We start from the raw sequence: 51,447 nt of genomic DNA on the forward strand, positions 1-51,447 counted from the left end.
TTCAGGCTAGATCTAGAGGAAGCCGACTCCCAACCCAATGTGGATCTCTGGGTTGTCAAGCAGTTGCTGGAAAGGAGCAAACCACTGTTATGCCAAAGGGCCAAGGCTGTCATTCCAGAGCACAGAATGTGACCCATCTCTGGAATGATAGAGACGCTCACCTGATTCAGAGTGGACATCACAATGGATCATACATCACCCAGTTCTTGCGTGATTGTTTCTGAGGATTTGAAGAGTGTGAGAGCTGGAGAAGACTGGCAGGTGGACACCCAACATCCTGAGGACTCTCATTTTCACGTTGTCCTTGCTGAACATGCCTTCAGCTCAGGCAGACAATATTGGCAGGTGGGTGTGACACAATTAACGCAGTGGATATTAGGGATTCACACACCCTACTTGAAGGGAGAAAGTGGTGACAGCATGACTCATTGTACCTCTGTTCTTTCTGTGATGTGTCAAAAAGGAAGAGAACTACTGTTTGCAATCCTATCCTGGATCATTGAGCCAAAGACTGAAAAGCCCTATCCCAGGGTAAGGCTCTACCTAGAATATCATACTAGCATTCTTGCCTTTTACAATGTTCTCTGGAGTTCTCTATCAATTACCCAAAATTTGATTCAGAGCACCTGTTACACTTATCTTTTCTCCTGGCCTCCCAGTTCCAGGAACAAAACTTGGTTTCATGGCTCTGTCTAGATAATTCTCATCTTTGTGCTTGCTGCTATTCCTATCTCTGAACATTTCTCCAGGGAGGAGCTCTCAACCCATCACTAGGGTTCTTGACTGGAGTTCTTCCATCTTCAAACTTTCCCTGCAAGAGAATGAGTGTCATCAACTTCTAGATGACTAGCTTTTCACCCTGCAAGCTGAAGGCGACCTTTCCCAAGTGTTTTGTGCCTTCTTGTTCTTAGTGGATCCCATGTATTTAGGAAGTTTTACAACATATCAATTTTATTCCAGAAATTTAAAAATTAAAAATTAACATCAGCTCCTAAGATGACCATCATTTTCATAGTTTTCCTAGAATTTATCAAAGTTCTATGAGGTCCATAGATTTCAAAATTTTATGAGGTTCAAAGAATAGAGGTTCATAGAGGTACATCTTTCTAGTCCTATGCCCCTTAAGCTACAGTAAAAATCTAATTTTTCTAAAATTTTATTCCCCTCCTTAAAGAATCTAAAGAATTTTGAAGACTATAACTATAACCTCCCCCTCAGAGATTACTGATTGCCAGTTTTACCTAATCCCAGGGCTTCGGAAGTCTCCTGCCACTACCTCCTCCAGCAGTGGTTCTTTGTGTAACAAAGCACCCAGACTCAGGAGCTTGTGAGCATTGTATGTGATGACATCCTGCACTCTTTTAGAAATAGCAGCTTTGAGGGCATCCATTTGAAAGGCACTGGAGTCAACATTCTTGCATCTTTTTATCATCTCTTGAAGGCTGGCGTCCCCATCTAAGGAGAGCATGGCTTTCTGGCAATGGGCGTTAGCATTCTAAGTAATATCCAGATAAGAAGACCAGCTGCTTCTCCTTTACCTACTAACCCCTCAACAGCCACCTGTAGGGAACCACAAAATCGGGGAAAGGTTCATCTAGGCCCTGTCTGCAAAGTTTTTTTGCTAAGTCCGCAGAGTCATCCATTTCAGAGATTCCCTAAGTGTAAAGCCAAAGTCTTATTCTACATCCCTGCCTATGGACTCAAAACTTATTTATATTTACTCTCCTTTGGGATTACCCCATGCCTAGCTCACTCAGCACTGAGTAGGTGGATCTTCAGAAGGGAGACACCTGGAGTTAGTGTTTCCTCCTAAGAGGAGATCTAGCAAGAGGACACACCCCTCTCATCTCAAGGAACCATTAACACCTGTAAGACACAAACTTCTGCCTCAGAGGCCAAGTCCCTTTTACCTCCTGGGCCTGCCCTACCAGCTGACATACATGGCAATTCTCAGAGAAGGAGAATTGTCCCTAACATATAACCAACAGCTTTCTGGCTTCTCTTTGTTTTTCTTTTTCTGCCTGTTCAAGTAATTGTATTTTAATCATTTTCGTATATTATAAAAATTTGAGGCATATTACTTTTACCACCCAAAAGAACAATGGAATTGACTGGCCTCCAAAAGGCTGATGTAAGAAGGAAATCAGAGTTAATATACATTACTTCAGTAATCCCAGAATGGTAAATTCCTTTTTTACTGCCAAAAATCCCAGTAAATCCTACCCACAATGTCAAATTGTTGAAGAATTTCTCAGTCCAGAAGTCTTAATATCCTTCTGGATAATAATTCTCCCTACCTTGGTAAATTTGACTGGAAATCTTATTGATCAGGAGGCAAGATTAGAACCTGAAATTTGAATCTGCCTTAAATGACAGACAGTTGGTAAGTAGGTAGCATTGACCAGAAAAAAAGAGAAAGATAAAAAACAGCAAAAAAACAACAAAAGGAATAACCTATACAAATATATTTGTATTTTTATTCTTTTTCATTTAGGGCAAAAAACTGGGAAATGGGGGTATATATATCAGTTGGGAATGGTTGTGAACATTATGGTATCAAGGTGCAAGAGAATGCATTTAAAATGGAAGAAAGATGAAAAGAACAATTTCAGAAAATCATGGGAAAAATTTCACATTTGGGCATCTGTATAAGATAGAAAATATGTGTAGACTAAACTAATCTATTTATTTAGTGCTATACCAATCAGACACCCAAAAACTATTTTAATGACCTAGAAAAAATAACAACAAAGTTTATATGTAAAAACAAAAGGTCAAGAATTCCAAGGGAATTAATGAAAAACAATTCAAATGAAGGTGGCCTAGCTGTACCACATCTAAAATTATATTATAAAGCAGCAGTTACCAAAACCATTTGGTATTGGCTAAGAAATAGACTAGTTGATCAATGGAATAGGTTAGGTTCAAAGGACAAAACAGTCAATGACTTTAATAATCTAGTGTTTGACAAACCCAAAGACCCCAGCTTTTGGGATAAGAGCTCACTGTTTGACAAAAATTGCTGGGAAAATTGGAAATTAGTATGGCAGAAACTAGGCATTGACTCACAGTTTACACTGTACACCAAGACAGGATCAAAATGGGTTCATGACCTAGGCATAAAGAATGAGATTATAAATAAATTAGAGGAACATAGGATAGTTTACCTCTCAGACCTGTGGAAGAGGAAGGAATTTATGACCAAAGAAGAACTAGAGATAATTATTGATCACAAAATAGAAAATTTTGATTATATCAAATTGAAAAGTTTTTCTACAACAAAAGTAATGTAGACAAGATTAGAAGGGAATCAATAAAATGGGAAAACATTTTTACAGTTAAAGATTCTGATAAAGGCCTCCTATCCAAAATATAGAGAGAATTGACTCTAATTCTCCATTCTCCAATTGATAAATGGTCAAAGGATATTAACAGACAATTCTCAAAGAAATTGAAACTATTTCTAGCCATAGGAAAAGATGCTCCAAGTCATGATTAATCAGAGAAATGCAAATTAAGACAATTCTGAAGTACCACTATACACCTGTCAGATTGCCTAGAATGACAGGGAAAAATAATGTGGAATGTTGGAAGGGATGTGCGAAAACCGGGACACTGATACATTGTTGGTGGAATTGTGAATACATCCAGCCATTCTTGAAAGCAATTTGGAACTATGCTCAAAAAGTTATCAAATTGTGCATACTCTTTGATCCAGCAGTGTTACTACAGGGCTTATATCCCAAAGAGATTTTCAACAAGGGAAAGAGAACTGTATGTGCAAGAATGTTTGTGGCAGCCCTCTTTGTAGTAGCCAGAAACTGGAAAGTGAGTGGATGCCCATCAATGGGACAATGACTGAATAAATTGTGGTATATGAATATTATGGAATATTATTGTTCTGTAAGAAATGACCAGCAGGATGATTTCAGAAAGGCCTGGAGAGACTCGCATGAACTGATGCTGAGTGAAATGAGCAGGACCAGGAGATCATTATGTACTTCAACAACAATATTATATGATGATCAATTCTGATGGATGTGGCCATCTTCAACAATGAGATGAACCAAATCAGTTCCAATAGAGCAGTAATTAATTGAACCAGCTACACCCAGCGAAAGAACTCTGGGAGATGACTATGAACTACTACATAGAATTCCCAATCCCTCTATTTTGCCCATTTGCATTTTCTATTTCCTTCACAGGCTAATTGTATACTATTTCAGAGTCTGATTCTTTTTGTACAGCAAAATAATGTTTTGGACATGTATACTTATTTTGTATTAAATTTATACTTTAACATATTTGACATGTATTGGTCATTCTGCCATCTGGAGGAAGGGTGGGGGGAAGAAGGGGAAATGTTGGAACAAAAGGTTTTTGCAATTATCAGTGTTGAAAAATTATCCATGCATATATCTTGTAAATGAAAACCTATAATAAAAAAAAAGAATAAACAAAAGAATATCAAAAAAAGAAGAAAATATATGTAGGGTTTAGTCTTCCCTCCTCCTGTATACATTATAGTAAAATAGTAAAATATTGCCAACACGTATATGAATTTGACAATATCAAATACATTGCTGTTTATTGTTAAATACTTCTCTGAAGCTTATGTTATCTATAATAATAAACTTTTAAATGTCAAATATTTATCACTTTATTTGCTCACATTGTCTGCTCTTAAGAACATCAGGATTTTGACATCTTTTTTAAAAGAATAATTATTGCTATTTTTATGATTATTATTAAAATAAACTTTATTGATCTTTGCTTTTTAATCTTCTGTACTTTCTTTGCTTCTCTTACTTCTAGAGATCAGTCCTATATAAGGCAAACTGAGAAGGGTGAAATGTAGATAGAAATTGGGTGTAAGGGTGTGTTACATTCAACAGTAAGCAATATATTGAAGTCAAATTGTGGTGAATAATATTACAACAGAGGCATATTTTCCCCCAGAACAAGATGTCATTTTAATAACAGCCATGTGTACAGTGTTAATAAGATAGGTGGCACTGGCAGGAGAAATCCAGGGATTTTGTGCATGACCAATTTTTTTCTTAGCCTAGCTGGGATCAAGACAGTGGGATTTTGACTTCTGTGTCTCAATGAACAGAAACATTGACGGCTAACAGAGCCTTCTAAACTTAGGTGCGTTTTCCTTCTCATTGACCTGACAGTACAGTATTAGGGCTTCCTTTGGCAAAGGTAAGAGTTCCAGTGGTTCGTATGAGTGCTGGATGAAGTAATAACTGAAATGGATATGAATGGGACTAGGTGAATTCGAGCTTACATCTTGGAACTGACTTTATTTCTTACAACTTCCTTTTCATATCCCATCTTAAGCATGTTTTTTTTTTCTGTTATACATTATACAAATGCCAGAAAACCACAGAAAGTATAACCAAGGCTGTGACACTTCCTTGTTTTGTTAGTCAAGATGCAGCCTGTTTTTGTTTTTCTTTTAAAGGGCCCTTTTTGCTACTAGAAAAGGTACACTCTAGTCATACTGACCTTCTGATCTTCAATGTAAATAATTCAAGAGAGTTTGGATATGGATCACCAGCTTTGGTTAGGGGACTTGCCAAGTCCCCTAAAGTCCTCCAAGAGGCCTTATCATGCTTGGGTCTTCCAAAGAACTTACATTGACTCCCTACCCAAGACAATCCTGATTTGTAGATTTGTAGACAATTCGAGTATTGATAATCAAGCCACTCTCAGTCAATTGTGGAATATTTATTAATTGACTGGCTTCAACTGCCTCTAAAAATCTTGGCTAAAAAATAAAATCACACCAAACCTGTTTTTTGTCCTTCCTTGGAGATCAAATATCAATTAAATTTTAAAGGGAGAAGGTACAACAATGGAGCTGTCCCCTAGGGAGAGTGCAGTTCCAACTAGTTATTTTTCTTAAAGAGTAAACAAAAGCTAGGGTACCATCTTTAAATTGGCTAATAAATAGATACTCCAGGAGGCTAGGACTAGCAGAGATACTCTTTTGAGTGTGGCTAAGAGATAGGGTTTTTTTTTTTTGCAAAATAGTGGGAAAATATGGGTGACAGTTATTTTAATTATCAAATGATACAACATAGTCTTAATTTTCTTCAAGATGTTATAGGTATTATTCCACATTTCTATTTCTCCCCTATGGAAAAAAAAAAGGTGAAGGCAGAAATATCTTTTTCTATCTATTCCTTGTAACTAATTTTGGTTATTGTAAATTAAATTCATTTTAATACAAGGTATTCTGCTTGGTATTTACAGCTCTTCACAACTGGGCCTCTTTCTGTCCTTTAAATTTTTGTGGGTTTTTTGTTTGCTTTTTATTTTGGTACACTATTCCTCTCCATGAACCGACACTCGGTGCTTCTGTCCTGCTTGCTCTTTCCCATATATGAATAGGAATTTTCCATCTTTGCATAGACCTGATCTCTGGAGTGTGTGTTCCTTATAGAATCACTAACCTGCAACCTTGTAAAATCCCTGGCATCAAGCAAGATGAAGCTTAAGCACTTGAAACACAAGTTGATGGAAAGGTCTTTCTTCTTTTTACCTTTGGTGGAATATTTGTAAAATGAAACAGAACAATCAGGAAATATCTGAGGAATGACATGAATTCAGGTCTCCCTAAAGAAGAATGTATCTCTCTATAAGGGCCATCACTTTTTGTCTCTCCTTATGTCTAATGAAATTTCTAAAAAGAGAACTCTCCCATGAATGCTCATAAGCAGAATACAAAGTTTCTTCATATCTCCCCCCTTCTGAATTTCATCTTCCAATAGAAGTTGATAATGTTCCCTTTTTTAAATTTAGTTCTGGTAGCTGATCCTTTTCATGCTCTTACAAGACCCAAATAAGTAATTTCTGAATATGAAAGGGCAAACACTTTTCAATGTAGCTTAAAACTAGCTTTCTCCAATCAGTCATTTTGGAGCATAGAACAATCTACAATGTAGCAAAGAGTGACTTCTCATTCCCAGAACTTGAGTCATTAGGTTTATCAAATACAAGGTTACTATAATTACTGCAGTAAGTTGTATGTATGCTCTCTTCAACCAATCCCCAAGACTCTTGAGGAGAAAGTGAGACAGATGACCTTTCCCAGGCCACACTTGCATAAATTCAATTCACTTGTGTATCATGTCCCTCCTGCCTTCTCTCCCTCTTCCTTCCTTCCTTCCTCCTTCTTTCCTTCCTTTCCTTCCTTCCCTCCTTTCTTCCTTCTTTCCCTTCTTCCCTCCTTCCCATTCATCCCTCTCATCTCTTAGGATGTCATACCCTTGCCTACAGATGCTCTTAACAGCATTTGTTTTTCATTTCTTTTGCATATCTGAATTCTCCGAAAATGTTTTTAGGGATCGAAAGATATCTGATTCTCATTGATTGGCCACAAATAAGTCCAGAGCCAAGTTCCATTTGGTGATTGTGTGGCTTCTAAGTAAGTCATATTGAATGTAAACATCAATCATTTCTGCTTTGACCAGAAAACCTGAGGATTTTCCTCTCCCAGATTTATTTATTTATTTATTTAGATTGGGGGAGGTAGGGGGAGGTTTAGGTGAAAAAGGAGATTCTCTGCCTCAGTTGCTTCTGTATCAATTAAACTGAGGCCTGTTAAGATATCTCTTAAAAAGACCAAGGTCTCTCATTTCATTAAGGACCATTTCCAATCATCTTGATCTTTATCTTGCCACTGGACCCAGATGCTTCTGGAGGGGACATCCTTCAGCTGACCTAACACAACTCTCTCTCACTTAAATCCAATTTACTTGCATGTCATGGCATCATCTCCCTAATGTCATGGTCCTGCTGCTGAGCTGAAGTTCTAGTAGTGGTGTTTGGCATGTGCTGAGGCCTAGTGGGGTGTTTCTGTTTCTCCAGCATAGGATGGCTGGATCTATGGAGGATGTCTGTTTGGCCAGGGCTACAGTGGAGCAAATGATTACTCCTAAAGCTTGAGTCTGAAGGCTCCCCTGATTTTGCAAAGGCATATGCAAATTCTGGTATTGGGGTTTATGTGCTCCACCACTCTGACCTCAGAATCTCCTGCTGATTTACTGAAGTGGGGCTTGTTGCTGGTCACTGAGGAGCTTCCTGTTTAGGACTCCCTTTCCCTTACCCAGTTAAGAAGGAGACTTCCTATTGGCCCTCCAAGTTTCTGGAATAAAAGATTGTTTCACCTGTGAACAGAACCAACCATTCTGGAGAGCAGTTTCAAACTATGCTGAAAAAGTTATCAAACTGAGCATACCTTGTGATCCAGCAGTGTTACTACGGGGCTAATGTCTGTGCAAAATGTGCAAAATGTCTATGGCAGCTCTTTGTGTAGTGGCAAGAAACTGGAAACTGAGTGGATGCCCATCAGTTGGAGAATGGCTGAATAAGTTATGGTAAACAAATGTTTATGGGATATTATTGTTCTATAAGAAATGATCAGGAGGATGATTTTAGAGAGGCCTGGAGATTGATTCTAAGTGAACTGAGCTAAATAAAATAAGTAACTGAGCTAAGTGCTGAGCTAGCAGCAGAACTAGGTAATCATTGTATATGGCAACATCAGCATTATACCAAAATCAATTCTGATGAACTCTTTCCAATAATGAGATGATTGATGCCCATTCCAGTGATCTTGGGCTAAACAGAGCCATCTACACCCAGAGAGAGGACTGTGGGAACTGAGTGTGGATCACAACATTCTTTTGGATGTTGTTCACTTGCATTTCATTTTCTTGCTCATTTTCTTTCCTTTTTGAAAAAAATACTCTTGCAGCATTAAGAAATGATAAAAGAAATAATTTCAGAGACTCCTGGGAAGCATATCACATTTTTCTTGTGCAATAAGAGAATTGTATAAATATGTTTACACATATTGGATTTAGCATATATTTTAACATGTATATCATATATTGGGTTGCTTGCCATCCAGGAGAGAGGGTTGGGGGAAGGAGGGAAAAATCTGAAACACAAGGCTATACAAGGGTCAGTGTTGAAAAATTATCTGTGCATATCTTTTGAAAAAAAACTTTAATAAAAAAATTAAAGCTTTAAAAAATAAATAAAATAAAAGATTGTTTCATTCTGACTCTTTGATAATTTTTTTTTCTGCTCTGGCACCTATCTTGGGGTATTATTTTATGGTTGTTTGGAAGTGAACATGGAAGGGTTACAGCAATTCACTGCTTACTACACCACCATGGATTCCTGAACAGATAATTTTCAAGAAAGAATACAATTCAATCCAAATCCAAGCCATTTACAACCATGTGAAATAAAGAAATTCTGTGTTACTAATAATTGGAGAAATTCTATATTAAAACAAAATTGAGGTTCCTCCTCATATATATCAGAGTAGAAAATAGGTGAAGCTAGAATGTAAGAAATGTGGGGCAATTTTAGAGGGAAACAAGAAAACCAACACTTTTTTATTAGAGCTATGAAGTATTTAAACATCTTGTAAAACAATTTTGAACTATGCTGCCTTTAAAGGTAACGAAATTGCTCAGAACCTAAGATCTAGCTCTTAATAAACATATATCACAGCCATATGAAAATAAAATTAATAACCTCACCAAAATTTCAATTTTAAAAATTAATTTTCAAAGTCAATAGTATTTCTACCTAGCAATAATAAAATAATAATAATAATAAAACATAAGCATTAATAGAAGGGGAAACCTCCTTCCATACAAATATAATACATAAAAAGTTTTTAGTATAGGTTGAAGAAAAGCCTCATTGTTTGCTCAAAAAAATTTTGTGCACACTCAAGAGACAACTTGCTATGAATAACTTCTCTGCCTTTAGTCTTGGAAGCACTTAAGAACCCTTTTCAATTTGTAATTGGTCCTTTCCTTGTTCCCATAATTGAGGTGATTAAAAAGGTTTGAGAGACACAATTTCTGGGTAATTTAATCATTTGATTAATAAGATAAGTAAATTTATTAGTAGAAAGATAGTCATTTGGATATCTCTCTAAGACCAATGACAATCATGTCTGTCAGCTTACACTTTATATACTTTTTGAAGAGTAGTGTGTTCCCCAAGGTGAGAATTAACTGTGATTGGTTAACCATTAAGGAGAGAACTCTGAATCTTTCCAAGTCATTTGTTATTAATAATCATGTCTTTCAATATACTGCTTCCATGTCCATTTCAACCTCCCCTTTGTGGTTTTCAAGTATAAATCTCTCTTGGGAAATGAGTACCTTTGTACTTTGTACTGAAGGCTTTGGCACTGATGTCTGATTTTCCTCCTAACACAATGTTTCTGCCTTCAATCCTGCTTAGACTTTTCTGAATTTTGAGGGGGTGGGGGGTGGGGCTTCACCTGGTTGACAGTGTTTTTTATGTTTATATGCTCCTACTATAAGTACTTTAAAATATTCTTATACATGGGGAAATATGTTTAGAAGAAATGCACATATTTAACATCTATTGGATTACTTGCTGCCCAGAGGCAGGTGGAAGTGAGGAGGGAGTGAGAAAAATTTGGAACACAAAGTACTGTACTGGTGAATGTTGAAAATTATCTGTATGTATTTTGAAAAATAAAAAGTTATTATTTTTAAAAATATGTTTTCTTATATGATCCTCACAACAACTCTCTAAGGTAAATGCTATGATACCTACTTTATATTTGAGGAAACTGAGACAATCAGAGTTTAAGTGACTTGCCCAAGTTCACAGAGCTAGTAAGCATCTGAAGTTGGATTTGAACTCAAGTTTTCCTGACTCTAGACCCAGCAATCTATACACTGTGATACCTACTTGCCTCTAGATATAAGAAATTCAAAGAAACACAAGTAATCTTAAATGAACTGATGTTGAATGTACAAATAGAACCACAAAAACAGTGCACAAAGATAATCGTGTAATTTTAAAAATCCATAGAAAATAAATTGAAGGCTTTAGAACAGAAATGATTTGCTTAGATTCCAAAGAAGAAATGAGGATATGCTCCTCTCCTTCCTTCTTTGTAGGCATCATAGACAATTAATACAAAATATTGACTATATCTCTGGGAATTTGGCAAGTTTTTTTCTGAATCCTAGTCCTCCTTCTGTTCCTTCCCCTCTTCTTCCTCTTCTCCCTTCCTACTTTTTTCCAATCCTTTCTTCTTTCTGATTTATTTAACTTTCCCCTTTCCTTTTCCTTTTTTCTCCTTCTCTTCTCCTTTTTTTATATTTGCTATTTCGAATAGCTCAATTGCAAGATTGGTCAGTTAGAAGAAAATATGAAATAGACTCACAAATGATGATGATACAAAAAAAAAAGATGTTAATAAACCATATTCTTTCTTAGGCAATTAGGGATAAGTGACTTGCGCATGGTCACACAACTAGGAAGTGTTAATTGTTTGAGTCAGATTTGAACTCAGGTCCTCCTGACTTCAGGGTTGGTGCTCTATCTACTGCACCACATAGCTGCCTCTTAAACCATCTTCTTTCAAAAGAATTTCTTATGCACTTATGCCAGAATGTATACAAAAATTTTCCAATTAATAGACACTACCTTGATGTCTAGTACTATGTCACAAAAAAAGTTATTCCAAACATGTTTTTTATAGATATACCTATTTTATTATTTTTTTGACTTTTTGGAGTAGGTATATGGGCTTGGTGGTAACACTGGGTCAACAGATATGCATATATTAAGAACTTTGAGGGCTTTGACTGAAATTAGGGGAAAGAAAGGAGCAAATATTTATTGAGTACCAATTATGACCTTGATCCTGTGCTAAATTCTGGGTTTTTTTTTAATTATTATGAATAATTTCTTTTTTTATTAAAGCTATTTATTAACAAAACATATGCATGGGTAAATTTTTAACATTGATCCTTGTCAAACCTTGTGTTCCAAATTTTTCCCTTCTCTCCCTACCCTCTCCCCTAAATGACAGGAAGTCCAATACATGTTAAATCATATATATAGATACATTATCTTGCAGCACAAGAAAAATCAAAACAAAAAGGAAAAAGAACTGAGAAAGAAACTGAAATGCAAGCAAGTTTCCCCTCGTTAAGTCATCCCTATCTAGGTACCTCCCCCATTATGTCATCATTCTTGTTACCCTATAAAAGAATCTTGTATCTGACATTCACTGCTGGATTCTTGGAAACGATAGTCACATTCAGCCCTGGGAACAAACCATGGATCCATTTGGTCCCAGTAAATCTCTCCCTTTCAAATAAATTATTAAATTGTTCTCTAATCTCTATCCTGCCTCAGTTTCTCCAGCATTACATTTTGGAGGTTCCACCAAGATAGTAGAAAATGAGGGCAACATTAGAGAATAGAGACATTTGGATCTCTGCCTTGGGTTTCAAGGCAGCTGGAAATCTGACTTCTTGGCCTGGAGAGCCTGGCCCTCTGTATTCTTTCCCAGAGCCTCCAGGAAAGAGTAGTTTCCAGTCACAACTGTGCTGGCTTATGTAGTTCCTGACTATCCCTTGACAGATAGATTTCCAAATATTTTATATTATTGACTGTTATTTTAAATGGAATTTCTCTTTGTATCTCTTACTGTTGGATTTTATTAGTGATGTATAAAAATGCTGATCATTTATGGGGATTTATTTTGTATCCTGCAACCTTGCTAAACTTGTGGATTATTTCTAATAGTTTTTTAGTAGAATCTCTGGGGTTCTCTAAATATACTATCATATCATCTTCAAAGAGTGATAATTTGGTTTCCTCATTACCTACTCTAATTCCTTTCATCTCTTATTGCTGAAGCTAGCATTTCTAACACAATATTAAATAGTAATGGTGATAGAGGGCAACTGTTTCAACCCTGATTTTATTGGGAATGGTTCCAGTTTATCACCGTTATATACGTTGTTTACTGGTGGTGTTAAATAGATGCTATTGACTATTTAAGGAAAAGTCCACTTATTCCTATACTCTCTAGTGTTTTTAACAGGAATGGATGTTGTATTATATCAAATGCTTTTTTTGCATCTATTGAGATGATAAGGTTTTTGTTAATTTGGTTATTGATATAATCAATTATGTTAATAGTTTTCCTAATATTGAACCAGCCCTGCATTCCTGGTATAAATCCTACTTGGTCAGAGTGTATTATCTTGGCAATGATCTTCTGTAATCTTTTTTGCCCATATTTTATTTAAGATTTTTGCATGGATGTTCATTAGGGAGATTGGTCAATAATTTTCTTTTTCTGTTTTCATTCTATCTGGTTTAGATATCAGTGCCATATCTGTGTCATAAAAGGAATTTGGTAGGACTCCTTCATTCCCTATTTTTTTTCAAATAATTTATATAGGATTGGAGTTAATTGTTCTTTAAATGTTTAGTAAAATTCACATAAAAATCCATCTGGTCCTGGGGATTTTTTCTTAGGGAGTTCATTAATAGCATCTTCTATTTCTTTTTTCTAAAAATGAGACTAACCAATTTATTTCTTCCTCTGTTGATCTGGGCAAACTACATTTTTGAAGGTGTTCATCCATTTCATTGAACTTATCAAATTTATTGGCATAAAGTTGAGCAAAGTAACTCCTAATTATTGCTCTAATTTTCTCTTCATTAGTGGCAAATTCTCCCTTTTCATGTTTAAGACTAACAATTTCATTTTCCTCTTTCCTTTTTCTAATCAAATTTACCAAGTGTTTATCTATTTTGTCAGTTTTTTCCATAGAACAAACTCTTAGTTTTATTTATTAATTCAATAGTTTTTTTAGTATCAATTTTATTAATCTCTCCTTTTATTTTTAGAATCTCAAGTTTAGTGTTTGATTGGGGGTTTTTAATTTGCTCTTTATCTAGCTTTTTTGTTGCAATTCATTGATTTTCTGTTTTTCTATTTTATGCAAGTAGGTCTCTAGAGATGTAAAATTTCCCCTTGTTACTGCTTTTGGCTTCACCCCACACATTTTGGTATGCCATCTCATTATTGTCATTCTCTTGGGTGAAATTATTAATTGTGTCTATGATTTACTGTTTCACCCATGCATTCTTTATAATGAGACTATTTAGTCTCGTATTGTTTTTGGCCTATTTTCCCCTGGCTTTTTATTGAATGTAATTTTTATTGCATCGTGACCTGAAAAGGCTGCTTTTACTATTTCTGCTTTTCTGCATTTGAATTTGAGGTCTTTATGTCCTATTATATGGTCAATTTTTGTATAGGTTTCATAAACTGCCGAGAAGAATGTGTACTCCTTTCTGTCTCCATCTACATCTATGTATAATTGATTCAATTCTAATTTCAAGTGAGACAATTATATCTTTATATGAGTATTTGATATTGAAAGAGTGTTAGGAAAATTTATGGATCAGAAATTTGTTAATCTGGTGGCCTTAAGCCAAGTTGTCTCAGTTTACCAACTTTTTAGATGTATGAAAATGGTGCCTAACATCATTGTGCTAACTCACTGCATTATACATATTATTAAAAAATGGACTCTTCTTTGATTCTCTTGGGTTATATATTTAATTGCTAAAAGACTGACTATATACATATAAAACTCTTTAGATAAACTATCTTGAGAAGGTGGTAATAATTGTATGTGAAGTTGGTATACAGCAAAAAACCCTTAAAATGTCCTCGTCTTTGATGATCTGAATACTGAAATCTTACTGACTCCACTAAAAGTTTGAATTCAAATAAGGAATCCATGCATTAATTCTACAGATTGCTTCCTGAGTAAAAGTACGCATACCTTCTAAGTGCTTAATCTAAGTCTTTAGAGTTTTTCTGCCTGATCAAAATTTGGCCACCCAGAATCTTAGAATAAGAAATTTGATTATTTAGTATTTTATTTTTCTTCAAAACAAATTTTAACATTCATCTTTTAAAACTTTGAATTTCACTTGAAATACTAAAGTGCCATTTATGGATTTGTGAACTCCAATCATTCTGGAGAGCAATTTGGAATTATGCCAGAGGACTATAAAACTGTGTATATCCTTTGATCCAGAGATTCTACTTCTAGGGCTGTCTCCCAAAGAGAACATAAAAAGGTGAAATAACACATATATATAAAATTGTACATATCAGCTCTCACTGTGATGGCAAAGAATTGAAAATTGAAGGGATTCCCTTCAATAGAGGGATGTCTAAACAAATTGTGGTATATGAACGTAATGGAATATTATTGTTCTCTAAGAAATAAGGAGCGGGCAGTTTTCAAAAAAAAAAAACAAACAAACAAACAAACCTGGAAAGAGGTACATGAACTGATGCTGAGTGAAGTGAGTAGAATCAGGAGAACATTGAACACAATAACTTCAATATTGTACAATGATCAACTATGAATAATTTAGCCCTTCTCAACAGTACACTCATCTAAGATAATTCCAAATGGCTCATGATAGAAAACGCTCTCCTCATGCAGAGAAAGAATTATGGAGTCTGAATGCATATTGAAGAATAGTATTTTCATATTATTTTTAGTTTTTTCCCCCTGTGGTTTTTCCCTTTTGTACTGATTCTTCTTTCACAACTTGACTAATGTAGAAATATGTTTAAAAAAAAAATAAGAATTTGAGACCAAAGAAAGTGTCAACAAAACTGTTATGAGAAGTGAAAGGAACAGGGTACAAGCTAGATCAAAGAATGTGTACAATGTATTACATCCAATTAAATAATTAAATTTAATTTAAAATAAAAAAAACTTTTAATTTCAAATTTTCTCCTGTTCTCTCTTCCCACCACATTCATAGTGAAAACAAGCAATTTGATATAGATTATACATGTGTAGTCATACAAAATATTTCCACAATAGATATGTTGTAAAAGAAAATATAGATTCCCTCAAAAAAAATCCCTGAAGGGGAAAAAAAAAAGTATGCTTCAATTCAGATACTATCACTTCTGTCTCTGAGCATGTATAACACTTCTCACTATAAGTATTTTAGAGTTGTCTTAGAATGTTGTATTACTGAGAATAGCTAAGCCATTTACACCTGATCATCTTAAAACTTTTTACCCATTCACTTTTTATCAGTTCATCAAAATCTTTCCAGGTTTTTCTGAAACCATCTTGCTCATCATTCCTTATACCAAAATAGTATTCCATCATAATTACATAATACATTTTTGTTCAGCTATTTCCCAAATGATGAGCTTTCTCTCAAGTTTTAATTCTTTGCTATCATAGGAGAGCTTCTTTTAATATTTTCATACATATAGGTCCCTTTTTTTAAAAAAAATCTCTTTTGGGATACAAATCAGTAGTGAGTTGTATTGCTAGGTCAAAGGGTATGCCTGGTTTTATAGTGCTTTGGACATAGTTCCATATTATTCTACAGAATGGCTTAATCAATTCACAACTCCAATAATGCATTAATGTCTCATTTTTCCCACATCCCCCCCCAACTATTTGTCATTTTTCTTCTGTTTTCTTAAATAACCTAATAGGTATGAATCTGAGAATAGCTTTATTTTGCATTTCTCTAATCAATAGGGAGAACATTTTTCTATATGTGTAAATATAGCTATAACTACTTCATCTGAAAACATTTTTTTATCATTTATCATTGGGAATGACTCTTATTTATATAAAAGTGACCCAGTTCTCTCAGTGTTTGAAAAATATAGCCACTATCATAGAAACTTGCTTCATTTTTTTTCAGTTGCTAACTATATTCCCTCTATCCTGCATCCCCACCTGTTTATTCTTTTCTATCCTTTCTTTTATATTTTCCCTTCTCAGAAGTATTTTGCTTCTGACTATCCTCTCCTCCATTCTACTTTCCATTCTATCACACGCTCCAATCCCATTCTTTTATCACCTTCCCACCTTATCTTCCTCTGGGGTTAGATACAATTCTATACCCAAGTGAAAATTTATGTTATTACCTCTTTGAGCCAATTCTTATGAGAATAGGTTCATACAGTTCCTCTCACTTCCCTCCACTTCTTCATTGTAAAAGCTTTTTCTCACATCTTTTGTGGCATATAATTTACCCCATTCTACCTTTCTCTTTCCATTTCTCCTATCCTCTCTCGCTCCCTAATTTATTTTTTCAGATACCATCCCTCCATATTCAACTCACACCTCTGCCCTCTGACTAAGCATACTCTTTCTAACTGATTTAATAATTAGAAAGTTCTTAGAAGTTACAAATATGTTTTTCCATCAAGAGACATGAAAGGTTTAACCTTATTTAGCTCCTTATGTTTTCCCTTTCCTGTTTATGTTTTTATTTTTCTCTTGAGTTTTGTATTTGAAAGTTAAATTTGCTATTCAGCTCAGGTTTTTCATCAATAATGCTTGAAAGTGCATTATTTTATTCAATATCCATTTTTTCCTCTAAAGGATTATGCTCAGTTTTGTTGGTAAGTGATCCTAGCTACTTTGCCCTCCAGAATATCATATTCCAAGCCCTCAAATCCTTTAATGTAGAAGCTGCTAAATCGTGTTATCCTCTTCATGATACTGGGACATAGAATCTTTTTGGTTGTTTGTAATATTTTCTGCTTGACCCGGGAGCTCTGAAATTTGACTACAGCATAATGAGCCTATGCCCTCTCCACTGGAATTTAAGGTAACCTAGATCTGAAAGAGAAAATCAACCAGAGTCATCTGAGTGGAGATGAATTACCTCATCTAGATTGCTAGAGATGGCTGAATCTCATTATTAAGCCATATTCTTATGGGAGGAGTTAAAGATCATTAACCCATATCTTCATTGTCTTATTGTGTTCATTAATCGGCTCACTTTCTCATTAATTATTCACTAATGAAAGTTGATTAGCTGGCTGACCATTCCAACATTGGAATTAACATAGTCATCTCAATTATTGACTCTCTTCAATGTTGCTCTCTGTGATAGCTCAAAATAGAACAAAATATGACAGAATGAAAGACATAGACCCATCTAAACCTGATATGACTCATTTGCAGGTTTCCTGTCCTCTGGATATGTCTCCATCTTCCTAACATAACTAAAAACTTTTATGATTTATACTTATCTTTCCCATTTGGTAAGGGTCAGTGTGATGATCGTGTATTTAAAATCAGCTGGAGTCAGGAATGCAGGTTAAGGGAAAAATCTTCAATCTTTATTCTCAGTAAAGGTGAAGAAGAATTGCGATAGCAATATAGGCAGCTGCATCAGGAAGCCAGCTAGCAGAGGGGGATCTGAGGTGAAAAGTGGTCTCAATAGCAATGCGAACAGCTGTGACAAGATGCCAGCCAGCAGTCTCCTTCTGCTTCCCTTTTCCACTCCTCTGCCTCCACCCAACAAAATCGTCATTTCCTATACAACACATCAGGACTTGCACAAAGAATGGGCGGGGGCCATTCTTTCTCCAAGCATATATATTAATAGAGTATGGTCCAATTACTATTTAGTCTCATGTGCTTGGGACCTCAGTGCATCAACTCAAGCCTCAGCCCATTACAGGCCAGGGCATTTTGAATTAGTCAATAACAAGCATCTTGTGGCCTGTATTATCAAATATGGGAGAGCAATCAGACTTGCCTGAAGAAGAATTTGCTCTCTTCCAGTAAAAATTAGGCTCTTTTACTGTCTCCACTGGACTTTCCAGTAGAAAAGGGAAGGTGGTAGGAACTCAGGCATTTTTCAATTTACTAATAGGAATGAGAAGGAATTTGGAACTGCTGGGAAGCCTCTTCCTTCTCTTTTTTGCCTAAACATCGTACTCCTCCATCATATATAGCTTATATACTTCATTGTTTTCTTTTTCTTTCCAAGGCTCCTGCTTTTAGGCATTTCATTTTAGATTTTGAGCCTGTATTTATAGGAGTTGCAAGGTAAAAAATCATTATTTTATGCATTGCTAAGTTCTGATTCATTCTTGACCTGCCTTCCCAAAATTGATGCTAAAGACTGGATCACTGCTTCTTTCCTTCTTATTTTCTGACATCAGCAGGATATCCCTCCCCACTGGTTCAGGAGATAAGGTACTTTAACTGTTTCATAATTCTGCCTTTCTTTAAACATTTTGATGAAGTTGTGTTGAACCTGTGGATTCTATCCTCCATGCACCCACCCACATACACATATACTTCCTCGCACATTCTTCCTGCCTTTAACAACCAAAGTATACAACTCTGTGAAGTGAACCTAAAAGAGGGAGCTCCAAGTTCAATCAAGAATGAAGAGGATTACCCTTCTGTTAGCCTTGTTTTCTATGTGGGATTGTTGGAAAATTACTTTGGATACAGATTTTCTGATATTATTTTCTTGAAGTGGCTTATCCCTTATATAGAACAGTACTTTTTGAATAAGTTTTGAACAAGATTGTAATCTGATTTTATTATACAACATAACAAAAACTACAGAAACAATGGATCACATTTATATAACACTTTAGAACACTTTACATGTATTATTTCATTTCATTCTCAAAACAATTCTCTGATGAAGGTGCTATTATTATCTCTATTGTTCAGGTGAGGAAACTGAAACACTGACAGTAAGTGACTTGATCAGTATCACACCATTAATAAGCATTATGATTTGAACTCAGGTCTTCCTAATTCCAAGTCTAGCATTATATCCATTATATTATCTATAGAGTGGTGGGACTAAAAAGATGTAAGAACTGCAGCAAGAAATCTAACCCAACTGTCCTTTTAGTACAACATTTTGATGATAACACCAAAGGACTATCACTGCATCTCAGTAGTGATCTATAAGGCTCAGTTCCAATTCAGCCAGTAGTTTCACAATTTAACCAAAGAAGTCTATAGGAGTCTTGAGCAGATGCTTCTCGGTCCCAATGACAACAGTGTGGATTTGATACCCAATAAAAAAGCTATTCTTGGATTGCTCCAGAACACTAGCATGAGAAGGGCATTGGAGAAGGATTAATGTTATTAGACATGGAGGATGAATTTAAATTGGGATCGTGATGACCGCGTATTTTGAAATCAGCCGGAGTCAGGAATTCAGGTGAAGGGAAAATATTCAATCTTTATTCTTTTTGAGGTGAAGGGGGATTAGCAATGTGAGCAGCTGCAACAAGACGCCAGCCAGCAGTCTCTTTCCATTTCTCTCTCCGCCCCTCTGCTTAGACTCACCAAAACCATCATTTTCTATACAACCCATCAGGACTTGCACAAAGAGTGGGCGGGGGCCATTCTTTCTCCAAGCACATATATTAATAGAGTATGGTCCAATTACTATTTAGCCTCATGTGCTTGGGATCTCAGTGCATTACTCAAGTTTCAGCCCATTACAGGGATGAATGGATTTGGACCACAGGGGATTAATAAGAAAGAATGTTGGGTTAAAACAACCATATCATTATGATAAGAGCTGTGGATATAAGAAGGAAATTGTCAACCTTTGAGATATGAACTGAAGATAAAATCAACTTCTAGGCCACACAACAAAAATGATAAAGATGATGATGATGATGATGATGACTGATCTTTATATAAGCATTTTAAAGGATGTAAAGTGTTTTATATGTATTATTAAATTTTAGCCTCAAAACAACCCTGTCGGGTAGACACTTCAAGTATCATGTCCAAAGTTGAGGAAACTGAGACTTAGAGAGATTAAGTGATTTGTCACTTGTCACATAGCTAATAAATGACAGGGGTAGGAATGTTTCATAACTTCAAGTCCAGAGTTCTTAAAAATGCACTGAACTACCTCAGTAAAATCATCCTTTGATAAAGTGACTGGGTTGGTTATTAGCTAAAGATTTACATGTCTTACCATGCAGGACAGGAATTCTAGATAGGTTGACTGATGAGATATATGTGCATCCTATCAGGACGAGCCTAGCTAGATAAATAAAGATTACAATTACAATATGGATGAAACATGGCCAAAAAACTCCAAAATAACAGGAGGCTTTAGTGGACTATAAGCTCATAGGGACTTTACAGATCATTTTACAGAATAGAAAAGGAAGCCTAAAAAGAATAAATCAGTTGTCCAAGATCATAGAGTTAGTTTTTGACAGAGCTTAAGACTAAGGCTTAGGTATCCTTGCTCCCAGTTCCTTCCATTCTCTACCATAACAGCATAGTATTTGTATTATGTGTGTTTTGGGTGAAGGAGAGAAGAAAGGAAAGGAGTCTGGACTTGTGATTTTATCACTGTATAGACCTCCTGGTATTTGTGGACAATTCTTTCCACAGATGCAGATGAACAACCTTCTGCAATTTATGATCTGAACCAGGAGATCATTATATACTTCGACAACGATATTGTATGAGAATGTATTCTGATGGAAGTGGATTTCTTTGACAAAGAGACCTAACTAAGTTTCAATTGATAAACGATGGACAGAAACAGCTACACTCAAAGAAAGAACACTGGGAAATGAATGTGAACTATCTGCATTTTTGTTTTTCTTCCCGGGTTATTTTTACCTTCTGAATCCAATTCTCCCTGTGCAACAAGAGAACTGTTCAGTTCTGCAAACATATATTGTATCTAGGATATAATGAAACATATCTAACATATATAGGACTGCTTGCCATCTAAGGGAGGCAGGTGGAGGGAGGGAGGGGAAAAATTGGAACAGAAACGAGTGCAAGGGATAATGTTGTAAAAAAAAAAAAATTACCCTGGCATGGATTCTGTCAATATAAAGTTATTATTAAATTAAATAAAATATTTTTTTAAAAATTATGATCTGAGAAAGTTGCCAAGAACATTAAGTAGTTAAGTATTTCAGAAGGTTTTTCTAATTCCAAGGCTAGCCCTTCAGCCATTATGCCAAGTTTTTTACATGTATCTTTGTATTTTAATTATTATTTATTAATCAGAAAATGTGATTTACCAAAATATTCTGTGGTAGGTTAATCTTCTCTTTCTGGATGTTCCTCAAATTATATATTAAAATTGAGATTAATTTTCAAATGCTCTTAAACAATAATGGAATAAGCATAAATTACATACATCCTTTGAGCCCCTTAAAATGGGAAACTATCAATAAAGAATTCCACTGAGTTCTCACAGAAATGAGTTCACTCTAACCATATTAGGATAAACTATAGCATCTTTTTCCTTAAAAAGGAAGTTAGTTTTATTGGTACATTATATTGATATTTTTGCATGACTTTCATTTCCAGATATAAGCTCCCTTGCCTCTCTTCCACCAAATATTATTGAACCCCCGTCTTTTAAAAAATGTTATTAATATCTTTTGTTTTTTACATAAACATCATTGCTGATATTAGCTCCCCTGCTCATTATTGAACCTTCCTCTTAAAGGAAATAGTTAAGTAAAAAGTCAGTTTACATTTGGTAGAAAATTCAATATTCCGGCCCTATATTTTCCTTTTCTATGCCTACCTGTCAGAAGAAAGCTATGTTTCATTACCTTTTCTTTGGAACCAAGAATACTCATTACAATTACTCAGAATTTGATTTCCATGTAGTATTCTTTTCATTTAGATTATTGCAAGCATTGTGGGTACCATTCTTCAGGTTTTTCTTGCTCCACTCTGCATCATTTCATACAAATCTTCTCATGGTTCCCTGGGTTCTTCCAGTCATCATTTCTCATATAACAATAATATTCATCTACATTCCAAAATCATTTTGTAGAGGTCTCCCCCAAGGATGGGCATCTATTTTGCTATTGGGCATTTTCTAAAAGATGTTCAGTTTTCACAAGTGATCCCTTGCTCTGGCTTTTATGCAACTTCCTTCAGAGAACCTGCTGCAGCTTGCACTGTCAAAGCTGCAACAGAAATCTGCTTCTTGACTTCTGCCCAGGCCTGTGAAGGATTATTTTTTTGTTTGTTTTCAATATCAAAGAAAGCATCATAAATTCCTAGGAATGCCTCCCCTGCATACTTGTTATGACTACTTGGAGCAAAGATGATGTTCCTGTTGGTAAAATACAATTTTATAAATATCTGTTCAATTAAAAAATGTAAGCTCTTGTTTGAAAATGAACATTGATTATATTACTTACTATTCTTTGGTTGTGTGGAAGAGGGAAAGGGAAATCCCAGTCCTTTTAGAAGATGATTGTATCAAATTATCATGCTAGGAGACCATGGGCTTTGAGCTGTACATTTGAGAGGGTTGAACTCTAGGATATTTATAAATTCCTTTCAAACTCCATAGTCTATGAAGTGATATTTAAGTTGTATGTTATAGTGGATCCAGTAGAGGGAAGACATAAGAGCTAGAAAGGACCTCAGAGGCTATTGAGTCCAATTCTCTTGATGAATAGATGAGGAAAGTGAGGCTGGTGGATATTAATTGACTTGCCCAAGTGTCTGAATCAAGATTTGAACTTGTATTGCTGATTCTGCATCTCTCAGAACACAGGTTTGATTTGTAGTTCTACTTCTTGTTCTTTGTGTTACTCTAAGTAACTCATTATATCCAAGTCTGTTCTATCATCAGAAAAATTAAAAAGTTGGATTAATTGAGCCCTAATATTCACTAGATCTCTAAATCCTATGATGCAGTAGTGAAGAGTGATTTGTCTAAACTACATATTCATCATTCCTCAATAAAACCTGCTTGTGACCAATAGCTTGAATAGATGAGAAAGTTATATAAGCTAAGGATTATAGTTTTGTGGCAATTTTTCTCTTCTGTCAATTTATCCTTTTTGTGATTTTATAGATATACAGTCAGTATCTGTCTGTCTCTATCTCCCTTCCTTTTCCCCCCACCACATTTATATTTCTATACCTTGATATCTATATTTCCTGTTTATACATAGCACTTTGCATTTTATCTCCCACATTAGATTCAGAGTTTCTTGAGAATGGTATCTCTTGGTTTGGTTGTGCTTTTTCTTTCTTTATATTATTCACACGCAAGAGCAACATACTTAGTAAATGTTAGTTCACAGACTCATTAAATTTGCAACTTTGGCTTGGATTGGTATAATAGTCTAACCAAGTGAGCTTGGTTGATCTCCAAATTGCTAGAAATCAAATGATACATTAAAGACTCTTTCAATATCAGAACTGAGAAGGGAGCTAAGATGCTACCTACTGCATTTTTCTTCCCCTCAACTCTACAATATCCTTCTCATTGGTTATTCAGCTTCTGCTTAAAGGCCAAGTGATAGGAAACTAATTTTTTTTATTCTTCTTTTGTATATTTCAACTCATTGTGCACAGTTCTGCCTCCCAGTTTAAAAAGAAGCCTCATTTCTTTTTTGCAAATCCTCAATGAAGTCTTCCCTGATTTCTCCTAGTTGGTAATAATCTTCCCCGTCAGACTTTATATAAGACTATGTTTGCCATTTCTTGAATTCCCTCATTGTGCATTAGGTATTATTTTCTGTTTCTGCAATTTCATCTTATCCAACTATTTAAAGTTTATGCTTCCTCTGAAGCCTAGCACAAGGTTTATAATAAACAGTTAATGTGTATTTATGCCATTTTATTTTGTTATTGTCATTTTCTTATCTCTGTAAGCTAAAAATCCCCAGTTCTTTAGCCTATTCTTTAGTGAGCATTAAAATAATGCTCCAAAACAAACAAAAAACCAAATTTCCCATACTCCAAAATCAAAAGTTGTTATTCTTGATGAGTTTCTTAACAATTATGCATGTGGTATTCTATGTGTCCCTCAGAAGGCATAAACATCTGAGTCCTAACAAATGAGAATTGCCTGATCAAATTCTAGAACTTCGACATTGGGAAAGCCATTTCTAACCCTTATTATAACTGTCTCTAGGTTTACATTATTTGGAAAGCATTAAAAATGAAACTGTAAATTCATATTACCTCTAAGGAATATTCTTGCCAAAGAGTAATCACTAGAAAAATGTGTGAGTAATAATTTTCAAAAATTCTTATTTCATTTAATTCTCAGGTATTATCCTCAGACTTTTCCCAAAGGCTGACATTTGAATATATATATATATGTGTGTGTGTGTGTGTGTGTGTGTGTGTGTGTATGCAATTTATAGTAGACTTTTTCTCCCTTCTTACTTATAGAATGAGCTTCCAGGCAATCCAAGAGGATCAATAAAGGATCTTTCTAAAAACATTAGCTGATCATTGATAATTCTCACTGAAATTGGGCTAAAAAAGATAAGGAAACATATTTCAGCATATTTGAAAATAAACATTTTAAGCCAGGTAGCTTCATGTTCACAATAAAAGCAAAGCAAATGTGGCTTCTAAAAGCTAGCTCTTCCTTTCTTGCCTTGTCCTGGTACAAGGTAACTCTCAGTTCTTAAAGGTCAAGATCATCAGAACTTAGGTTCTAGTATATCTTATAAAGCCAAAAGAATTCTGAGGACAAACAGGAAATCAGATATTTTAATCTCACATCTGATGCTGTATTTGTTTGAAAAAGGTTCATTGATTAGGCCAATAGACTTTATATAAAATCCCAAGAAATGGATATATCACAGACTAATGAATTTACAGAGTAGAATAATAGTGTTTAGAACATAAAGGGATTCTGGATATCTCAAGTCAAATCCCTTCATTTTATAGAGGATGAAATTGGGGCCGAGACAAGTTTAATAATTTAGATAAAGTTAGAGCTAGATGTTGAAGGAATCTGTTTCACTCAAAGAGTGGGCCCAAGTTTTCCCAGGGATGAAGCATATTAATGGAGAAGAACATGGCAGAGTGAGCAGGAACAATAGCAGTGAAAGAGCATATTTGAAAATAGACAAATAGCCGGTCAAAGTGCAGGTGTATTAGAACACAGAAAAGAAGTACCCTATTCCTCCAAGGAATGCCTATAGTTTCCAGTTCTTATAATTAAGAAAGTGGTTTTCCAGAAAAGGGCTCTTTTGTAAGGGGCTGCTGGCACTGAGAAGAAATAAGAGAAGCCAGTGGAAGATGGCAAAATTCCAGGACAGCTATCTCTAACAAGTTCAAAGATAGTAGTGCCTCTATGTTACCATGGGGAGGAATTGTATTCTCTTGGATATCAATACTATGGGCAAAGCCCAGTGGACCTGTTCTGGATTTTGTTCTTCCAAAAGTGACTTTCCATAAATAAAAGATAAGGAATTCAAAGAAAGGTTTTCTGACCCTAAATCCTGTGTTCTTCAGCCATACATTTTGAAGTAAAGTTACTCCAAGCACCATGAAATTCTCATGAAATAGAGAATTGTAAATATTTGGCTAATTTAAGTGAAAATTACATCTAAGCCATGTAAATGTACATGCTTAAATTTCACATCAGAAATTAAAACCTTATCTATAAATCTCTCTTGGAGGCTGAAAGTAGGAGATAGAACATCAAGAAGAGTATTATTGTGTGAGTAACATAACTGATAATTAATATGAGCCAAATATAGTCTAAAGTCTGAAAGGGGACCTATCAATGCCCTAACTTTGGTATTTGAAAGGAATTTTCTTTGGACAAATTATTTTCACAATGAGCAAATGAAATATATCTTCAAAAGCAGGGTTTCTTAAGTTTTTTTCTATTCATAATCCCATTTCACCTGGGAAATTTCTCATGACCCCATCTCGAATCTGAGCTGACTTGTTGCTGGAAGTGTTCATGCATGCATAGTGTAATATGTATGTTCAGAACCAAGGCTGCAGTGAAGTACTGTGATACACCATGGCTATCACATGCTTCTGGAAACACTGCAGATTGATTATGCATTTCATTTTGAATCAATTTTTTGTCTTTGCATTCAGAAAACTTTTACCATTGCCAAATTTTTCATGACCCCAACATTCAGTTATATAACCCCCATATGGGATCCATACTTCAATAAGTTTTACTCTATGGTACAGCACAAAGAGTGCTGCATTTGGGGTCAAGGGGCCTAAATTAAAATTCTAGTTCTGTAATCCTTGAGTATATCATACAATTTCCACTGATGTCAGTTTCTGCATCTATAAAATAATGCAAACAGCAGGCAATGAGGGGGAGTAGGTAGTAAGCTTGGTGGTCATGGGCCAAGGAGAGCTTAAAATTAGAACCACAGAGTCAGAATGAAGAGACAGAAGGGACATTAAAGCTCATGTAGGCCAAATATCCTTATTTCGCAAATGATAAAATTGAGGCCCAGAAATGTCATACAAATATGTTCCATGAGGAAAGACTAGGAAGTCAAACGTTTTTGGTGAAGTGAGCTCTTTCAGGGCAGCAGCTACTTTGCTTTGCTTTTTGTATTCTCACTACAGAGACTGGCACAGAATAGATACTTAGTAAGTCTTCTTATTAGTTTGATAAATAGACACTGATACCCAAAGACTATTTTAACATTGATAACACAAGTGAGTTAAATGGCTAATAGGGAAGGATGACAGGGACATAGCCAGCGTATTCATCTGGCATTCTCTTGATATTGGAAGAAAGACAAGAAGTCATTAGCATGCCTGAGGGGATCCCCTGTTGCAAATTTTTGGAAGAACTAGGGCAAGAATCAGAAGGGATGGGACAGGCAAAGGATTCAGGGGTATGTTAGAACAAATTTGGACCAGCTTCTTAAATTTTCAGTGTGAGCATTTATACCTTGGAAACTGGCAAATACTTTTAAAAAATACAGATTGAATTAATATTTTGTTGATGGTCTAGGCTTTAAGAAAATGTTGTGGAAAATACTAACAATTCAGATTAAGTTTTAAATGTGATGTGTGGACTTTTTTTCCTATATATGTTAAACAAATTAACAGCACTGCCCTTACATTATTAAAGGACTATCCTGAATTGATGAGATCATGGAACTATTTGAGTATCTGAGTAATATAAGAGAGTATTCCTATTTATTTCCTTTGTGATTTCCTTGATGTTGAAAATTCCCAGTATTCCAACTCCCCCTAATATTCATTATATAATATAGAATCACAATTTTCTTTAACCTATATTCTTAGTTGTTTAGAACAATGAGAGGCTAAATGATTTATAACCCCTGGTCTCCTTTACTTTACTAAGACAAGTGTGCCAGACTGGCTACTATGTAACTATGCTTAATATATGTTCACATGTCACTTGTAGAATTACCTATGCTTAGAATATGTTCATGTTCTACTCACCTTGTTTGTGTCTAAATCTTGCAATCTCTTGCTGAAGTTAGTAGTTGTTTCTATAAAATTCTTCACTGCTGAGAAAAGTGGTCTGGAATAAAGAGCGTCTAATCATTAAAAGTCTAATTATCCATTACATTCTGGCAAGTATTGTACAGAAAGAATCAAAAAATGTAGTCTCTATCTTCTTGGAGTTTATAGGCTACAGTAAAAAATCCTGAATGAAGAGGATGATACATTTCTATTGATAAGTAAAAGGAATAAAAAGTGACTACTGTATAAGAAATGCTACAATTATATACTATATGATTAGTATTTCCTGTTAAGTTTTTGCACAATGATCATTGTCATTAATAGTCCCCCTCTAGCTTTAGCTCTAAGATCCTAGGATAACAAATTCCAGGAAAAAAAGTGTTTTCATCAAATCACATACCAAAAGATACACTGTATTCTTGCAGTTTTTCTGGATGTTTCTGAGCCAGTTCATAAATGTTGTTAACATATTTTTGTAAAACTTTGGCATAGTCTTGACAATTCAGAGGGAGAACAATGGAGTCAGCCAATTCAAAAAGGATGTCTCTTCGGACCGAGCCACTATGAGGTGATTCGTAAAAGTGGGGTCATAAAAAATTTTCCACTATTTCATAAGTTTCATAGGCACTGTGATAGTTGCTGTATCTGTCTGTTTTCTACAAATGTAAGAAAAAAAAATTCTCAGTCTTAGAAATACAACACCCAATAAAATAATATGGAGCTGAACAACAAAAAGTCTCTAATGAAATTTCTTGGCCAGTTGCTGAAAAAAACTTTTCTCCTGTATCTTTCAATCCTTGTTTTTCTTAAGCTTCATCTCAAGTCCTCCTCAAACATGTTCTCTTTGCTTATCCATTTCTTCCCTCCACCCCCACCTCTCTCCTCAGTGTTTTCTCAACAAGCATCTAAAATTGCTCTGAGCTCTTTGCAAGCTTGAAATGTTTTATTTTTTTCCTTGTATATGCTTTAAAATTCTTGTTGAATTGAAATTGAATTGAACATAATAACATACTGAAAAAATGTGATAATGATTATGATAATTGATTAAGTTGACTAAGGAGACATCTGAAGTTTAGCCTTAGGAGTCTTCAGGGATTTGGATTTTCAATGTGAATTTCAAATACATTCAGTTAGAATGTGGTTCTAGTTTACTAATCTCCTAACTTGGCACACTGCTGCTAAAAATTTTAAATTTTGTTTGTTTTATTCTGAATTTCAGGGGGAAAAGGGAAGGATTTCTGTAACATAATACAATAGAAAAAAAAATGACTTTATGTGAAACTGAAAAGCTTATATACACCTTCCTATTCCTTTTAAATATAAAGTTATCTTGAAACTTAAAAAAAAATTTTTTTCTTCTCTCCCTGCCCCATTCTAGAAATGGCTAACAATAGACACAAACATGTTTATGGTATATGTGTGTGTGTATACATGTATGCACACATATGCCATTCTTATCATACTATTTGTCTTTATCTGGTTGAAGATACATTTTCCTTAATATGTCCTTTGTACTTAATTTTGGAATTTGTAATAGTCAAAATGACTTAGTCACTCAGAATTCTTAAAAAAATCTTTTGTTACTATCTAAAGTGTTCTCATTTCATGCATCCTTATTTTTGTGGAAGTCTTTCTACATTTTGCTAAGATCATCAAGCTTGTCATTTCTTATAACATAGCAGTATTCCATCACAATCACACACTACTACCTGTTCAGCTTTCCCCAAATGATGGACATTTCTGTAACTTTGGTTCTTTGCCAATAACACAAAACAAGTAATTACCAGAAGAAAATAAGAACAAATAAAGAGGATGATGTTATAAGCTATCATCTGAGACAAAGCAAAGGGAACCCTCATTTTCTGCATCCCTAATTCAATCTATATATAGGATTAGAGACACAGAAGCAAGAAAATCATTATATTGGCCATCCAAGAAATATTGGTTCTCTAACCTTATGAACTCCACCTCCTGGGTCGTGGTCAATTGTCAATCTCTAGTCTTTAGAAGGAAGAGAAGTGAGTTGGAGCCTTCCATGAAACCTTGTGTCTTCTTTTTCATGTGTCTTCCACCTGATCTCCAGCCTCACTTAGGAAAAAATTTCTGCCTTCCATACAACAATTAACATACTTACAATTAACATACTTACATCTAATCATACCCTTTCACATAGAAGTTGTTTTGAACACATTGTAATGGTCCAACATCCATTCCCAATTCATCCATAATTCCTTATTTCCCTATCACTCAAACCTTCTATCACAAATTTTCACACAAAAATAAATCAAACCCTTCCATTTTACCCTGTAGGATGTTTGTTTCATAAAAACACAAAATTCCCTTCATCTTAAATTATTTTCTTCAACTTTTTCAATCTTCTATTATTAAAAGTTAATACTCCCACCATCAATTCCAAGACCTCTTTGATCACCCCCTTCTAGTACTGGCCTTACTTTAGCTTATTCCTCTTCTCTTCCAAGCTGGGACCAGAGCTGTTTGTCTAGTTCAGTCAACTGTGTTAGGTGCCCATTGATTAATCGGAATTCTCTAACCTGGGGAACTTGCCTGCATTCAGGGTATGAGAAAAGTGTGGCTCTCTAGCTTGAGAAGACACATACTCTGCACAAGCTGTGCCCCCACCTGATGACGACTGGCTCAGAGAAGTAGCTCCAACAGATGGCACAGGTGATCTGGCTCTGCAATTTCGGCAATATTTCCACAGCAATAGCCATTATCCTCTCTCCATCTGCTTTTCTCCAGCAGTTGAGATGAAGAGACTTCACTTCCATTCAAAGCACATTTCTGAGCAGGAGGATGCTCTTCTCTCATAAGAGGTAGTCCCATCCCCATGATCCAAGAAGAAGCTGTCCATTTTTCTTTTGCATATGCAATGGGATCCTTGTGACCTCTTTTCTATTGCAGTGATCTTCACATCTATCTGTTAACTGTCTCCCTCTTCCCTAATCGATCCTTTCCACAGTTGCCAAATAAATTTCCACAAGTGAGTTGTGGAAATGTCTAAAAAGGGAGTAATAGAAAAACTGGCTTATTTCTTATTTAAAGTAATAGAATATATTTTTGTAAACAGTTCAACATATGAAACATTGATTGAATTTTATTTTTAATAATTACAAATTACCAAAAAAGTCTTAGTGGGTCCCAGCCCACAGCCTTATCTATATGCCCACCCCTAGACCTGCTCACCTGCCTTCAGGCTCCAACCCAGATCACACAAAGACAGACTGGCCAAGAGGTGCAAACTCTGTCTATTCAGTCATTCTGTCAGTGGGGGTACCTGGAAGCAAGAGTTCAGGAGTACCAGAGACTGAGTTTTCCTCAAGACTGTCTGGTTATGCTGCCTTTCTTCCTGGATTGCCTGTGCCCAGCCCTCTCAGAACTGCTTAGGTGGAGACCTAGAAGGGAGGCTTCTGGTACCTCCCCAGAGGAGATCTAGCGAGAGAACAGCCTCTTGCCTTCTCAAGAAACTTATCTCCTTTAACTCTTGCAAGACACAACCTCCTCCCTCAGAGGCCAAGCCCCTTTTTACCTCCTGGGCCCGCCCTACCAGCTGATGTGGCATAGTGGCTCCTTGATACATCTCAAAGGGAAAGCAGTGCCTCATTGCCCCAACAGGTGTGCAAAACTTACCTGGGAATTTTTAGTTTCCTTTCCCTCACTCTATCTTTCACAAATGGAGTTCCTTCTGAGCAAGGTCTGATTTGCCTGTCTTTATCTTCTAATATCTTGCACAGTGCCTGCAAAAGTTGTAGGTGGCCAAGAGAAAGTTAGCTAAATTGGATGGAACTGAATGAGGAGGATTCTAACGAAAGCTACAGGACTAGAAAAGCAAATGCTTCCCCCCCCCCATTCTGCTTGTTTGTCCATTTGTTGCTAACCACTATCTCTATATCTTCTCTGAAGAAGCAGGCTAGATGTTAGAGAGTTCTATAAGGGCTGCTATCAGCATCTGGGAGTATGATGGGACTGAGAGGGGAAATTCTAACTTTCCACATCCATGATCTCTTTGAAAGCCTCAAAAATTGCTGCCAGGAGGGACAAATCTGTTTAGAAGTGGGAAATAAGGCCGCCGGAAACATATGTTCATTGACTGATTAAGGGTACCATCTGAGGCAGAAGGATTCAAGGTTTTGTAAGGGACGTGAGTGGGGGAGCGCTGGAAGATTGTGCAAAAACGCAGGAGTTGTTTGAGGGTCTCTTCAGTCTATTTATACAGTCACACAAATGAGTGAGTCCAAGAGCGCCAGGGTGAGTAAAAAGTTGAGTAGCCCTGGTCTGCTCTGACAGTAATGTTCCACTGATATGTGCAGTGCTTCTGGAGTGTGCCCCACTTCAAATGATAGGGGGTGGAGCCAGGGTGAGGAACTCAATAGAGGAGTACTTACACTGGGGAAGGAAAGAGACAGGATTTTTGATCCCTCTTCCTACATCAAAGCCTTCAAAACTGGTATTGCGCCCCCACCCTTGCTCCTTCTGGGAGCATCAGCCTCTTCTTCTATCCCGCTTAGCCATTGGTGCTAAGCATTGTCCTTTGAGGTTGACTTTGAACTCCGAATCCCTTTTTTGGAACGTGGAGTCCTGGGATACAGCAAGCCTGGTTAGGTTTAAGGCCAGACCAAGATTTGGCGTCTTGTTTTCTGGCGCTGCCTATCTCGAATCGCACCGGGCTGAAGACCTCAGGCTCTTCTCTAACTCAAGAAACCTTGCGCGATCGTCAGTTCTGACTTGGAGAGGAGGCTGGGGGTTGCTGGGCTATAGGTTTTGGCTTTTCTTCTAGTTTTGAAATTCTGTGAGAATTTTGTTTCTTTTCCCAGAAGCTGATGGGTGCTTCCAGAATTGCTGGTGGGATGGTCACCCAGTTCAGAATGCGAGGTGAAGATGAGCGCGTGAGCTGGCCGCAATCAATCTGGCTTCCTCCCTGGAAAGCAAATAACTGAGGGAACTTGGCTTGGGGCAGCGAGAAGCCACGTAAGTCCTCCAATCACCTTTCGTTCCTCCCATCTTAGCAAAAGCATAGCCTTTTCTTCCTTCCCGAAGTACCCTGGCACATCCCCCAGAAAGTCTCCTGGGAACCACGGCTTCTGCCAGTGCTGAGAGTAGTGCATTTGAAGCCGAAGATGGACTTTCAGATCGCCTCTTTATACTATCTGGGTGGAGCTTACCCGCGGGGAAATGATGCCGTGCGTGGTACCGGCTGATTAGGAGTGGGAACTTTCTGGACGTTGAAGAGAAATAATTGGCAATCGCTGTGGCGTTCAGCTTTAGGTGGAGACAATAGAACTCCCCAGACCAATCTCAAGGGACTGTGCTGCCCGATGCAGTCCCCTCTCGGTACTCCCCAGCGCCGTCGTGTGCTGATCTGAACTTGAATGTCCCGGATTTGGTCTGTGTGATGCTCACTGGAGCGTGGTAAGGGGATGCTGAACTGGGACCCCCAGGTCCCGGTGGCCCAGAAATCTAGGGCGTGGGAGTGGGGAACATTATTTTTCTTTGTATGACCTGAGGAGAGGTGTGAACCATAGTTGATAACTTGTCAGGAACTTGATGGGCCTTTGATAGTGGACCCAGTCTGAAGGAGGGAAAGGGTAGAAAAGAGCAGTAGGACATGGTGGAACGCTAAACCGGAGTCTGTGTGCCTCCGTGAGGGAGGGAGGGAGTGGCTTGATCAAGCCAGAACTTTGGGTCCCTTTTCTTAGGGAAACCGTGAAGAAATCAAGGATCTCCATCTCCCTGTCACCATCGACAAGTTAATCTCTTTCTTACAAAAGGCTTTCCTGGTTCTCCTCAATTACACACACCCAGAGAGGGAGAGAGGGGGAGGGGGTAGGGTGGGGAAGGAAAGGAATTAGGAAAGGGGGAGCGAGAGTTGGAGGCCCAGGGAGAAGGAAGGGAAAAGAGAAGGAGGAGAGAGAGGGATGGGGAGGGGCTAACTGCTAACAGAAGTATCAACTGGCACAGGTGTGCCTAATCTTTGTGTGTCCTCCTATCTTTATGTGTGACTAATGCCTGCTTCAAATGGCTTAAACTATGCCCTTAACTAAGTTTCCAATTCCTGAAAGGTAGTAAAGATGCAACAAGTGCTAAGGCTAAGGCATTTCTAAATGCACTTTTCTAGTCATCTTACTTTCCTATATTAACCAACAATTATTTATTAAGTCTTTCTGCCTGGTATTTTATTATGTACTAGGAATCATGATAAATAGAATGCAACAGACCTCAAGTAACAATTGTAATTCCCAATTATGTAGGGATTTAAAGGTTTATGAAGTATTTTTTTTTAACTACAAGAAAATCTTGTAATGGAGGCAGTATTGTTGATTTTGCAGTCAAGGAACTGAACTCAGGAACATTATTTTTCCCATCATCACAGCCTATATCCTCAGTAGGTTTAAATCGAAATCAACTTTGCTTCAAGTCCAGCCTTATGTCTCTTATTCCAGAATTCTCCCCTCGTATGTCCAGGGTTCCAGCTTTTTTCCTCCAAAATCTTTCTCAACCATTGACTTATTTTTTTAATAACTTTCTATTGATAGAACCCATGCCAGGGTAATTTTTTACAGCATTATCCCTTGCTCTCATTTCTGTTCCGATTTTTTCACTTCTGTTCCGATTTTTCCACTCCTTCCCTCCACCCCCTCCCCCAGATGGCAAGCAGTCCTTTACATTCAACCATGGACTTATAATTGCCTAAGACATCCATTAGAAGAAAACCACAGGGCTTTTCTTCAGGGAACCACTCCAAATGATGCTCCCAAACTAAATGTTTTTGAGTGTGGGAAGAGAAGTTACATCTAATGAATTATTTAATTAATTTCATCGCTAGATAAACTGTTTCCTCAACATTGATCTGAGTCAAGATGTTTCCCTGGTTGTTATTAGTAAATTGGCAGTAAATAAGTTATATTGGATTCAGGAGTCACAGGGACCCTGTAGCACTATTTTACTTATCTTAGAAGAACACTTTAAATGGGCCAACACAGCAAAGGACTGAGCCAGGAGACAGATGAGAGACTTAAATGCCTGTTCTGAAGATAGTCCTTTTCTCTGTTGGAAAGTTTGCCTCCATGATATTTCACAAGGCCAACACCTGCTACAACCACCAGAAATTATAGTGCCACTTGCACTCCACTCCAAGCTTGGGGAGAGGGGGAAGATAAAAGCAAAAAAAAAAAAAAAGGGGGGTGGGAATTGTTAAGGGACAGGTCAATTCTCCCAGAGCCTGCACAGCTGTGCATCATAAAGTCTGAAGGAGTTGCAGGGCAGCCTTTGCTGACACAGGTGTTGCCCACTGGGAATGAGATAAATTGGAGGCAGATGGAAGAGGACAGAGGTCAGAAGACATAACAGCCTGTTAGTCAGAGAACAGCAACTGCCTCTCAGTCTCCTTGTATCTTTCTTTCACAAGAGAAAACGCATTCTGCAGGCTTGGGTTGCATCTCCAGCAGCCACTATCAGGTGGCTCCTGTATATTCCAACAGCATCTGTGTATTCCACCAAACACTGAATGGGCAATAATATAATAATAATAAAGCATTCATTTAAAACAAAAGGAAATATAATATTCAATGAGAATACACTAGAAGCTTTTCTGGTAAATATGGGACTGAAGCAAGGATGCTCACTTTCCCTGTTCTTTAAAATCTTTCTGAAAATGCAACTGATAGCAATAAAACTAGAGAAAAGAATTCACGGAATAAAGATAGGTAAAGAGCACATACAATTTTTCCTTTTTATTGATTATATGAAGACTTACTTGATAAGACCTAGGCTATCAACAAATATATTAATTGAGAAAATCAAAATCTTCATCAAAGTTACAGACTACAAAATAATGCTCAAAATTCAACAACATTTCAATATTTTAGTAATGACAAAAGACAAGGTAAGAATAGAAAGGACAATTGCATCCCAAATAATTAGAAAAATGCAAATATGGGAATCAATCTCCTGAAGAAAAGAAAAACTTGAAACGTGTAGTTTTAGTTTTAAAGTGTGCCTTAAAGAAATAAAGAACAACTTCACTTGAGAAAAATGTAGAGATCATGACTAGGTCATGCCAATATAATAAGATGTCAGTACTGCAAAAATTAATTTGAATTTCTAATCTATGCTAGATTTACCAAAGACTTCCTTTGCAAAGACTGAAGAAGAAATTATTTTAAAAAATCATTTGAAGAAACAAAAATCTAAAAATTCAAAGCAAGTGAGGAAAATAAGACTAAAAGAATTGTCTTTTAGGACTCATTTGGGGCAACTCAGTGGATAGAGCACTAGCTCTGAAATCAGGAGGACCTGAGTTCCAATCTGGTCTCAGATACTTAATACTTTCTAGCTGTGTGACCCTGGACAAGTCACTTATTCCCAATTGCCTCAGCAAAAAAAAGTATGCCCACTTCTAAAGAACTCCCAATCTGGTAGAGAAATAGTAGAAGCCATGAGCACAGTACAAGTATTCAGGAAACACAATGTTTTTCTACTTTAGATCTTAAAGATGTTTTATTTTGCATACCAAATTGCAAAGGAAATTTCTTTTTGCATTTAAATGGGTAAATACAGGGGAAGATAACTCCCACCAATTAACATGGGCAGTCCTATTCTCAGGGCTTCTATGAAAGCCCCCATATATTTGGACAGGCACTGACTATTCAGTAGTAGGTGATATCTTGATCTGCAGTCCCACAGACAGGCTTCATTGGCTGCAGCCATAAAAACGCTTAACTTTTTGGTTTTCCTGAACTAGAAAGTTTCTTTGTCTGTCACATTGCCTATCAGTCTGTCAAATATTTAGGCCATGAATTAACTCTTACCTCCTTTTCACTTACAGTAGAGAAAAAGCAAATAATTTTATCACTTCTTGAACTTGTCTCAAAAAAGCAGTTGCTTACTTTCCTGGGCATGGTTGGCTGCTATAGCCTTTCTAATTGAGGAAGCCTCTAAGATCACCTTATTACAGCCATTGGAAACATGAACTCCCTACCATGTTCAGAGAAGTTTTGCCCTCAGCTTTGGAATTGGGAAAAGAAATGATAGTGAACATTTATATGGATTCCAAATATGCTTTTCATGGTTTGCATGTTCATGAGACTATATAGAAAGAAAGGGGACTTTTGACAGAAAAAAAATCCCCCATTAAGTATGCAGGGGAAATTGTACAATTAATGCAAGATGTCCATGGATCTGGAAAGGTTTCTGTTATTTTTTGTAAAGGACAACAGAAGAGGGATTTATTTCAGGCCAAGGGAAACAGGCTTGCAGATTCAGCTGCCTATGCTGCTGCCTGTTTGCTCCTGACCACCCTATCTTTCATTCCCCAACTCCCTGACTCCTGCACTCCCTCATGTACCTCCCAGGAAGAAGTTCTTGCTAAAGAAAGGGGTATACCCTTTCTCCTCAGGTCAACTTCTAATCCCAGAGACCAGGCAATAGAAACTTCTCTTTGACCTACCCCAAAGCTACTCACTTGTGAAAAAACTGTTCTCCAACCCCTTGTGAAACCTATTTTTACCAGTCACAAGCTAGGACAAACAGTAAACAAGTCTATCAGGCCTGCCCGGTTTGTGTCCAGGTAAATCCTAAAGAAGTGTGACTCCTGGAGGTGGGGTACGTACCCAGGGGGGGACTGGCAGATAGAATTTACACATATGCCTCCTCTCAGGAGCTCCAAATAGCTTTGGGTGGGTGGTGACTGCTTTACCCATTGGGTCAGTGCCTTTCCCTGCAAGACTGAGAAGGTTCAGAGTTTTTGCTAAAAGAGATCATACCTTGTTTTGGCCTGCCCAGCTCTTTATAGAGAGACAATGGCCCAGCCTTTGCTTCTCAAATAACTCAAGCTGAGGCACTTAAGATTAATTATCATCTCCACTCTCATTGCCATCCTCTCTATCCAATGCTTAATGCCTTTCAAACATTATGGTGCTTGCACCCTAGGCCACATGAGTACTCCTTTCACTGTGTATAATCTCAAGTTCCAGCCATTACCCTACTCCTTTGAGGAGACAAAAACAGGGATTTGGGAAAAACGTTCTTTGATATTTAGGAAAAACTGTCTATATGTGAGACACACATGAAAGCCTCATCTCTCCTCCCCCAAGACTTCCTCTGGGAGGGGTTCCTGGTTACTGTCCCTGGTATTTCCCATATAAACTCCACTTTTATTTATTCCTTTTTTATTCATTTCTGGCCCTGGCATTTTTAATCTATGTGTGAGAGAGTGCAGACTCCAAATCATGAACTTCCAACTATTTTATAATCAGAATGTCACCTGATACTTGATTCTGACACTCAGCAACTTGGATCCTGCAAGTCAGGTGTGTCCCTTTCTCAGTCTGGACCCCACTTGACAGTTCTACTCCCCTTCTCAGTCTGAAGTAGCTCCAGAAGATTTGGCCGCTGTCCCTTTGTCCTAAATGAGTTTGGTTTCAAACTACTTGAGAAGAGAATGAGAAGGGTGAAGCTTCTAGGAGAATTACAACAGTAATCCTGAGGCCAGAATTTAGGAATGCTATTGTTCTAACAATCTGCTTGTCAAGGATCCTAAAGTCTCCTGGCTTTCGAAATACTATGGAATGCTAGAAATATTGCTGACTGTCAGATAACTATCTTTTGGTCAGTGATAACAGGGTTTCTAAGGCAAATGGTGAAGTATATACCAGACCACTCCTCAGTTCTACCTTTAAGTCATAAAATTTGTATATCAGTGACTCAAAGAACTGGATCTCTTTTCCTATAAATTTATCTTCTTGCTCCTGGTTCTAAATCCATTTGGAAGTTAGTCTACTTCAATTGGTGTTACAATTATAAAACTTTGCCCCTTGACTTGGAGATGGGTTCAAGCCTGCAAATTCTTTTGAGACACCTGGAGACACTGGTCTGCAATTCCAACCTTTTGGGGTTTCCTTCTGAACCTCAGTAGGGACACACAAGAGAAAACATTGCAAGCACCTTCAGTATCTTGACCAAAAAAAAAAAAAAAAAAAAAAAGCAAAAATACTCCATGGAAAATAGGTAAGTCATACATGACTGAATTATCAGTAACTCTCCCAAACCTAACCCCAGTATGATAATCACAAAGAGAAGTAAATATAGTCTATTGAGTGACAAACCTATTGTGAGTCCTGTAGATATTACTACTGTTATGTCACAGTTCTCTTTATCTGTCCTGACTCAGTTTCCCTGCACTAGTTTCCCTTGTGTCAGTTTCCTTAACTGTTCTGTCTCAATCCCCTAAGTAAACTCCCCGCTCTGGTCCATTAAGTCCAAGGACCATTTGCTCTAAGGTTATAAATTGTTAGCAAGATAAACAAGAGAGTAGACCTCCTGACTCTTTTCTGCCCTCAAGAATTTACAATATCCCTCTAAAATATTCCAAGATACCTCACTTGACATCTTTATCTCTGTGTATTCAAACATCCTGTTTCTGGGTTTTGGGGGTTTATGGCCTCCCCTAATCTGACCAAGGCTTTCCCACCTTTTTCCTCTTCTTTGTCTCCAAAAGGTACTTAAAGGTTTGAGATTTTCCCATTCATTGCTGGAAGCTGTATGCTGGACGCTGGATTCTTTGAGATGACAGTCTCCTCCAGCCCTGGGATCAACATGGATTCTTGGTCCCACTATATCTTTATCTCTGTCTGACTGGATAATTTGAGACGAGAGTGCTGTCCAGTCAATTTTACTCTCCCATTAATAAAATATTAAAAACTCTCTAATCTCTCTCCTGCCTCAGTTTCTCCAGTATTATACTACATTCAGGCAAATTTTGAAAACCAAAGGTCTCCAAAATTCTATTCAGATATCTCTTATCAATCAAGTTTTTTCCATAACTGTGAAAAACACAGGTATAATCCCAAAATGCATCCTATAACTCAAGCAGGATTATCCTTGACCAATACCATCCCTGAAGCTACTTTTTCAATTCCCTTATTTAGTTGGCCAAGTGCCCAAAAGACAGATACAAGCGGTCTCAGCATTTAGAGATAGATTTGTTGCCCTAAATTTCTAACATTTTCACTCAGGAGCCCAATTTAACAATTGATCTACTTATTTAGCTTATATTAGAAATATATTTTTCCTAAATCAACAAATGTTATGTTCCTTTTTTTCTTCTATTTTATTTTTCTCATCTCTAATCTGTCCCTGGAGTTGTGGAATGGGAGGGGAACTTGATTCATTCTCTTTCCTCCGTGGGGGGCTGTTAGCAAGATAAAATCAATGACAAAACTTTACCATCTCCACATGTTATGAAAATTTAAGATAAAGTTATTGTGACATTAACTGGTATGATTTGGGGGTTCTTGAACTAGACATGAGTAGCTGGTTCTGGGGCATGAGGAAAACAGAGGCTGTGATGACACAAAAAAAGGGACACAAAGGCCATGTACTGGAAAATTTTATTAATCATTCTATGTATTTGTCAATAAATTAATGATGTAAGCAAAGACATTTTTTCACACTTCTATAGTACTTTATTTTAAATCTCTGGCTATGTGTTCAAAAAGTTGCTTTCTCATAACAGCCCTCTGAAGTTGTCAAGACAGTGATAAAGTCATTTTTAAAATTTAGATTCAATGACAATTTTTGTTAGATTAAATGAAAAAAATTAATACACTGAGAATAAAAGTAGTAATGTTGGCCTTAAGGTCACTGTGCCTTTTTAATTTTCAAATCCTTTTTGATCTGATTTAAAAAAAAAAATTCTGAACTTAGCCAACAGGAAATAAAAAGAGCATTTCCATATGTAAAGAAGAACAAAAAAGAAACTTTTTACTCAAAGTTATAAATCTGTATTCACAGGTCAGCTTACCTTTCTTTTTAAAGTCTGCATTAATGAAATATTGTTTTCTAAACTATCTATTCCTCCTGACTTTCATTCTGTTCTTTTATTCATTTTAAAAAATATACCCATGACCCTAATGTCATATTTCTATTACTTTCTATGCCACTCCCATGACCACCCCACATTTTTAAAAATTAAATTATTTATTTTGCCCCAATTATATTTAAAGCCCTTTTTTACATTTGTTCATAAGACTTTTCAGTTCCAGATTCTTTACCTCTTTATTCCTCACCCCTAGTGCTTATTAAAAAACCACATGTGAAATTATGCAAAATATTTTGATAAAAGCCATGTTGTGCAAGAAAACATAGACTCCCCATGCCAAAAATCAAATAATATCTCAAGAAAATTAAAAAAAAAAAAAAAACAGAGAGAGAGAATGTTTAATGTGTATTCAGACACAATCAATTCCATCTCTGGTTTGGATAAGATTTTTCTTCAAAAGTCCTTCAGAGTTTTGTGTATCATTGTATTGCAGAGAATTTACAACTGATCATCCCAGAATATTGGTATTGCTTTGTATATAGAATTCATTTCACTTTGCTTAAGTTCACAGAGCTTTTTTTTTCCCTGAGGATTTTTCCTCAGAGCATCATCTTCATTATATCTCATAGAACAAGAATATTCCATCATAATCTCATATCACAATTTATTCAGCCATTCCCCAATTGATGGGCATCCACTCAATTTCCAATTTTTGGTCCTGAGAAGAAAGCTGCTATGAATATTTTTGAAGATGTGGCTCCTTTTCCTTTAAAAAAAAATCTCTTTGGGGATTCTTACCTAGTAATAGTATTGTTAAGTCGGAGGATATGCATGGATTTTTAGCCCTTTGGGCATAAATAATAGCTTTTGATCATTTATCAATTGGGGCATGAATCATTTTTTAATATAAATTTTGACTCAGTTCCCTATGTGTTTTAAAAACGGGACCTTATCAGAAAAACTTACTTCAAAATTATTTTGACAGGGGGCAACTAGTTGGCACAGTGGATAGTGCATCAGCCCTGAGGTCAGGAGGACCTGATTTAAATGTAACCTCAGACACTTAACACTTCCTAGCTGTGTGACCCTGGGCAAGTCACTCAACCCCAATTACCTCACGGAAAAAATTATTTTGACAATTGCTATTGCTAACTGTATTTCCTCCCATTTATTCTATTCTCTCTCTCCTTGTATGCTGTCCAGAAAACTCCCTTTTTAAGTCAAAGGTTTAGTTCAACTCAAATCTATTGTGCAGTAAGGCAGTGCAGAGGGCAGAGATTTATATTTCTGTCTTCGTGGAAGGGTAAAAACAGAAAACCAGGGCTGGGGATTTAGCCCAGATTACACAGATCTACTCAGTTTGGTCAGTGGAAATTGAATTCAAACCCTCATATTCAGGTTTCCATTTGCAATACAAAGCTGACTAAAGTTGTTGCTTTATTCTCAGTGGGGTAAGTGAAAATGCTGGTCTGAAAAGATTACTAATAATAGCTAACATTTATGAAATACTTTAAGGCTTACAAATTTTTACCTTTTTATATAGCATACCCCATTTAATATTCAAAACAACCCTGTTAGGTAGATGTTTCTTATCCCATTCTACAGGTGATGAGGCCATGGCAGACAGAAACTAAATGACTTACCTACAATCACACAGCTAATAAATGTGAGGACAGAGTTGAACTTTGGTTTAAAATACTATAGGGCCGCCTAGTGGCCACTACTACTTGTGTCTGGCTCTATATCAGATGGTGAAAATTGGAGTGAATATTCAGTAACTGCATATATTAAGCTGGCTTCTACATTGAGATGAATTCTCAAATTATGATTGTAAACCAGGACATGTAATTTCACAAGAACTTTCCAGTGCTAAAGAGAATGTTTTTCAGAAGCTGGTCTTGGTAAAACATCAGCCATTCATAGGTCCTGTAATATCTATTCAGTGACATTTTTGGTGGAAAGGCAGGGAGAGAAGAAAGATTTATTTTTGTCAAGTTAAGAATCTTTGTTCTACAGAATCAAGAGAACACTGTACACAGTAACAGCAAGATCATGTGAGGATCAACTGCGATGGACTTGGCTCCTCTCAGCAATGCTGTGATTCAAGGCAATTACAATAGATTTGGGATAGAAAATCTGTTTCACCTGCTTCAAGAAACAGTGCTAAAGAGACAACGTGGATTGAAGCAAAGTATTTTCACCTTTTTCTTTGTTTGCTTGCTGGCTATTTTTTCTCATGTTGTTTTTTTTTTCCTTTTTGGTTTGATATTTCTTGTACAATATGATAAAAAAGGAAATATGTTTAAAAGGATTATATATCTTTAAACTATATTAGATTTCTTGTTGCTTGGGCAGAGGGGAGGTAAGAGAGGAAGGGAAAAAGATTTGGAACACAAAATCTTACAAAAATGAATGCTAAAAACTATATGTATTTGGAATAATAAAATATTATTGAGAAAAAAAGTTCTACATTTATAATTTATGCCTGACCAAATATGAAAGCAATATGACATGAACTTTTGTCAAGGTGCTAACTTTATTAAATACATAGATTCAATATCATCCAGAACCATTTCAAACTGTGTGTACAGATATTTGCTCACAATGCCATTCTAGTAGGGGTTAACAAGCCTGCTAGATGATTGATCACTTTAAATGCTATTCCTAAAAGTAATGATGATTCTTGAATAGTCATATTCTTCAACAATTTCATGCCAACTCTAAAGTGTGTATAATAAGTGTTCTTCCTCTGATATCCTCAGCGTAAATACTCCCAAATATATAATCAAAGTAGGTATTGCCTGAGAAACCAGGGACGATTCTGATGGGACTCTTTTCCTCCTCAGGCAAGTTGTAGAAATTTCATCTCTCTGACAGTTTATGTCCCATAAAAAGGGAATGATATCAGTTCAAAATAAAGGATTTCAATATCCCTACTGAGAGGGAATCCTTACTCACAATTCTCTTGCTATTTCCAGAGCAAGAATTTTCAATAAATACTTATGCTGTGCTTAGGAAAGGGAACAGCAATCCTTGCTGAGAACCAGAGCTCTCTATTTAAGGCATTTCATTTTTTTCTAATACACTACCATATCTATTTCTAGAGCATGCATGTAAGGAATAAAGAAAGCTTTCAAAGAAGAAGTGAAGACTTTCTATTTGTAAGTAAGGCAAAATGGCCAAGGGAGCAGTGTGAATTCTCCCTGCTTGCAGTAAAGACCAAGATAACTCCAGCTGTAAGAATTACTATTCACAGATAAATGACTTCTCTTTAGAGGCAACAATTACTTCCTGGCCTTGGAATGTTCAGATTTCTCTACTTCTCAAGAGAGGGAGCGAATTAAATTGTGCTTTCCCATTAAATAAGTGCTCCTCAAAGTAAAATTCATTAATTAAAGGTACAATATAATTAGCCAATGATCCACTTTTCTAGTTTTCTAAATATCTTAAAGTAAATTGGATTATGAAGAGTATCAGCTTTTGCCTCCCCAAATTCCTTCATTCCTTCAGTTCATCATATAGAAAAGAGCAACATTGGGAGGAAATGTCTCCATGTTTCTATTAACTGGAACAATAGGTTCTTAGGTACAGATGAGTGTTCCCTTAATGTTTGAAGGCTTTTTCATAACACAGATTTATCTGAGGAATCCCCTCATTTCATAAAGCTCTCAGGGTCTGAATATCAAAGTCTTATGTCTCCTCACCATGCCTCAAGTGTACAGATAGTAGCCTCCAAAGGAGAGGAGTCATTATATAGTCATGCATCTTTAGAGTTCATGGATTTTTATTTCATCTCCAAATCACATTCTAATAGATCTGGAAAGGATCTCATAAAAGTCATTTAATACAACGCACCTTACATTTGTCAGATCCAGGAAGAAATAAAGGGTTAGAAAGTGAGCTTTCTGAGTAAAATGAAAGTGTTAGGAATAATAAAATAGTTTATAACACTGATCCAGGGACTTCTTTCCCCTTGGACTGCTATATCCTCCAATGCCTCATCCATCTTGTTTATCCTCTTTACTAAGAGTGTTCTCTGTCTGGATTCTTAGGAAAACATTTTCCTAACTGCCATTACTTGTTGTTTTCCATCCTTCATGAATGAGCAAAAGTGAGCACAAGAATTTATTTAATGCCTAGCCCCTGCTCAAATATCCTAATACCTCTAACATCTCCCCAAAATCTGCTCTCCTGTCTCCAAGCAAGATTTCACTTCAATGAAGCTTCATGACTATCCCAATATAGTTCTATCTAATCAAATATAGCCAGGAAGCACCCAAAAGAAAGAGCTCTCAACTAATCTCATGGAATTTGTTTCTCCCTTCACTTGTTTTTCTTCTTGTTATTCTCCCCCCCCCCCAATACTACTCTGTTAGTTTTTCTCTCTTCTACCTTTTGTCATATTCTAGGCCAATGAGCTTATCTATACTGAGAGTAATTCCCAAGTTAAAGACACAAGGATATCAGAACTTTGAGAACAGGGATATTCCAGACCATACCTTCTAATAGAAAGGTTATGTTCCTTTTAGGACTTTTTTGAGGAAAGCTTAAAGATTCTTGCTCAAAGGGCTGACACTTTGAATTGTTTTTAATAAATTGGTCACCACAGTGATATATGAAGCATCCACAGTCGGTACAAAAGGTTGTAAATTCAGTTCAGTATGACTCCTATATAAAAGAGAAATCACTGACACTTAACAGGCTGTGCTATACATTTTCCTAAATGCCCTATTACCTGTATCTCTTTTGAGGTACAATCCCTTATCCCCGAGCCCTTTCCACCATGCCTCAAACTAAGCTCTGTACTCTATCTGTAATCTCTCTAAAAAGAAACATACCTTTCCAATGTCTCTGCCACATCCTGGGAAGAAAAATAGGTCAGTATTGTTTATGAATCATTTCTCCTAAAAACTTTCCATGATACCAATCTCTAAAACTTCATAGCTTCCCAGTCCTGAACAGGGACTTTCACTAATCTTTTATTATTTTCTTGATTTCACTGAATCTCATCTGGGAAAAGCTACATTCTGAATACAAAATTTCTTCCCATGCCAGGAGATATTTGAGCAATTCCTGTGTTGTACCAGAAGAAAGGGAGTCAAGAAAAGGTCATTTTGTGATAAGACCCATTAAGGTATTCGCTATCATATGGAAAAATAAAAAGTATTGATAATTGTTTTTAAAAGCCTCCTGGGAATGAATGGCAATCTTCTGGAGCCATCTCTACAGCTTCATGGAAACCAGGAATGTTGCACTGTCTCTTATTCCAGTCGCTGCTACTTACACGTATGATAAATCTAAATTAGAGGAGTATTCCTAGGCTTCAGATCCTTGGATCACTTGGACTCAGCACCAGTACCCAGAGCCCTCCAGGCTGCTCTCAAGTCAAAATGTCTATAGTTAGATATTTCATCTCTCAGGAGTGACTCCACTCTTTCCCCCCACAGGAAATATAAGATAATACAGCAGGAGACAAGGGAAGATCCCCAAAAAAATCTTTTGGGATACTGGAAAGTCAGGGAAAGAAGAAGTCCTACATTCCTTGTCCCCCAAACACCTTTCCCTGATGAGTTTGTCATAATCTCACCTGTAGCATTTCTACATCTGGTTTCTCCATCTTTTCCTTCAGCTCAGTAATTATAGCTGTTAGGAATCTACTTTGGCTAGATAACATGGCCACCCACTTTTTCTTTTCCTCCATGATTTGTTGTTCCTGTGTAGCCTCCATTTCCTTCAGTCTTTGACTGAGTTCACAGAACTTGTTTTCCTTCTCCAGAATGACATTTTCCTCTTTCACTTTCTTCTTGCTTGTCAGATATTCCCGTATTTGCTTAAGTTGCTTCTGAAATATTCCTCTGTTTGTATAGACCTGAAAGAAAGACATTAGGTGATATACCAAGGGCAGCATTCAAATATCCCCTTCCCTGCCTGCTCAGTGTGGTGTGATACAAAGAGCATTGGGATAAGCAGGAGTCAAAAGCTCAGGATTCCTCGCTTACCAGTTGTATGAACTGGAGGAAGTTACTTAGCTTTTGATTTCAGTTTGATCCTTTAAGATCAGAGCTTTCCTATATATGGATGATATCTAAGGGGTTTTCCATTTTGAATTTTTAGAGTTCTTAAGACCATCAAACAACTTATTCCAAACTTTCTCTTTATTCCTTCTTGCCCCCCCCCAAAAAAAATGTCATTTAACTAATCCATTCATGTAATTTAATGTTTGCCACCTACCATGTCATGATACTTACTTCCAAGTTCAGGATTTTTTTTATTTCTCCCATTTTATAACTTTTCTGCTTCACAAGTTCCTCAACGTTCATAAGTTCCAAGAAAACATGTGAATTCAAACCTGATTGTGAATCTTTTACCATTGGTCTTAGGAGGGTAATTTCTTTAAGAAATATTTGTAAAAACCCCTTTCCTAGCAAGAACTTTATAAAACAATCTTTACAGCAAATATATAGGAAACTGAGTCAAATTTATAAAACTACAAGCTATTTCCAACTTATAAATGGTCAAAGGATGTGAACAAACAGTTCTCAGATGAAGAAATCAAAGCTATCTATAGACAAATGAAAAAGTGCTATCAATCATTCTTGATTAGAGAAATACAACAACTTTGATTACTTCCTCACTTTTATCAGATTGGTTAATATGATAGAAAAGGAAAATGGTAAATGAAGGAGAGGATGTGAGAAAATAGGGACACTACTGTATTGTCAGGAGAGTTTTAAACTAAACCAGCTTTTCAAGAAATCAATTTGGACCTTTACCTAAAGGACAACCAAACTGCAAATCTTTTGATCCAGGAATACTACCACTAGGATTGTATCCCAAAGAAATCCTATATAAAGGGTATGGATCAGAGAAGACTTATATGCACAAAAATATTCATATTATCTCTTTTAGTAGTGGTAAAGAATTGGAAATTGATGGTATATTTTTACTTAATTTTTTGTGTTGCTTCACCCCCCCCCTTTTAGTCTATTTTTTCACAACATGAATAATACTATTTAATACTAGCATTAAATTATGCTTTACATGATTGCACATATAATACCCATATTGAAGTTCTTACCTTTTTAAGAAGAGGGGAGGGCAGAAAATTTGGAACTCAAAATTTTACAAAATTTATTTTTAAATTGTCTTTACATATAATTGGAAAAATACTATTTTTTTTCAAAAGCTCTTTTCCTCATAATGTTGTCATGATTCCCTATTTCCTATTAAGAATGACTGCTACTTGTTTGCCAGAAACTCACTCTTCTCCATGAACTGGAGCCCATCTACTTTTATAGAAGCCTCTGGAATTTCCAGACCATCCCTGCAGTCAACCAGATTGCCTGTTTCTGTGTCCTTCCTCCCTCATGGTCGCAATGCCAATCCTTCATGAACCTTCTCCATAAGAGGCAATTCACTCTTCCTGACCCTTATGAACCTCTCCAGAACATGCTAAAGGAAGCATGGCTTTGTCTTAGTAGACCCAAACCAATTAAGTTCTGGAAAAATCCTGATCCTTTGAAGTAATTTCTCCTCATCAAATGCATCTAAATTGTATAACAGTTGATATATTTATAGTGTTCTCCTCACTAGGAATATAAAATAGCAATTGCTTACCTACTGCAAGAGGACTATAACTTGCCTCTGCTACCTAAGGCTGATAAGGCAGAGCCAAGGTGAAGGAATAAAGACAGGAACTTACCCAACCTCTCCCCCAAACTGCTTCAAATTCCTTAATACAATGACACTAAACAAATTTTAGAGCATCAGAACACTACAAAAAATGAAGTAGAACATTTTTCAGCTGGAGGCAAATTAGAAGCTCAGATAAAAGGTCTATGACTATGACACCAGGATAGGAGTCCAGAATATAGTCCCAGTGCATGACTTGCTGGAGCAGCTGCAGCCCTGGCCCTGGTCATGGCCCCAAAATGACCAATATGTACAAAAAATACTCATATCATCTCTCTTCTCAGGATAAAAATAATTGGAAATTGGAGGGATGTCCATTTGTGATGGAATATTATTCTCTGGGAAATATTGAGCAGGATGCTCACAGGAAGAAAAATAAAAACACCTGGAAAGTCTTTTATGAACAAAGTGAAATATATTGTATAAAAAAGAATAGCAATATCCTAGGGTGGCCAGTTAGAAATTACTTTGTTATTCTCAGTAGTATAATCATCCACAACTATTCCAAAGGACTTAAGACAAAAAATCATGTCTATACCCAGAGAAGAAACTCATTATATCCAAATAATGCATTCTCTCTCCCTCTTTCTCCCTTGCCCTCTTCCTCTCCCTCTCCCTTTCTCTCATTGTTTAATTTTTCTTGAGGGTTTTTATTTTCATTAGATGGAAGATCTATATTTTCTTTCACAACTTGACTTTTGTGGAGATGTTTTGCATAATTTCATCTGTGGTTTAATTGTGGGTGAGGATAAGGAAGACTGCTTAGAACTAAAAAATCTAAAAAAACAAAATGTAAAAAAAAGTTATTAATATTACTAGGGGAAATATTAAGTAAATAAATGCCCATGTCTGATAATAAGATTGTAAATGCATCAAAAATATGTGTCTAAGCTCTCCAGTCTTTCTCAACATCATTGCCCTCCATGTATTCTAGGATGCAGTGACAATGGCCTCCTTGCTCTTACTCAAACAGGCTCTTCTATGCACAGATTCCTTTATCACTGGAATTCCTTTAATGCTAGGAACTCACTTTGTCTTTGTCACTGCCTGAAGTGTTCCCAACATCCTTCCAATTTCAGATAAAATCCTCCATTCTATAAGGAGTGTTTTCCCACTTTTTTATCACAATAGTCCCTTCCTCCTGTTGATTATATTCAATTTAACTTGTATATGTCTTGGCCAAACATGTTTGTTTTCATGTTTTTTTTTTTTTTTTTCATTACTCTGAGAGATCATTAAGGGCTGAGGCCTTTTAATTTCTCCCCACCAGTTGTCACAGTACTTAAAATATAGAAAAAGCTTAATATGTGTTTACTGACTAATTATTACTGTGGGAGATGATGGTGGAAGGATAATGTGATTCATTGTTTTCCAAGTACTCTCTCAAGGACAATTTGCAACCAATTCATAACACTGCTTTAGCAAACTCTTTACTTCTCAAAGCTTATTTATCAAATGTGTCCTGTCAGGTTAATACCCTTCTCCCTTAAGATCTCACTTTTCTGTTTTGATTGGTGAAGGGATCTAAGACTGGGAAACAGATCAGAAAGCTGAAGCAAGATGGCAGAGATAGATGCCATCTCCAATGAGAGACAACTTAGGACCTAGCACTGGATTTCAGGTCAGAAGATACTGGTTTGATTCCAATTTCTGAACTCATTTGATCATAAAAGAGGGAAAAGGACTCACATGTGTAAAAATGTGCATCTCCTTTTGTAGTGGCAAGAAACTTGGAATTAAGTGAATGCCCCTCAGTTGGGGAATGGCCTAATTAGTCATGATATATAAATGTAATTTAATATTATTGTTCTCTAAGTAATTATATACAGGTTGATTTCAGAAAAGCTGGAAAGATTTACATGAGAGGCAGCTAGGTGGCTCAGTGGATAGAGCACAGTCTTGAAGTCAGGAAGATCCGAATTCAAATGTGACCTCAGACACTTACTTCCTAGATGTGTGACCTTGGGCAAGTTACTTAACCCAATTGCCTCGGGGGGGAAAGGGGGAAGACAACAAACCAAAAAAAAAACAAAAACAAAAACAAAAAAAACCATGAACTGATTCTAAACAAAGTGAACAGAATCACGAGAATGTTATACAGAGTAAGAACAAGATTATGTGATAATCGACTGTGACAGCCTTGGCTCTTTTCACCAATGAGGTGTTTCAAGGCAATGTCAGGAGACTTGTGATGGAAAGTTCAGTTCTCATTCAAAGAGAGAAAAAAAGACTGAATATGGATGGAAGCATAGTATTTTCACCTTTGTATTATTGTTTGGTTTCTTGTTTCTTTTTTTTTTTCCCTTTGAATCTGAATTTTCTTTTTCTTTTTTTTTTTTTTTTTTGCTCAGCATGCTGAATATGGAAACATGTAGAATTACACATTTTTAACCTCTATTGAATTGCTTACTGATTTGGGGAGAGGAGAAAGGAAAAGAGAGGGAGAAAAATCTGGAACACAAACTCTTACAAAAATTAATGTTGTAAACTATATGGATATGGAAAAATGAAATACCATTAAATAATAATAATAAAAAAGTGGATATATATTTAAATGCTGAAAAAAACTGAACTCATAAGTGGCATGTGATAAATGAGATACTACTTCTAAAACCTCCATTTCCTCACTTTCCAAACGAGTCCAATAATGTTGGGAGGCTTTTAATGAAAATCATCTGAAATTGGGGATATGCAATATATTATTTTTTTTTATTTACAGATATATGCATGGTAATTTTTCAGCATTGACAGTTGCAAATCCTTTTGTTCCAAATTTTTCCCTTTTTCCTCCCACCTCTTCCCCCAGAAGGCAGATTGACCAATACATGTTAAATATGTCAAAGTATAAGTTAATACAATATATATATGTGTGTGTGTGTGTGTGTGTGTGTGTGTGTGTGTCACACACACACACACACGTCCAAACAGTTATTTTGCATTGTTTAAAAAGAGTCGTTCTTTGAAATAGTGTATTATTAGCCTGTGAAGGAAATCAAA

At 36.4% G+C, this 51,447-nt stretch overlaps 1 long non-coding RNA gene across 1 annotated transcript; it reads left to right on the forward strand.

The window, feature by feature from the left end:
* The first annotated feature begins 249 nt into the window (after window positions 1–249).
* LOC127555169 (uncharacterized) lies at window positions 250–39,641 on the forward strand. Its single transcript, XR_007952172.1, has 3 exons — window positions 250–345; window positions 32,756–32,909; window positions 39,436–39,641. It is a non-coding gene; the product is annotated as an uncharacterized LOC127555169 (long non-coding RNA).
* Window positions 39,642–51,447: the final 11,806 nt, after the last annotated feature.

Source organism: Antechinus flavipes, chromosome 3 (assembly GCF_016432865.1).
Source record: "Antechinus flavipes isolate AdamAnt ecotype Samford, QLD, Australia chromosome 3, AdamAnt_v2, whole genome shotgun sequence".
Taxonomy (NCBI): Eukaryota; Metazoa; Chordata; class Mammalia; order Dasyuromorphia; family Dasyuridae; genus Antechinus; species Antechinus flavipes.